Consider the following 70,068-nt stretch of genomic DNA (forward strand, 5'->3'; position numbering starts at 1 on the left):
TGAGCAGCCTGAATTTTATTCTATTGGAATTTCTGAAGCTTGAATTTTTTTGAATAACATTTTTCGGATCTGAACTTTAATGTTCGAATTTGAGCAACATGAATTTCGAATCTTGAATTTTTGGATCAGATTTTTTTTTTTCATTTAAATTAATATTGGAATTTTAAAGAGGTGAATTCAAAACCAACACATTTGGTGGTGTTTAAATTTGAATGAGTATTCAATTCCTTTTAAAATTCAAAACATTATGTCACTGATTTGCTTCCATACACGTCGCATTGTCATGATTTAATTAAAGTAGCCTGTAGGCCTAATATTCGGAATGTATTTTGCGAAAAACAGACGTACTACTCTTTTCAGCCTTCTGTTGCAAGGTTAAATTTGTATCAACCTAACTATAAACTGCTTCGACTGTGGTGCCCATAAACATATTATTATTAAGGGGTGTGTCGTAGACGCGAGGTGGAATTCCCCGATAGTCATGAGGAAAAGGTCAAAGTTGAAGGTAGAGGAGAGCGCCCTACGTCATACAAATGGCGGATGGTGTAAACAGAGCAGCGAAACACAAGCTGTACATGTTTTCTAAAGATGAATAACGTGGACTGCGAGCGTTTAGACAGTTTAGATGGTTGGGTGGCTATAAAAAGTAATATATTTGAAGAAAACGAAATATTTAAGCTTGGATTTATAGTAGAATGGAATGCTATCGAGTCTAAATTTGCTGTCACCTGTCACAACAGAACTCTTCAGCGACAGAAACGGAAAGATGAGATCGCAGTTAGCGACAACCAAACGAGCTGGGCTGGATTGTTCTCTGTCAACGATTTAAAAAACGTTCATCGTCAGTTTACAGGTGTCAGTGATGTTCTGGCAACAATTTTTCCAGACTTGTCAGACTTTGATGATGGTAACATTTGGGACTTATTTCTGAACCGTGTATCCAGTCCCGAGGACGAAAGGGACCTTGATACACCTTGTCGCCAACTTGAGAAATACTTCAGCCATGCGATTGATATATGTGGGCGAAAGATTGTCCTTGACTCACTTTTCTCCCAAGATGAGCGAGATGTTGAGGAGTACTTTGAAAACCTTCAGGAATTCAAGAAGAAAACGATGCAGGAAGAGGTGACCAGAGCCAAAGATCTCCTGCGAACGGTGAGCGCAAGATGCTGGTCAGTTAACTTTGGTAGAGACAGCGAAAGATGGGAGACGGAGAGACGAGAGGTTGAGGAAGATGAGGGGGTGAAAGAGATGGGGGAAGGGGAAACAAGGAATTACTGTCTGCTGAAGGAGATGAGGTGAGAGCTGAGGTGAGGGGTGTGAGTGAGAGAAAGAGACCCCAAGTGAAGAGAGTCAGACTGAGATTGTTCACTTTGCGAAGTTCTTCAAGGCCTTCTGCTAATCCTGCTATTCCTGTTCTGTTGAAGCTTCTAGAATGTGAAACTGAGTCATCTAAATGCCATCCCTATTGTGTCCATTTACACAGACAGTAATCGTGTAAGCGTTAATTAATGAGGCCTTTATAAGTTTTGAGTCTTATTAACACATTTTAATGTTAACAAGCATCTTATAGGGGCCTTGTTACCGATCAACCAACGCTTATCACTGGCACCTAGATCTAGAGTCACCTAGATCTCACCTTCATTCGGTGCTAAGTGTGAGCCGGTCTCCTGCAGATGCATCAGAGCCACAGCACTGCTGACAGGATGGTTCTGCTGCTGCACATCTATGACCAGGAGGACCAGGCTTACCAGGACCTAGTCACCGTGGCGACACACTTCTTCCAGTACCTGCTGCAGCCCTTCAGAGACATGCGGGAGCTGGCTTGCCTGTACAAGATGGAGATCCTGGTAAGTTTTATTTGTATAGCCCTTTTAAAAAACCAATGTCACATAGGGCTTCACGTATATGCCCTTAGATCTGCACCTCTACCAACCTAATACAAGGTTCACTTCACCCACACACACAGCCTACTTGTTGTTGTTGACTTGTTTGTCTGTGGGGAACCTTTGCAGAAGTCTCTGGAGTATGAGGAGCTGGGCCCCAAGAGAATCCAAGCTCTGGAGAAAGAGGCGGAGGAGTGGAGGAGGAGAGCAGAGGATGCGGTGTCTTCCATACAGGACATCACTGTCAGCTACTTCAAAAAGACATCAAAGGCTCTGGCCGGTACAGTTGTGTGTGTGTGTGTGTGTGTGTGTGTGTGTGTGTGTGTGTGTGCGTGCGAGAGAGGGAGCCACTGAGTGTGTGAGTGCATTTTGGCGTAGCACACTCCTCTTTGTCGAGGAGCACTCCAAACCAATATCGGCCGCACTACTCAGGGAACACCTGCACACCAGAGAGTTGTGCTGGTCTGGGTCCTCAAACAATAACCAGGGTTAAAAAAACCTGATGATTGATTGTGTGTGTGTGTGCACGGCCCTTAGGCATGCTGAAGCAGATGGAGGGGGATGAGTGTCGCTTCGGCCCTGCCGCATGGGCGTCCGCTGCTCCCAGGATGGAGAAGCTGCGCTTCCTCCTGGCCAAAGAGACTCTGCAGCAAATGAGGGCCCAGGAGATGTGCCTGAACCGCAGGAAGGCCAGCATCAGAGGGCAGGTCTGTGTTTGTGTTTGTGTGCGTTGCCAGGTTTACGCTGGGTCAGCACCAGGGTTGCCAGGTTTCTGCTCGGGTTCATCTATCTGCCCACAGCGTCCTGTTAGCGGACATTGATCTATTTATAGACCTGAAAGTCCCCACATAAACCTCCAACAGCTTACATTACTATACTAAGAGTAGTCTAGTGACTGTGACAGTTAAGATATAGACAAAGAATACATTGTAGTTCACCCAAGATGGCTGTTGTAGCAGCTACATTATTCTTTAATCCATTTGATACAGCTAGAACACAATTACAAGGTCAGTTATGCTGTAGTCTACTGTGTATCCAGCCCCATTAGAGCCAACTGTGTGTGTGTGTGTCTGTGTTGTTATACTTTAGTCTACTGTGTATCCAGCCCCATTAGAGCCAACTGTGCATGTGTCTGTGTCTGTGTGTGTGTGTCTGTGTTGAGAGATAAGTGAGCTACACCTACGCAGATCTCAGGGATTTGTAGATGCGTCACGGAGCCAACAGGAAGTGCCTCTCGATAGCTCCCCCCGCGGCGTGCGTGCAAGCGTGCAGCCCAACCCTGGTCGTTGTCGCACTGAAGCCGCTGTGTGTTCTACCCTAGATGAGGTCTCTCTCTCAGGAGGGATGTGGACCTGGCCAGCAGGAAGCTGTGGACCAGCTGGAGTTGCAGTACTACGAGGCCCAGCTGGAGCTGTACGACACCAAGTTCAACGTCCTGAGGAACGAGGAGCTTCTCCTGGTGGCCCAGATAGGCACCGTGCGCCGGCAGATGAAAGGTACGCTGTCGTCTGTCGCTCCCAGCCGCGGGGTCACACATGGGCCCTGGGGTCACTGTGACCTGTCAGAGATGCCACACGCCTGGCATCTCTGATCGTCCTCTGATACAACAGAACAGCCTCTCCTTACAACACAGAGTGGTGTGTCTGCCTCGACACACAAGTTTTAAATAATCTCGCAAAAGCATATTTACTTTGGGGTAATATTTTATGCATGTAAATGCCCACTAATTGCTGCTCGTGGGGAATAGGCTGTTTGCTTCCAACTTCCAAGCTTTGTGTGTGTGTGTGTGTTTTGGCTAGGCTCTGAGCACTCTGGGCATCAGATTTATTTTTAAAAGCAGAGAGGGAAGCAGAAAGTGGTACTTCAGCACTTGTCCCCTCCCCCTCCCTCCCCCCTCCTCCTCCCCCCCCCAGGAGAAGAAGAGAGAGAGGGGACGACAGATTTGTGTGAAAGAGAGGTTCCGTCTGTGTGGAGATTTCTTCTCATAATGCCGTGACTGAGAACTTTCCGGAGTGCACACTGCTGTGGGTACTGTGCTTCGAGCTTAAGTACAAACGTGGGGCATTGAGAAGGAAAGCTTTAATCAACATGAAGGAGGGGGCATCCCGGTGGATCCCTAGAGTGACGGTTCGATTCCAACCAGGGCCCTTTACTGCATGACATTCCCTCTCTTTCTCCCCTGCCCTCCCAAACTGTCACTATAAAAAAAAGCATGAAATGCCCCAAAATATATATATATATATATATATATAACAAAAATACTGTGTGTGTGTTTCAGAGCTGAAGGAGGAGGTGGTGTACTACGATGTGTGTGAGGACCCAGAGGAGCTCCAGAGCCTGGTTCAGACAGGTGTCTCCCCTGACCCCGCCCCACCTGTCAGTCACCTGAGACGTCGTCTCCAGGCCCTGGAGTCCAAGAGAGGAAGCATCGGCGCCCGCAGGGCCTATCTCCGCAACAAGAGGGTAAACCACGCGTGTGTGTGTGGGTGTGACACACGCGTGCGTGCGTGCGTGTGTTTAGCGTGAACGTGTGTGTGTCCCTGCTGTAGGATCAATGTGTGGAGGCCAACGAGCAGAAGCATAGAGCCTCCCAGGAGAGCGGCACCTCCTTCATCCAACACCACGGAGTCCACCTGGTGAGTAACCATGACAACGGGGGGGACCCACGGTGGGTGGTCAAACAACCAATGGAACCACCCACCCACCCACCCAACCATCTCTCTCTCTCTCTCTCTCTCTCTCTCTCTCTCTCTCTCTCTCTCTCTCTCTCTCTCTCTCTCTCTCTCTCTCTCTCTCTCTCTTTCATCCCTCTCTCTCTCTTTTCATCCCTCTCTCTCTGTCCCCCCTCTCTCTCTCTCTTTTCATCCCTCTCTATTCACCCGCAGAAACGAGAGAAGAGAAAAGAAGAAGACCAGAGGAGAAAGGAGTGGGTGGACGAGGAGAGAGAGAAGACGCTGAGCAGATTACGCTCCTTTAGAGAGGTTAGTCTCTCCCTATGTCTTTCTCTGTCTCTCTCTCTCTGTCTCTCTCTCTGTCTGTCTCTCTCTATGTCTCTCTCTCTGTCTCTCCCTATGTCTCTCTCTCTCTGTCTCTCTCTCTCTGTCTCTCTCTCTGTCTTGTTGTCTCCCTGCTGCACCTCTCCTGTAATAAACCCTGAGCAGCTCTAACTCTCTTCCCTGGGACTGAATCTGTCTCACATGTTTGAGCCTGTATCCATGCAGGAGAGCCTACTGCTGTCCCCTGCCTCTCCTATAGGGCACTCTAGATGTACCACACTCCTAAAGCATTCTCCTCCTGTCTTTTCCAGAAGCGTCCGGGACAGTATGTGGTGAAGACTCCTCGATCCAAAATGGCTGCACGTGAATCACCGTGTTCTGATTCCTCCCAGCCACTGTCAATCATTAACCTTAGCCCCGCCCCCTCGGCTGGATCCCCCGCCCCTGCCCCCGCCCCCAGGAAACCCCCCAAGAAAAAACTGAGCGCAGCCAAACCCAGGGACATCCCGGTGATCATCTACGCCCCTCCACCTCCTGCCCTTCCACCCTCCCAGACCTCCCCCCCACCCCCGCCCCCTCCTCCTCCTCCTCCCCCGCCCTTGCCCCCTCCTCCTCCACCCCTCCCTGCCCTCACACCCTCCCACTCCCAGGCAGGGGACACACCCAAGCCCCTGAGCGAGAAAGAGGCGGCTCCCTTCCCCGCCAAGAACACTCTCAAACAAAACACAGGTGAGCAGGTCTAACATTCCTGTCATGGTCTCTGACTGGGCTCATCCTGGCACATGTTTGTGTGGATGTCATGGTGTTCATAGCAGCTCAGTATAGAGAGCATTTTCACAGGAAGGCAGCTTGTCAGATATTCTGACTGGTCCTAAGTCCTCTTACTCTCTCTCCCCCTCCCTCTCTCCCCAGGGTCTATGGACGAGGTGCTGGCCTCGTTACAGAGAGGGCAAGTTCGGCTACGCCGGGTCCAACCCCCAGCTCCTCTTGCCCCCGGCGAGGCCCCCTCTGCCCCGGACGCCATGACCAGCATCATGTGTGCCATCAGGCAGGGGGTCACCCTGAAGAAGGTGGGGCCCAGCCAATCGCCTGATTCCATTCACCGCATGCCTGATTGTGCCTATGTGAAAGCCGTGTATGTTGTGTTGGTCCGTTAGGTGTGCGTGCCCCCGCCTGAGAGCAGAGACTCGGAGCTGGAGAAGAGCATCAAGGCGGCCATGCTGAGGATGAAGAGGGTGTCGGCAGACTCGGAGGAGGATGAAGACGGAGACAGAGAGGGAGGAGGAGAGTCTGCAGAGTGGGATACCTGAGGAGACCACACACACACTGTCACACACACTCACTGTCACACACAAACACACACACACACACACTGTCACACACTCACTCTGTCACACACACACACACTGTCACACACACTGTCACACACTCACTCACTGTCACACACACACACACTGTCACACACACTCACTGTCACACACAAACACACACACACACACACTGTCACACACTCACTTTGTCACACACACACACACTGTCACACACACTCACTGTCACACACAAACACACACACACACACACACACTGTCACACACTCACTTTGTCACACACACACACACTGTCACACACACACACACACACACTGTCACACACTCACTCACTGTCACACACTCACACACACTCACTGTCACACACACACTCACACTGTCACACACACACTGTCACACACACACTGTCACACACACACACTGTCACACACACTGTCACACACACACCCTCTCCCTCACACACACACACAATGTCACACACACTGTCACACACACACACACTGTCACACACACACACACACACACTCACCCTCTCACACATTGACCTGTTTACCTGTTTATAATCAATAATTATGATCAGTGATCTGTTCTTCAATTGTGCAGGTTGACGCTTGATAGCTTGACTGTTGATAGCTTCATAATGAATCAGATACGAACATGTAGGCAGTGTCCCTGAGGTCTGTTAAAGTGGCGCCATCAGTCGCCTGCTGTCGGCCCACTAACCTGACAACTTGAATCCGAAGTATTTTTTTCTTTCGAGTGTTCCAAGGGAAGCTGCACGATGAATTGATGAATGACCGTATCTGTTTTTCTTCTACACTACATAATCTCTAATAATGTCCTCATGTCTATGAATTCAGAATGGGACTGTCCTGGACATGTCTCAGTAGCTGAACTGAGCTGTGTTCAATGCATCCTGTATAATGTTCTTGTTTTCACAGCGCTGGCTTCTCGCTTTTAACGTGCTGGTCAGCTAATCTTGACCCGACAGCTGTCTGTGAGAGGAGGTCAGACACAGGTCCACATCCTAGATGTCCTGACTTCCTCCTGTATGGCAGGGGTGATGGTTCAGTCACTCCACTGTTGGGGAGGCAGCTGTTTATATCAGAATGATGCACCACACTGGGTAGATCTGCCAGGGGACTGACAAGCTTATACTGTAGAGCACTGATTTTTATTACTTGTATTTTTTTGTAGCAGTTTGTCAATGCTCAGTATCATTATCTACTTTAAAAGATACACATTTTCAACCAAGAACATGTTGAAGTGCCTTGGGGATAAAGTAATTCATTGTGAGAATCTAAAACCCCAATAAAAAGTTACTAAAGGTAAACCATTCTTTATTGAATGTTGAATGTGTGAATGTATGTATTCAGCTTGTTCAGCTTTACTTCCTGTCTGATAGTTACGCTTCCAGGAGCATCTCGTTTCCAGGTAATCCATGAGTGTGTGTGTGTGTGTGTGTCTGTGTGTGTGTGTGTGTGTGTGTGAGAGAGACACTGGCGCCTCCAGGTGAAAGAAGGGACACTCCTAGGCAGAACACAGCGCAGGTGTTAAAGGGCTAACCCTATTGGCTGCATACACTCTGACAAGCAATCCCGGCAGCCTGCGTTACTATGGCAACAGAAAGTCTCAGTGGTGGTGGCCCACAGTGCCATCCCCACACTCACACACATACACACAGTGCAGCACACTCCCATAATGATGTTTTACCAACTCGCCCACTCACCACCCATCCCACAATGAAGCCTGGAGAGAGAGAGGGAGGGAGACAGGGAGAGAGAGAGAGAGAGAGAGAGAGAGAGGGAGGGAGACAGGGAGAGAGAGGGAGGGGGAGAGAGAGGAAGAGTGAGTCAGAGAGTCAGGCAGTAAAAGACAGGGATAGTAACAGAAGCTCCAGCTCATCAGAAGTATTCTGCGTCAGCGAGAGTGATGTTGTGTCATGATGAGATTTCATTGATCCAGGAGAACACCAGTCAGTCTGTTGAATCCTGTCTCCCTGCCCTGTGCAAGTCTCTGGTCATCATCCACCGACCTTGTTGGTCCACAGCCCCATCACACAACCAGCCTCGCAAATGAGTAGAATAACGGGTGGATAGAAAAGACACATAGAAAATGGTTCCCAAGGAAACTAAAAATGATTAAACTAATTTATTGGGGGAAAGGATGATTGACTTGTCTCTAATTAAATATCTTTTGTTTTGTGAGGGACAGCAGTGGACACGTCTCCCAGTCAGTCAGTCATCTGCACAGCCACTTACGACCAAGCGCTCAATCAATACTTGGGAGTGAGTGGGATCAAGTTGCCGTGGCAACATGTCCGCTGATTCCACCACTGCAACCGTTTCCACGGTGAGAAGATGTAGGAAACCTGGGGGTGTGTCTCTTTCTAGCATGCCCTCGTCCACATCCCCTCCTCTCGTCCAAACGAGACACAGCCCTACTCGTCACCTCCCCTTTGATTGAGACACAGCCCTACCACACAACCTCCCTTCCTTCCCATAAGCGCTCTTCCTCTGATTGAGACACAGCCCTACCACACAACCTCCCTTCCCATAAGCGCTCTTCCTCTGATTGAGACACAGCCCTACCACACAACCTGCCTTCCTTCCCATAAGCTCTCTTCCTCTGATTGAGACACAGCCCTACCACACAACCTCCCTTCCCATAAGCGCTCTTCCTCTGATTGAGACACAGCCCTACCACACAACCTCCCTTCCCATTAGCTCTCTTCCTCTGATTGAGACACAGCCCTACCACACAACCTCCCTTCCCATTAGCTCTCTTCCTCTGATTGAGACACAGCCCTACCACACAACCTCCCTTCCTTCCCATAAGCGCTCTTCCTCTGATTGAGACACAGCCCTACCACACAACCTCCCTTCCTTCCCATAAGCGCTCTTCCTCTGATTGAGACACAGCCCTACCACCCAACCTCCCTTCCTTCCCATTAGCTCTCTTCCTCTGATTGAGACACAGCCCTATCACCCAACCTCCCTTCCCATAAGCGCTCTTCCTCTGATTGAGACACAGCCCTACCACACAACCTCCCTTCCTTCCCATAAGCTCTCTTCCTCTGATTGAGACACAGCCCTACCACACAACCTGCCTTCCTTCCCATTAGCTCTCTTCCTCTGATTGAGACACAGCCCTATCACCCAACCTCCCTTCCCATTAGCTCTCTTCCTCTGATTGAGACACGGCCCTCCTAGCCCACCTCTCGTTCCACCCACGGCCATCTTCCCTGGATCTCTGGAGGCAGTACTGAGCGGGGTCAAAGAGGGGGGAAGCTGCCTTGACCTACTCAGCATGCCTGTGACAGAATCAATACAGAGCACTGTGCGTGCTCGTGTCATCGCTGTATAGTGACAAAAGGACACAGACCACACACTGTAATTAAACTATATTTCAACAATTGTCAATTCTATATTGTACAATATTGAACAGTGGTCACAAAAGGGGAGGAGTCAAAACTATGACAGGAAGTTTCAGGTCTATAGTTAGGTTCCTGCGAACCTCATGGAAGTCCTTATTTGATGGGGCATTAGGAAACAGAGTCAGTCCATTGGTAGACATCCCCTTTCAAAACATTTCTCATCAAACTGGGATAGAAAATATACAATTACAGCATGATGGCGTTTTCCATAAATATTCCACTAAACGTCCCTTTGATACAAGTGAAAGATTGAAATTCAAATACAGCTAACAATGCTGCATTCTTAACTGGTAGACTCCACATCCTAAAAGAAACTATCACACCACCAATCACCCAAAATAATCTTTTATAAAAGTCTTGAGGCCATAAAGTTTGAATGTATGTAATATATAGTACTTGGAGAAAAACACAGGTTAAGGTAATGTTGTTCATATAAGTGGATCAGAACTAGAAAGACTAGTTGACAAGTCAATAGGCACCGACAAACAAATCAAAACATTAACAAAATATAGAATCTCATTGTTGTATTGAAGGCCCATCAGTCGTCGTATATGACGTACATGTTCATGTTATCTTTCTTTCCAGCAGCAAAAACATTCCCCTCAGATACAGAAATCACCAACAGATACTTAAGTTGTGTGGGAAGCATATCCAACAGGGACAACACGTTTAAAGACATACTTTGCTCACAAAAAAAAAACTAAATCATGCAAAATCCTTATGAACACTGCACTCATAACAGATGGGGTTACTAGCATAGTTTTTGAGGATGATGTTTCTGTGTACAACTGCTTCCATCACGGAAAATGGATGCACAAACCACCTAGCAGGAATTCTTTTCGAAACACCTGCAATGTAATTTACCCTAGCTATTAGAAACGATTATTTGTCATCTCCTTAATAGTAAGTGCGTGTCGGCCCAGATCAACAGGCCTCCTGCCTAATATTCATTGTTCCTTCATGTTACTTTAGCCCAGATGTTTTCACGCTGTTGTTTACCAAAGAAATCCATCAATCTTTTTTTTTTCTCTCTCAAAGAAAGTCAGTTACTATGGTGACGATCCAGGCCGTGTCTCCTAGCCAGGCGGGTGCGTATCGAGCCGTCCTGCCCAGAGGCACTTTGAGACTCGGCCGTGTGTCATGTGTGCATATTAACCTAACAAGAACAAAACCGTCTTCAAACACACCTGAGATGAAACATGAAGTATTAGTAAGTAGACTCTTTTAAAAAGATAAATCAGTTCTCATGAAGTGGCCATCGGGATTAACATGGATCGTTATTACTTTGTACTGTTGCTGAACTGCATGTCGCCGTGTCGGATTTTCACGTTAGCCCTTTTAAAGCCCCTTCTGCCCTCGCCAACATCAAACTGCCAGTTCGGAACTCTGGCAGCCTGCAGGAATACACAGATAGAATCCAAGAACCCTCCACCTGTTCTAGAAGCTCCCCTCCCCCAGCCCCCCCCCCCCCCTAGCGACGGCTCAGTAAACAGTGTGTGACTCTATCCCAGAATATGGACACAGGACACATTTAGGCCCCCTCCCCTCGCTCCTGTGCCCCTCCCATCCAACCTTCTGTACCTCCCACCCTTCCATTTAGTCGAGGTTTTGTTTATAGCTGATTGTTCTGTGTGGACTTTGGGGGATCGAGTGCCACAGTGTCCTGCCCTGAAGACTTCAGGAAAATCCTCCATATCTGTATCTAACCTCCGTCACACCTCCCAAGTCCTCTGCCTCAGACCCCTTTCAGTTCTCCACCCCTAGCTTTGACAGACCCTGTCTGAACTCATGCAGCTCATCGATCTTTCCATCCAGGATGTCCATGAATTTCTTCAGCTCTCCCTTCATGTTGCCCTGCTTCTGTTGGCTGTCCTCGATCTCCCCAGAGAGACCTTCTATCCTCTCCTCTAGGTCTTTGTTCTTCAGCTCGGCGGCCTGGGAGGAGACAAGAATCAGAATCAGAAAGGGGTTTAAATCGCCATGAAAGTTTGCACAGACAAGGAATTTACTTTGTCAGGAAGGTGCACAAATTCAACATATAGGGATCACAAATCTTGAATAGTGGTGAACAGTCTAACTATACTAATGGTACAAGGTCTAACTAACACTAAGGGGCTGTTCGAATCACTGTGTAAGAGACACTGTGAAACCAGAATCACTGATGCAGCAGAACCAGAATCACATTACAGCGAAACATAAAGAACGACATGAGGTGGTCAAATAGGACACCCCCGTAATGTTCGGGGCGGACATGAGCATGCTGCGAGGCAGGCCGGGAGACGAGGAGACGGGAAGACTGATGCCAGAGATGCCATTGCAGGGAGGGGGCTAAAACAGGAGCTTTAAATGGCACGGCTGGTGGCATTCTGGCAGCTGACTCCTGTAATCTGACCACAGTGCCCCCTTTAAATAGAGAGGTCCCAATTGGAAACGTAGATGCAGATCTGACAGAATAGAGGAGAAGTGCGTACGACGGAGCAGTCAAGACAGTTGTTTGATGCGTAATCGCCATGGTAACAGCTATTTATGGTAATCACCACCTGTGATGAACACTGATCATTCTGATGTGCCATACTATTAAATATTAAATCCTACTGAAATATAAGGGCTGTTTCATCAGCTCCCGACTACCCCTGGGGCTGTTGGCTGGCTGGTGTTCCTCTAGGGTACTGTGGATAAAGGGAAGGTATTTGAGGTATGCCATTGTTGGTTTTAGTTCCTACTGCTCTCTGTGAATCACCATAGCACGGTTGCCAGAGTCCGTCTTAGCCAAGGCTGTTAATTTCATGCAGTTGGCTGAAGCAGAGAGATGGTATATCTGCTAAATGACTAAATATCTGGCAACCAGAGCAGATTAAAGCTGAAGAACTTCTACTATTATTGGTTTTCTTTCCACCCATATCCTGCCTGTGTAGCACTCAAGTATGACAGCCTGGGTGATGAAATCTCACTCTATGAGTCAGATAGAAACAGAAGGAGGCCAGCGTCACTATCGATACTGTTCCCATCGCACCACAGAAGGAAGCCAACGCCACTATCGATACCGCTCCAGTTACACTTGAGGAAGAGGGCCTGAGTCACTATCGATGCTGCTCCCATCACACTCCAGAAGGATGCCAGCATCACTGTTGATACCACTCCCATCACAGGCAGCCTGACTGCAAGGACTGCAGGCTGACTGGCCATACGGGTTGAGCCGCCATCGCCGAGAGAGTGTGTGACGTGTGACTGGGTTCAAACAGGCGGAGAAGAACAGGTGTTCCCTGTTGCCGGGTAGAAAGGAGGAAGATCTGGCATGTGAATCAATATGGTTTCAGGGTTCCTGTCAACAGTGGAATCCCAAGCCTGTTTAAGACTCTCGTGCTGCCTTCTATTATCAGTCTAATGATTCGATTAACTCTTAACATTCGAGAGGAATAAGCCAGACTGAGCAGTAATTAAGATGGTCCCTATTATAACAAAGCTGCGATTTATGTGAAGACAGCGAACACCTTTCAACAGTGCTGATCATTTCCATCTGCTCTTTAACACCACTCAGTCCTCTCATTAAAACATCACACAGTGAACTGTATTAATACACACGACAAGAAAGACTTCAATTATAAACATGGAGCCGGATGAAAGATGTGTGTGGTTGTGTGTATGTGTTTGAGTTTGGTATGTGTGAGTGTGTGTGAGTTTCGTGTGTGGGTGTGTGTGTGGAGTTTGTCACCAGCCTGAGGCAGAGTATAGCAATCAAGTTCTCCTACTTCTGCACTTGAGAATGTCCTTTTGTGCGCCTGACCATAGACATAGTATGTCTATAAGACAAAACCGTTTAGACATATATATGTATAAATGTCTATATGTATATATGTCTATGGTCAGGCACATAGACATATATAAGTATATATGTCTATGTGCCTGACAGCTCCTGAGTGATGTCATTGACCTCAGCTACGAGGAAACATTTTCTAAGAAGTCAGTTCTACTGCGTTAAAAACTGTCATAACATTTACATTTAGCAGACGCTCCGAGCGACTTACAGTAAGTACAGGGACATTCTCCCCGAGGCAAGTAGGGTGAAGTGCCTTGCCCAAGGACACAACATCATTTGACACAGCCAGGAATCGAACCAACAACCTTCTGATTAATAGCCCGACTCCCTAACCGCTCAGCCATCTGACCCCCCCATAACCTAAAGATTAGGGTTTAGATAGGGCTTAGGGTTTGGGCAGTAGGTAGGGTTAGGCTTGGTGAAGTAGGGGGTAGGATTAAGGGTGTAGTTTAGGTAAGGGTCAGTAAATGAGAGGTTAGGATCAGGGAGTGGGTAGGGTTAGGGTCAGTAAGTTAGCGGTTAGAGTTACATATTTCAACAGCACCTGTAATTTCTCTGTGATGCTCTCACACTCAGCCATGAGCTGGGGGATGATCTCTGCCTGCTTCCTCAGGTTCTCCAGTTCCTGTGAAACACATTCAAGACTCAGAAATCCACACTGGAACATCCCCAGAGTAGACATGCGTACAGTATCAGGAGGCACAGAACAGCAAGCACGTGAAATACAGAAATGGTAATGGAGTTTCTGTGAACACTGCACATGCATCACATTAGACTAATGATGAGCCGGTCCACGGGGGCTGCCCTCAAACGTACACATCAAAGCCCCAGAGGACCCCCCCCCTCCTCCTCCCCCTCCCATTAGCTGAAGCACCGTTAGCTAAGCGCTAATTGGTCATCTTTTTGAAGTGTCCCACAGTCAGAGTCAGGTCACAGCCAGAGCTGGAGGTCAGCTTCATGGAGGAAGCTTAATAATTCATGTTCATGTTTTTAATGGTGAACGGTGTTTGTATTTGGCTGTGACCAGGACGACAGGTTGTGAGCGATTTCTCCTCTGTGGCTGTCTAGATGATTGGGCTCCAAGGCATTGAGGTGCACTTTGCTCTGGGAAATCTCATTTCACTGCCATGGGAAATGCACACTGCCCCATTTTACAGTCTAGAGATTCAGCATGAAGAGGAAGAATTTAAATAAAATCCCAACCACTTCACTTATACGATTTAGAGAGAGAGAGACATAGGGAGAGAGAGACATAGGGAGAGACAGACAGACAGACAGATAGACAGAGAGACAGAGAGAGAGAGAGACATAAGAGGACAGTCAATGCTAATGAAACAGTGGTCTGCAGGCAGAAACAACATTTAGCCATTAACAATAGGTGTGTCCACACAGGCCTCCATGCCAGCTACAACCCTCATTACACCACCCTCACGCCCACAGACTGGAAAACATGGCCCATTGATTAGTGTGCTGGGATGCTAGGGACAGTCATAACAGCTGAGCTTAGAACCATGATTCCTTTTCTGTTTGATATAATAAAGTGTTGACAAAACAAATACAAGATTTATGTGGTCTGAAAAATCCGGACAGATTCATTAAGTCAGAGTCAGAATCCATCCCCAAACCCTGCAGGTTAGGGGGAACTGCAGGCTATGAGGACCGACGGGGAACCGAACTTATGATGGCATAAATCATATGAGACAAACTACCATAAAGCAACGAGACAGAATGTCCCAGAAGGTCGTATAAATGTCTGGGTTTAGCTGACTGGAGGCTCAGAGAGAGCTAATCCATAAAGAGCATCTCTGACATGAAAGGGTCCCACAACAATACCGATCACCTTCCTCCGAAGAAAAGAGACTCTCTTCCTGTCTCCTCAACCCTGCCGGCGGCTACGTGACCTGGTCCCTTAAAGCTCCAGTCAGACGGACAAATCTAACTTCTTCACACGCATTGTGTGACATACAGAACAAGGGTGTAACACCTGCTTCATTTACATTTACATTTAGTCATTTAGCAGACGCTCTTCTCCAGAGCGACTTACAGTAAGTACAGGGACATTCCCCCCAAGGCAAGTAGGGTGAAGTGCCTTGCCCAAGGACACAACGTCATTTTGCACGGCCAGGAATCGAACCAGCAACCTTCTGATTAATAGCCCGACTCCCTAACCGCTCAGCCATCTGACCCCCATGGCTTCCCTGATTATCCATTCTGACAGCTCCAATACCCTTAATTAACACCTCGGTAGAGCCAGGGGGGAGAGCGGGCTGTGAGGTGATGAGTGTGTCTGATTACGGTTTGGTTCTCTCACCTGCTCTTTGTCCTGCAGCTCGACCTCCAGCTCCTGAACCCGAACAGCCAGCTTCGAATTCCTCTCCTTCTCCGCGCTGGCCTCGTTGCACTGAGCCTCCAACTCTGCTATCTACACCAGCAGAGAACATGCCCAGGTGTGTCAGCACAGATGACAACACTTATATGACAGTATTAATTTGCATACATACAGTGTGTCAATCTTTAACAATCCGTCCATGAGAGAACAATGGAAATACGGATCTCCTTTTTCCACCCAGTCCAGAGTCGGCATCAGCCTACATTGATTATGAAACTGAAATGGGTGTATTTATAGAGGAGCTGGCAGGAGTTCTGCAGATAGAACTGGTGGGAGGAATGCCGCTGATCTATGGATGCTGGACAACTATGGAATCACACACAAAAGCTCTTATTCTGTCTCCTGCAATCCAGAATCCGGCAGTAAAAATCCTCACACATTTCTCGTATTCGCATTCGCGAACAAATAAAAAGATATCCCCGGCTACTAAAGGATTTGCGGCCAGCTAAACGCAGCCCTCAGTGTTGCTGAGATCCAGCCAGCCTCCATCCAGCGGAGGCTGAGGAGGCTCAGCCCCTGGTCAGACAGCCCCCAACAACAGTGAGCCACCCTGGCCTTGCCCCAGGGACACGGGGAGGGGGGAGGGGGGAGGGGGGAGGGGGGAGGGGGGAGGGGGAGGGGAGGGGGGAGGGGGGAGGGGGGAGGGGATCTGCCGTCACCTTCTCCCTGAGCGTGTCGCTCTCCTCCTTGCAGGTGCTCAGCTGTTTCTTCCAGCTCTCCACGTTGGCGGAGGACTCCTGCAGGGCGTCCACCAGACGGGCGTTGTTCTCCCGCAACGTCTGCAGCTCCGTCTCCCACTTCTTGGCGTTGGTGTTACTGGACAGGACGGGCGGACGAGGGGGAGGGAGAGAGAGAGAGGGGGGGAGGGAGGGGGAAACAGAGAGAGAGAAAGAGAGAGAGTGAGAGATGAGTGGGACTAGACCACATGTCTCCCTGCAGTAAACTACAATTTAAATGCTACACTACTCACAGTCTTCAACCTCGGAAATATGTCATAGGGTTTAGTCTAATTCTAACCCATATGAATAAAGACACAGGGCAGGCCTAACCCTAAACCACAGGTCAGAGGTCATGGGACAGGTTCCAACCCTAGGGACATGATGAGGTGTGTTTGTGTCTGAAAGCTTCTCCACATCTTCCTTCATTTACATTTACATTTAGTCATTTAGCAGACGCTCTTATCCAGAGCGACTTACAGTAAGTACAGGGACATTCCCCCGAGACAAGTAGGGTGAAGTGCCTTGCCCAAGGACACAACGTCAGTTGGCATGACCGGGAATCGAACTCGCAACCTTCGGATTACTAGCCCGATTCCCTCACCACTCAGCCACCTGACTCCTTCAGGTGTGCATGTCACTGCAGCAGAGGACGAGGGGTGCTGATGTGTATTCACTATGCATGAATGGTCTGTGTGCATGGATGGGCACAAGTTTGCGGTGGAAAATGCTGACGTGCAACCAGGCTTTCTAGAGTCGGACTCAGTTGTTGGGCAGTTGCTTTTCATGCAAAAAAATGGATACCAGTATTCTTTAAATAGACACAAGTGAAACTATAACAGGCCGAGTTCATAAATATGTAAATTCAAGTTTTAGTTTGGTTAACTAATTCATTGAATCAGTCCCTTAAGTGTAGTTTAATGTCCCAGATATACATTAACAGTAGGTGTAACTATCCCAGGTGTACAGTAACAGCAATGTAAGTATCCCAGGTGTACAGTAACAGCAATGTAACTGTCCCAGGTGTACAGTAACAGCAGTATAATGTCCTCAGGGTACCTTTGCTCCACCGCTGTTTTCAGGCGCTCGTTCTCGCTCTTCAGCTGGGCGGGTTCAGGCCCTGTGAAGCAGATCTTCTCATCGTCCGTCCCGTTGATGCTGGATGCCTGGTTGGATGAAGGTGTGTCACGACCACCAGACTCCTGAGGGGGTGAGGGTGGAGGGGTGGAGGGGGTGGTGATGGGGGGTGAGGGATGGGGGTGGTGCACATAGTAAATACATTGCGAATACCGTCAGGTTACAGTAAATACAGGATGAACACAGTCAAGCTAGGTATCCTCTTGTTTCCCCTTCATTGCTCCCCTCCTTCAACAGCTTGGACCTCCGTATTTCTGGGTGAGGGGCCAGGTGGTCTCAGCCCGCCTGGTCAGGAAGACAGGAAACACCCTCCTGCTGCCCCCCCGTGTACAGCAGCAGCCCCCTTCACACACACACGCTACGTCAGGGGAGAGGTGAGGGGGGACTGGTGCCAGCCTACATCATGTCGTGTGGTAGAGCAGCTTTCTGCTCCACGGAGCAGTCAGAAGCTGCCATCTGGACTCACCCGCAGGATGGCACTAAGCAACCCTTGCATCACCCCCCCCCCCCTCTCATCCTCCTCTACTCAGCAGGGCTGCGTGTATGGGATTAAACTGTTAAACTGACCTAATGTGTCAACATAGAGCTCTATTCATCTGAGGAGATGAGCAGGATGGAGCAGGAGAGTGTGACGGCCGATCAATTAACGTTGTCCGTTCCAGTGTCAGCAATAAACAGAAACTATCTGGCCGTGACTCTGTTCTGGTTCCACGTCAGTCGGGTTCAAGACTCTCCATCTCTCTTTTCACCTCTCTCCCGCTCTCTCTCCCGCTCTCTCTCTGTCTGCACTTTGCTTATCTACATTTGTACGTTGCGTTAGATGAAAGCGTCTGCTGGATGATTCAAATGTGTTTTGTATTAAATGGGATGTGTCTCCAGCTCCTGCAGAATCTGCCAACGTCTCCCAGACAGGACTGGTGAGGAGGGTGCCAGGCTACCTGGGCGCCCGGCTACCTGGGCCCCAGGCTACCTGGGCGCCAGGCTACCTGGGCGCCAGGCTACCTGGGCGCCAGGCTACCTGGGCGCCAGGCTACCTGGGCGCCCGGCTACCTGGGAGTGGCTCCCAGACAGGACTTGTGAGGAGGGCACCAGGCTACCTGGGAGTGGTTACTCGACGTCTCCATCTTCTCCTGAGACTTGTCTCTCGCGACCTGGGCTGCCTCTTTCACTTCCTGGAACTTCTCAGCAAACTGAGGGAAGAGAGCGGGACAAGCCGTCGTCAGAAGAATAAACAGTACGTGCGGAGCCATGATGGTAATTACTTTGCTGTGAACTCGAGAGAATGAGGGAACTAATTTAAACGTGATGGGCTCCGACACAGCTGTAGAAATGGATTCATTTTCCAACTAGATGGGGGGGGAAACAGAGCTCATGGCATTCAGTAAACAAAACATCTTATTCATCGTTGTTTGGTTATAAAAATCCATGATTGTGACTGTCATGTTTATTGACTTTACTGACGACGGTATCATATTTATACACAGAGTCACAACACATGAAGCAAAACATTAACACTGGTCACTGGTCTTCGGGGGTGGTAATGAGGACACGGAGAAAGATGAGGGATGAAAGGAGAGTATGGATGAGGGGAGAGTGAAGAGAGGAGAGGGGTGAGTATGGATGAGGGGAGAGTGAAGAGAGGAGAGGGGTGAGTATGGATGAGGGGAGAGTGAAGAGAGGAGAGGGGTGAGTATGGATGAGGGGAGAGTGAAGGGAGGAGAGGGGTGAGTATGGATGAGGGGAGAGTGAGAGGAGAGGGGTGAGTATGGATGAGGGGAGAGTGAAGAGAGGAGAGGGGTGAGTATGGATGAGGGGAGAGTGAAGAGAGGAGAGGGGTGAGTATGGATGAGGGGAGAGTGAAGAGAGGAGAGGGGTGAGTATGGATGAGGGGAGAGAGGAGACTGACCTTTGCTAGCTGCTGCTCAGAGGCGAACCCTAGGCCAAACACAGTGTTGGCTCTGCTGTCAGCCCATTGGCCAAATTTCTGGGAGGTCTTGGTGAAGGTCATGTTGGGGGTGATGGTGCTGTTGATGATCACCTGTCAAGGAGACACACATCACTACCTACGTGCCTGTGGGATTTGCTAAAACCAATTTTTTATTGGCTGACCACAGATGGCAAAGTACACACATCCTTCACTCAAGTAGAACAGATACTCATGTTTACATAGACTCTGGTAAAGGTTGAAGTACTGACTCAAGATAAGTAAAGAAGTGTGGGCTCTGACATATACTTAAGTAAAAAGTGGTCATTACTACGACCTGTTTTAGTGTCACACTGGCAACTGGACCTCACATCAGATTAATACAAAAATAAACTGTAGACGCATACGCCGGGGAATCCTTTTTGACACCGACAATTTCCAATATCTCCCTCATTATGGCCATGGGTGATCAGGAATTTCTCTATTCTCGTTTTTGTTTCACCGAAACCTTTTTCCACACACACAACACGACACAAAAAGGTTTAACTTTTTTGAAACTTTTTTGCTTATTTTCTACGGATGGATAAGATAACTTTGCCTTCAGGGATGATGACGTTTTCAGAGCTAGCCTATCATTTATTCGAACAAAGACACTGAGACTCATAGAGACCAGGAGGATGTTCACAACTAAAGTCAAAGACAGGCTGCCACACTTGCATCACATCAACACTATGACACCACTATAATAATAATTACAATACAACTGTCTCTATATAATAAAGATGGATAATTATATGGAAAAAAACATGATTGCTTAAATTACTGAATCTGTTCTAAAATAAGTAAACACTGTCTCTCTAGTTAACTTCTAAGACGGAAAACAAAATTTCCATAATGAAAACAAAACAGAACTGAACAACCGAAGGTGGGAAGGTAGTTTAAGGCACCTGCTTAATCTTCAGACGAGGTGAGTAATCTCAACACAATCTCAACAAAAAACATTTGTTGTCTCTCTCTTTCTCACCCTCTTCTACACTCCGCAGGCCCCCTCTTCCTTGGCTGTCTAACTGTCTAACACTCCCACTGTCTCTCCAGAACACTGGAACCTTCACACCTCTCACGGCACTGTAACACCGGCTCGCCGCCACAGAACCGGGAACACAGCAGTACAGCGTCTCACCAGTCACACATCTTAGTTAAATACTGTACCTAGGATGTAATGACTGTGTATCACAGCTTTTCCATGAACATCAACTCGATGTGGACAGGGAAATTATTGGGTAACAGACCAAGGTCCCACTCTCCTGGGTGAGGTTCTCCTGGATAATACAGGCATGTAAATGTAAATAAGACCCTGGAACACAGGCCTCCCTCTGGTTCAGGTACGTCCCAAACCTTAAAGTCAGGATCGGGCAGTCTTCTTTGATGCATGAGAGGCTCTCTCACACTTAATAATTCAAATAATGTTAATAATAATAGTGAGGGAGGGAGGGAGGGAGGGAGGGAGGGAGGGAGGGAGGGAGGGAGGGAGGGAGGGAGGGAGGGAGGGAGGGAGGGAGGGAGGGAGGGAGGGAGGGAGGGAGGGAGGGAGGGAGGGAGGGAGGGGGAAGGAGGGCTGACAGAAGACAAATCAGGTTTGATCTCCCCCTGTCATGCGCTGTGTAATGGCATTATCCTCAGTGAGAAATACTGTATAATCCACATCATACCACTAAAGCAAATCCATCAAAGTAACATGTCTTTCACTGCCTCTGTCCACAACTCTCTCTCTCCCCGTCAGTCCTCCACTCTAAACAGCAGAGGACTCTGTGTGTGTGTGTGGGAGTCTGTGTGTGTGTGTGGGAGTGTGTAGTACACACACACACACCCACACACACACAGACTCACACACACACCACTGTGCCTCTGGTATATGTACTGTAAACAACAGTTGTTGGTGAGAATGTTTGTTTTATTTGGTTAAAAAAATACTCTAATGTGAAGTTAAGAAAAGCTTGAGGTGAGTAATGAGCCTCCACGATTTGGTGACCCATAATGCATCATCTATCATGTGACAGTGCCATAAGACACCGATCTGAAAGTCATCCCTAGTTGATGTTCCCATATAAGCTGGTCTCAGACACACAGACAGTACTGTTCCTACCCTATGACACGGATTACCCCACACACCATTCAGCATTCAAACCCGGATGACTCAAACCCAGCTCCTCCCCACCATATGGATGGATGGAGTGATGAAAGGAGGAGAATACAGGAAAGATACAGCACACATCTATTACTCCTGCTGTACGCCGTTGAAAGCTTAGACCAGATGCTGGTGCACGACCAGCACAGCCCCTGGCTCACACACAGGGTCTGCCTGAGTGACAGGGGCATCTGGGAGGTGAAGAGGTGGGTATCGGGTGGCATGGCTGCAGGCTGGCGCAGGGCTGGACTGGGCATGAGGCTGGGGGTCAACGTGGGGGCACCTATTGGGGGGGGATTATGGGATACTTCCTGTCCTCCTAGGAGGGCAGTGACCCAGTGTCAGCTGACCACACAGAAGCTGCAGGGTCAGCAGGATAGGAGAGAACGCAGCGTGGGAGATGAAATCCAGGACAGAGCGAAAGAAGGAAAAGAGCGAAAGAAGGAAAAGAAGGGAAGAGGATGTATACAAAATATTTACAGCAGAGGGACTCTTTCCCTGCACCAGGGGTTTGGTTTCAAACACACAGATCTGTAATATTGGGTAAGGCTAGGGTCGACGAGTCAGCAGATCAGAAATTACTAGCTGGAATTATAAAACTATCCTACACTGCACCAAGGTCTACCCAACAAACAGTGTGGAGGGTTCAGCCCCCACACACACAAACAGATTAAAGCGTGTAATTATTTGTCAGTGGGAGGCATTTACTATGTGAATTGACGTGCCAAAGGGTTTTGCGATCGGTTGTGATATTTATATCGGTTGTGAAATATTAACAATCGTTTGTTGGGGATTAAGAATGGAAAGGCCAACCGATCATAACTCTGCGCTACAGCCGAGTCCACAATGTCTCTCAGGTATACAGTACAGTCTGTCTCTCTGCAGGTATACAGTACAGTCTGTCTCTCTGCAGGTGTACAGTACAGTCTGTCTCTCTGCAGGTGTACAGTACAGTCTGTCTCTCTACAGGTATACAGTACAGTCTGTCTCTCTGCAGGTATATACAGTCTGTATGTCTCTCTGCAGGTATATACAGTCTGTATGTCTCTCTGCAGGTATGTACAGTCTGTATGTCTCTCTGCAGGTATGTACAGTCTGTATGTCTCTCTGCAGGTATATACAGTCTGTATGTCTCTCTGCAGGTATGTACAGTCTGTATGTCTCTCTGCAGGTATGTACAGTCTGTATGTCTCTCTAAATATGTTTTGGCAGGTAAAGATCTAACCATGTAGGTCCAAGCAACCCACGGACATCCTGCACCTTCCAATTAATGGAATTAGCACGATGGAGATGAATCAGATGAGCTCTTTTTAATTCTACCTTCTGATCCTATAGAGACCCAGAACATTGAACTTGGCTGAATGACACAGTCTTCCCCTTTGGGAAAAAGAGAGAGAAAAGGTTAGAGGAGAGAGAAGTATAGGGGATGAGTAAAGGAGAAGAGGAGTGGATGTAGTCTACAGGAGAGATTAGCTGAAGTAGACAGGCATCCATGCGCAGAAGGATTATATACTCTGACAGAACCTCAGCATGGTACACAGCCAGGGCTGGGAGAGGCAGGGGGAGGAGGAGAGGCAGGGGGAGGAGGAGAGGAAGGGGGAGGAGGAGAGGAAGGGGGAGGAGGAGAGGAAGGGGGAGGATGAGAGGAAGGGGGAGGAGGAGAGGCAGGGGGAGGAGGAGAGGCAGGGGGAGGAGGAGAGGCAGGGGGAGGAGGAGAGGAAGGGGGAGGAGGAGAGGAAGGGGGAGGAGGAGAGGCAGGGGGAGGAGGAGAGGCAGGGGGAGGAGGAGAGGAGGAGAGGAAGGGGGAGGAAGAGAGGCAGGGGGAGGAGGAGAGGAGGAGAGGCAGGGGGAGGAAGAGAGGCAGGGGGAGGAGGAGAGGCAGGGGGAGGAGGAGAGGAAGGGGGAGGAGGAGAGGCAGGGGGAGGAGGAGAGGCAGGGGGAGGAAGGGGGAGGAAGAGAGGCAGGGGGAGGAGGAGAGGCAGGGGGAGGAGGAGAGGAGGAGAGGCAGGGGGAGGAGGAGAGGAGGAGAGGCAGGGGGAGGAAGAGAGGCAGGGGGAGGAGGAGAGGCAGGGGGAGGAGGAGAGGAAGGGGGAGGAGGAGAGGAAGGGGGAGGAGGAGAGGCAGGGGGAGGAGGAGAGGAGGAGAGGCAGGGGGAGAGGCAGGGGGAGGAGGAGAGGAGGAGAGGCAGGGGGAGGAAGAGAGGCAGGGGGAGGAGGAGAGGCAGGGGGAGGAGGAGAGGAAGGGGGAGGAGGAGAGGCAGGGGGAGGAGGAGAGGCAGGGGGAGGAGGAGAGGAGAGGCAGGGTAGAACAGAGGCAGGGTGGACAGGAGAGGCAGGGAAGACAAGGAGAAGCAGGGCTAGGGAGAGGCACCGAGGAAACAGACTTCTTAATAAAAGAGAACGGACGTTAGAACTAAGCCCTTTAAGATGTGTCTCATTCCGCCACACATCACAAAGGTCTTCTGAGGATTGAAGAAGAGAGGGGCTGGTATGTAGAGTCCATCGTGAAGGCCTTCTCATTAAACAATGAATATCTCATCTCATCGAACTTGAGTGGCCCTGTGAAGGTGATAACCCAATCTAGATGACACAAGGACCTCACTGCTATCACACAGCTCTGCCAAAGAAACTCCAATCTCCATGGAAACGGGTAATCTAGCTAACTGAGAGACTGACTGACAGGCACACGCCTATACATAAAGTGTGCACAAACACACACACACACACACACACAACACACACACACACACACATTTACATGTAGTCATTTAGCAGACACTCTTATCCAGAGCACACACACACACACACAGTATCAAGCAGTGCATGTTAAATGTAATCTCTGCATAATGCTGCTTCGTGGGATTCACTCTGTTGAGGCAATAAGAACTAATGCAGAGCAGAGCCCTTATATGGACTTGGTGGTGCACAGGGCAGGGGTGAGAGGGTGCGCTGTGTGCGGGTGTGTTTGAAGCGTGTGGGCATGATTCACCAGCGAAGGTTGCACTTGGGATTGAAAATGTGGCGGAGGGGGAAGTATGTCACAGGGGGAGGGGGCTCCTGGAGTTGCCCTTTACAGCCCCCCCCCCCCATCACACACACACACATGCATGCACACACACACACACCTTCCTCTGACATTACTCAGAGAGAGCACACCCACCAGGAGACTTTCACACCTAACCGCTGTAACAGAAGCACTGCAGAAACACACGCTGTCTCCCGTTATTGCTGACCGACAGGAAACTTAAGTCAGATGGTTCTATTCTTCACAGCAATCAGATTTATTACTGACTGACTGACTGAATTTACCTTGGATCCATCCACGCTGATGATCCTGTAGCTGTTGCGCGTGCTGTCATAGAAGTACGACACGGTGACTGCCTGCTTGCTGGCAGGAACCCAGTTCTTCTTGGTGGTCGGGTCGATCTGGAAGACATGAGCCCTGGTGGTGAAGATCGGCTGCTCCCTGGGTAACAGACGAGAGAGGGAGGGAAGGAGGAGGAGAGGACGGAAGAGAGAGAAGGGAGTAAGAGGAAGTTCAGATCTTCAGAAGGATCTTCCATACATGCCGAAACAAGCACTTACAGCTGTAGCTTCCATAAACTCTCTACCTCACATGACAGCTGTCATGTGACATCACATCCTGCCTATTCTTGGGCTGTCTCCTGGGATACTAGGTTCTGTCAACCCCCCCCCCCCCCCCCCCCTCCTCTTAGGGGCGGTGTTAATGTAACACTAACTGTAATCCCCCATGGCAACCCACAGCCATTATCACATCAGCACCTCCTGGCCTTTCAGCAGAAAGGACAACAACACACACACACAGAAACATACACCACTCCTCTCAGGTGAACAGTACTCGACACACACACACACACACACGCACACACACACACACACAGCAGCTCCTCTCAGGTGACCCGAGGACACTCTGATAGCTGGCCAGCTTCCACACCAGTAGGCACCATTACTTGACTAGTGTAAAACTGTCAATGAGCCCAGCAGTGAACAGTCAATTGAATCATCACAGTAGAAGATATTTACTGTAGACGTCATTTAAGCAATTCCACGACGATGGCAAATAGCACACAAACCTGGGCTGCTTCTCAGCTGTGCTGTGCGACGTGGCTGATCACAGGAGGGATGTAAACCTCAGGAAGTCATGAGACAGAGTTGCAGCCCCAGTAACTCAATTACACACAGACTCAATATGGCTGCCAAACTGTGTTTGTGAAGAGTTTGTTCTCTCCTCCAAATCATCACGGTGTCTGTCCACAACCTGGGTCTCTGGGATCAACTCACACCAACTGAAATAACTGTGTGTGTATGTATGTGTGTTTCGCTAAATATAATATGCTAAACACTCAAAACCAGTAGTGGCAACCTGAGCCCATTCCAGCCCATTGCACAGCTCGTAGGCATGGCCAGGCAGGAACACAGCTCAGTCTAGGGCCACGTCCTCGCTCGCCAGGGGGGAATTCTCCGTTTTCTAACGGAGAAAGCTAACAGTCAGGGGAGTCAGGTGGCTGAGCGGTTAGGGAAGCGGGCTAGTAATCAGAAGGTTGCCAGTTCGATTCCCGGCCGTGCAAAAATGACGTTGTGTCCTTGGGCAAGGCACTTCACCCTACTTGCCTCGGGGAGAATGTCCCTGTACTTACTGTAAGTCGCTCTGGAGAGAGCGACTTAAATGACTAACGTCTGCTAAATGACTAAATGTAATGTAAATGTAACAGAAAGACGCGCCTCAAAAAAATAACAGCATCGTGTCTGTTTGATCTGCCTCCCAGCTGTGCAGTATTTCAGGAAAGCAGAAACGGGGGCTTCTCAATCCCACAGCTGTAGAGAAAACACGCTCGGAGGATAAAAGAGCAGAATTAGGCTGCCTGTTAAAAGTTTTATGATCTCAGTCAGACAAATGTGTGTGGCATTGCTGCCCCTCCTGACGGCTTTCCCACGCTTTACACACGCTGTTTACCAGTCGGAAACTAAAACACACGCAAACACACACACTTTCATTATTTCTCTGGATCTGTGTCAACTGCACTGGTTCAGATAACAGGTACTGAGAGCAGATGTGGAATCAGCCCAGAGAATCCCGTTTTTCTGTCCCCTTTCTCTCTAACTTTCTTCCCATATTCCTCCTCCCATCCGCTCTTTCTAAAACTCCCACTCCTTTTAGTCCTTGTAGATCATATTTCCATTCGGACTCTCTCCACACAGGCTAATCACAGCAACAGCAAATAGCCGTAATAACACAGGGCCCGTCACTAGGATTATGGTCCAACAAGAAATTAAATCCACCCTAATATATTCACTGTCCCCGATAATCCTAATCTCAATCCTGATCTGATAATAGCGTTTACTCAGGTCAATGTTGTTTTACACACAAAGCAACACAGCTACACACTCCCACACAAACACACCCTCATGGAGACTGACCTTTGCATTAACTATGTCTAGAGCCAGCTGTAGTGTGTATACACTGGCAGGAATGGAGGAGGAAGGTCATGGTCAAACACACACACAGACACGCACAAACACACACACCTTAAAGTTGATGGTGTCACACTTTGATGTCATTCAAATGATTCAGTGATGTTTAAACTTACTACCACCCGACAGTCTTGAATAATTTACAAGTGAGTGGGTGTGTAAGCCAGGGCTGACTCAGTCTAGTCTCAGTCTGCTTTCTTTCCAGAAGGTACCGCCAGGCTTACCTCAAAAAGCACCTTTAAGACATGTGTCTCAGACTGTGTCTCAGACTGTGTCTCTGGCTGTGTCTCAGACTGTGTCTCAGACTGTGTGTCTCAGACTCTGTGTCTCAGACTGTGTCTCAGACTGTGTCTCAGACTGTGTGTCTCTGACTGTGTGTCTCTGACTGTGTCCCTGACTCTGTCTCTGGCTGTGTCTCACTGGCTGTGTCTCTGGCTGTGTCCCTGACTGTGTCTCTGGCTGTGTCTCTGGCTGTGTCTCTGGCTGTGTCTCTGGCTGTGTCTCTGACTGTGTCTCTGACTGTGTCTCTGACTGTGTCTCTGACTGTGTCTCTGACTTCATCGTACCAGTAATTTTAGTACACCGTGACCGTGGATAGAAACAGCATCATTACTGTCACCAGAGATGGTGTGTGGAGTGATAGAAGCACTTGCAGATAGATGCATGGATGTCGAGCTCAAGTCTGCATCAGGCAAAATCCAGGCACGTTCTTAGAGGACGAAGGTGGTGATGCAATGTATGACTAAGCCTGACTAGGATTTACTCTCTCAAGCCCTTCAGATATCTGTCGACTGCTCTCCCCTCCCCGGTTCTACCTATGAGGCATTTTTCTCAACGTGGGAAGACTAGATGCTGGGTTAATACCAGAGCATCTTCTTTCTTAGGGAAGACTGTTCCCCCCCTTTTAAAGCAAGCAGGATTAAACCCTGCAGTCAGCCTACAGTACACACACACACACACACACACATCATGCAGCAAGAGCATCCACATTCCCTCTTAGAGCTCTATCACACGATTATGATTCATTATGAAAACAGATGCCAAGTTTGCTCTTTTTTCCTTCTCAGGAAAGAGTGAGCAAACAACCCCGTCTGGATTCCAGGGCTGAACCCTCTCAAGTCCTTCTAGATCCACACCCCTCTCAGAACCAGTTTGTCTATCTAACCTGCGTTGGGGTTCATCTGCTAGTCTGTACAGGAGAAGTGACATATCATCTGACTGGCCAAGGTTTATACAGTTCGATGCACCCCCACCTGGTCGGCCCCAGTTGTGGTCAAAACTTCCATCCAGATAGCAACCCCCTGGGTACACCTCCAGGCCGGCCAGAATGGTCTGGAACATTCCTCACATTCCTGACAGGGAATCAGCCAGAAATGCTGCTATACCTGCTAGTGAGCCACTCTGACAATAGCTGTGTATACTCACCAGGCAGGTGTGCACACACACACACAAACAGGCCAGTCTGCATTGAGGATTTGGCAGGAACCAAAGTCTTCTAAACCCCTCACCTGGATCTGAGATGTGAATGTCCGAATCAAGCCAGACTGTCAATCAGCAAACCTGAGCTTCTACGCTGCCGTATGTTCAGATGACACAGGCTTCTCTAGAAGAGAGCTTCTTTAGAAGAGAGCTTTTTTAGAAGAGAGCTTCTCTAGAAGAGAGCTTCTCTAGAAGAAAGCTTCTCTAGAAGAAAGCTTCTCTAGAAGAGCAGAGTCTGGTAGTGTGTCAGCTTTTTGCTTTTGTATCAGTTTCTGATAACAGCACAGAGAGAGAGCCTCAGTACGCAGCTACTCCAAAGAAAAAGCGAACAAAAGGAAATTTTATCCCAAATCTGCTAGGGAAAAGGCCCGCGATCAACCCGTGAATCTGGGTCACAAAGTGCATATATTTGGAAACTCAGACACAACCGAAATGAAAAATGAAGCAGATTTGCTCTAGCGCAGCCAAGGAAGCGCTCATCTGTGCACCTATGAAGCACGGCGCAAGTCTCACTCTTAATTAATTAGATGAAAGCTCATAACGCAGATGAATACAGTTCATCTGTCAGCACTGCCTTGGGAGTCTGCTCCACTACACCTGCCAAGGGCTGGATCCAGCTCTATTAGGAAGTCTGGGGAGCTATCCCCGTCAGACTGAGCACAGTACCAGGGGCTGGGTGGTGGTGGGGGGCATGGGGGGCATGGGGGGAGGGGGCGGGGGTAGGAGGGGGGCAAATTCCAAGCAACAAAACATCAGAGGACATTCATAAATGTAGAGTCGGTCCTCTCAGAACGGATTCCGACAATTCTTGATGACAGGAGAACTGAGGAGAAGGGCAGGGTAGGGGAGGACATCATCCCGTCGCAGAGCCACGGCAGATGGCTCCCTAGCCCTCAACCATCTGGTGAAAAGACGCCCAATCAGCCTGTCCCCTCTCATTTACCCGTCCTTAAGTCTTACTGCTCCGCAACGACCCGGACACCACGTCCTTATCCCGCGACTGGCTCCCCGACAGAAGATCAACGACCTTTGCCCTCCAATCCTCTCCTACTGTACCTCGAGCTCTCAAGGAATCTTAACACCACATTGCGTCACACAGCCTAATCAATGACTGTAAGTCTTGAACTGTCACTCTCTGGGCTGAAGATTACCATCTAACCCTGTGTTGGACCTGCCTCCTCAGCGGGGTTTACTTTAAATAGCGCTCTCTCCCTCCCTCCCTCCCTTCCTCCCTCCCTCCTTCTAACTGTCTCTCTCTCTCTCTATTTCTTTGACTCTCAGTATGCACGTTTCTCTTTTTCTATTTCTCCCATCTCTCTATTTTGTGGCTGTAGTCTGACTGACCCTTACTTAGACAGCGGGGGCTTCGAGCGATCAAGTGCTGCAGTTTGCAGGATATCAGGAAGGCAGTGGAACGTTCTTCTGAAAAGTAATCAAGTCCCTTGTTCTTCTTTTTTTACAACGTATGGCTAACCTCTGCTGCCATTTCATAGGTCAAGGTTGAGCGTCTGACCAGCTAATTTGCAACTGTATGTCACTATTCGGCAATCAATGAATGACCCCCTTTGGACAAAGTGAGGGCAATGGAATGTTCGAGAGAGAGAGAGAGAGAGAGAGAGAGAGAACATAGTTAATCTATAACTACATTCTGGAAAACAGCCTGAAGGACAGGGTCTGATCAATATATACTGGAATATATACAGGATTACATACTATACTATCCTGGATTATATGTTGAGTTTGGGTTGGCAACTTTATACTGCATTTTATATTTCATCTGTCAGAACTATAGTACCTGTGAATGATTTAACACAATTGCCTTATTTTGTGAATAGTCATAATTTCCATGGCAGACCACAAACAATAATCACAATTCTACATACAAATATATACTCCAGATAACCTCAGCATATGGACGGACAGGCGAAACTCAGAGAGAAGGGCAGTATGTGTGCTGGAGAGGAAAAAATGTTTCTGTTGGCACTGAGTAGTTTCAATAACCCTTGGTGTTGTGCAAGACAGTAGGCCCTACTGCTACAACCTGTTAGGTGAGTTAGCGTCGTAGCTATAGCGAAGGACCCTGTCCGTTGAACTGGTTTCGCACAGTACATGCCAAGGCTCTGTCAACTGATCATGGAAATACGGGCTCCTTCCCCTGTTCCCCTGGCATGTTCTTCAGTCTAACACCCTGTGTTTATGACGGAACACTAGGCGCACACTCATAGTACGGCCACATTCAATACATTCAAATTATTTTCACCCCCACTGTCTTCTAGGTCTAAGTATATCACAGTAAATATTATACATCACCTTTAGAAGGTATGCTACTATCAAATTCAATACTGTGGGGACATACCATACAATTCCTGTGGGAATGCACCTTGCAGTACATCATCTGTTTGAAAGATGTTGCAACTCCTCTCTGTTACATACATATACACATTCTGCCTCTCAAACTTACACACACACACACACACACACACACACACACACACACACACACACACACACACACACACACACACACACACACACACACACACACACTCTCCCTGTCGTTGCTTTGCACGGAGCTATCGTGCGTGGGCACTGACTGTGGCACCTACATTCCCATAGCGCGTGGGGAGCGCGAGGTACAGGCTACCTGCCTAGTCTTTATATAGCAATGGCTACACATCACCCCCATCTTCATCTCACGTTCAATTCATTCTAAAATGAATAGTTTGTTTACTCAACAAAATCATAAATTGAAGAAACAATGCGAATGCTGATTACAAGCACTTTCCATTCATAATACTAGATTATCATAAGGCATGAAATAATATACTGACAAGAACATAAATTATAGAGGCAATGCAAAAGAGTTTGACAACTTGCTAATTATTGAATAATTGAGGGGACTAAACGATTTTTTCGCAAGAGGTTGTCATTTATAGTGGTTTGACAGTTGCATTATCATCACATTACCTCTAGCCTGTCGCCTATTGAACGTACAAGAACGGTTCCCTGCAGAAATACAATAACGAGTACATCTTAATATATTAAATAAATAAATATCCCGATAGATCAAGTAATTGTGTCAATAGCATACTATGAAGCTAACAACCACAGCGCAGGTGTCATAACATGCACTAAGATACAAAGGGCACGCGCGTCTCGCGGATTACTTACCCCATTGCTGCGGACTTTTGGAACAATCCTTCAGTTTATGGACGTATGAAATATTAAATGAATGGTTAACACACTTCTAATGAAATTAGATCCACTGTTCAAATTAAGGGTTCGACTAGTCCATTCTTGTCTCCGCGCTAACAGTCTAAGCGAGACCTGAAATATGAGTACACTTCTTCATGAACTCGATCACAGGGTTTTCAAGCTTTCTCCTGTGATCTTAAAGCCACTTGTAATTTCAGGAAGTTTTTCTTTAGATCACGAAAAATGAAATCCCACTTTCTGGGTCTTCCTTCAGCCGTGAAATAAATAAAAAATGCCGCGTTAGAAATTAAGTTACAGTGCTTCGCATTTCCCTGCGTGCTGCTCTGGAGTTGTCTGCGCGCTCGCCCTCTCGCCTATGGGATTGTGTTTCATCAGGCTGGAGATCTGCGCCGCAGCGACACTGAGCGGCTTCCCCTGCACTCATCTCCAACCTCCCACATGCTGTTTTACATTCAAAAGCAGTGGTTTCTTCATGATAACAAGGGCAAGGAAGGGAGTTCAAAAATAGATTCTACGTTGCATATTTTCGATAAACTAATAAAACAGGCATGCAAAATACATTAAACCACTGCAAAAATACGCGTAAGTCTTCTTTAATGGCTTTGATGTCAAAATGCTTAGCAAATACGCTATTTAATCGAGTTGCACTTACATGTTACTTTAAATTTGAAGACCACGCTCGTTCTGGCTGTGGGTGCCACGGGCCGTAGGCTATATTATACAACCTGACCAAACTCACTAACCCAGGGACGCTCACTTTCTCTGGCAGTAAGCTATAGCTCTGAATGAATTGTTTCAATTAAAGCAACTGCAAAATATCACTGTCTGAAGTTCGATTCTAAAGTAGTCTGACGGTGCTATGTTCAACGCCGACTTGCAAAACTTAAGTGTCACAATCATTCAATAATTACGGGGCGTGAGCATCCCGGAACCATTTACAAGTAGTCTACATTCGTAGGTACAATTTCGATGTAACGCAACTGTCAACACTGGACTGGATTCCTTTATTCGAAGTAGCTTTCTACTAGATCTAGCAACATCTATTATAAGGTAATCCTGTAGTTTACCTATGTACATGTTTCTTTACTATAGCTAACAACAAATACACTGAAATTACACTTGTCAGAAGAACTATCTAGCTAGGCTGCGTATTACGCTTGCTTGGCATTTACGTAATAATGCTACAGCATTAATGATTGTTAACTATTATTAGAAAGCTAGCTAATAATAGCTAAACTTGTTCAATGAATTGGATAGATTCGACCAACCTCTGTAAACTAGTTTGTTCACAATATAGTTAGCTAATGCAACGACCGCATTTTCTGTTTGTAGAATGACGGATATTAGCGCTACGCCAAACTACGAGGAGATGTTTGCCCACCGGTTTACTACTGAAGACGACGAGTATCAGGCGTACCTGAGTCGCCCAGCCACCCCGCCTCCTTTAGTAGAGGACTGGAGGGGTCGCGGAGCCGGACATTCACGAGGGCGAGACAACAGGTAGGCCCATTTAGTGAAAAACACAACTAACGAAATTGTCACACGACACATGCATGTGCCCTACACACATCAACAACGTCTTACATTCCCACCAGCGCTCAACTCACTGTCACATCTCATCAGATAACGTTAATGTGTTTTCTCTCCTTTTTCCCTCCAGGTATCAGGATCGCGGCCGCCGAGACCAAGGCAGGGGCTGGGGGGGAGGTCGAGGCTGGGGAGGGGAAAGGGACAGAGGCTGGGGAGGAGGTCGAGGCTGGGGGGGGGACAGGGACCGGGACAGGGACCGGGGCTGGGGGGGGGAGAATCGCGGGCACCAGCGCTCAGAGGACAGATACCATCATGGGGGTCAAGGGCAGGGAAGTGGGCATCCACCCGTATCTCACAGCTATAACCAGCAATACAATTCACCTAACCAGAGACCACATCATGACCGCTACTAAACTTGACAGAGATTTTTGACCGTGTGGTGAAGTTGCTGTATACATGTACACATGTCAAATTTCAACTCAATCATACCTCGAGTAGATGGTCATCATAGCAACTGTTGCCATCCACGATTCAATGGTATTTCTATGTGTGGGGAAAGTCCTTGCAAATGTTTGATAAACTAATTAATGTAGGAGAGGCAAGGTATGCATCATGATTTGGGTGTATAGTTTTTTTTACTGATGTCTAGATTTGTTCATCTCTGTCATATCCTGCGGGGCTGGATGTGTTACTGACATAAATTAAATCTGAATCATTGTATATGACAGAAAAGGCTGTCAGTCAGACTTGATCTATTTTCTTACATCCCAAGTTATTTTACTGTAAGCAAGGAGTGTCACTTTTTTGTATATCATTCATCAACTTGAGAGAAATAAAACCATGAAAATGACTTTAACCAACAAAGTGTGCAGAGCCAGTGAGATGTACTAAACTCATGTACAGGTTAGTACCCGAAGATAACACAAGGGTTAAAAAAAGAAACATGTTATCAATTCAAAATACTCAGGGCTGTACAAAACTATACAATTTCAGTATTAACATTTACAGATCTATAGAAAAGCATGCTTGAGTTTTTTTGTTGTTGAGATGTGTAGTGTGGAAGCTTGGTGGTATATCAGTTAAAGACACATTGTGGTTAAAGTACTCTTGGATCCCCTTGAGGATCCATCCTCCATCACCCCAATATCATCCTCAGCAGTCAGCAGGGGATGGCTGCCTGAAGCAACTCAGACTCATTAGTGCAACGAGAGAGAGAGTGGCCAACCCCTGCATCCTCATTAACACTGGTGACTCACTGACACTACATCACTTAGAGCCAACATGGAGTCACTTAGGGCCAACATGGAGTCCTGTGCAGTTGCAGTGGTATTTCCATTTCAGCCCCACAGAGAATCCTGCCCACCTTGTGTTCTGTATATAAAAGGCCAGCTAATGCACTGAAGCCCACACCACTGTGAGAATGCTCACTATTACATAACTGTTGTGGTTCTGTATTCATCTCTGTTTTCTGGACAACTATTATGTGTTTCTCCACAGTCAATATTTAAATATAAGAATGTATCTAGATGTTTATTCAAATCTGCTATAACCTCAGTCCACCATTTTAACATCTGCTTGAGGCTTCGGTCATCATTTTAATGGTCTGCCATATGATGAAAAACAATGCATTTAAATGACTCAGAAGTGATTAATCTGGTCTGATGTCATCAACAGAAAGATGAACATGTTCATGACCTCAGAATGGGCTCGGGTTAACTGTTCAGAGGATGTCAGGTCACACCAAACACCAGCAGACAGGAGAATCTGGATCCCTGAGAGGTGATGGTCCAATCACGAAGAAGACAAACGGGTCTGACACTGATCCCATGCAGGAAACTGTGCTGTGCTGTTCTTCTCTTCCCCCCAAACTGTGAGCATCTCCTGTGGACTTCAGCTGCAGCAGGAAGACAGCAAGGCAGGAGTAGTGTGTGTGTGTGTGTAGGGTGGGGGGTCTAGTCAGATGGTGGTACACAGTGGGACTAACTGCAATCAGTTAAAATTAGACTTCAACCTCTGAGCAAGATGAAGACAGCCAAAACAACGAGGAGATAAAGACAGTGTTACAGAGCCTGATTAGCAGGGAAGACTGACAGACACCAGAGACATGAGAATATAACACTTAACAGAAGGAGAACACAGTGTAACAATGGACATCTTCACACAGGTCCAGCAGCACAGTTTGTGTTTGAGTTGGAGAGAGCAGTGTGCTGATCTTAGCCCTGCTCAGCGTACACAGGGCAGACAGTCCTCTTGTGCATGGCTACATGGGCTCAGAGACAAGACCGCCAGAGCGTGTCGCAGACTGCTTTAAGACACTACATACATACCAGCCCTCATCACAGTGGGCAGCCATTAAATCATTAAAAACCCGTTCAATGTAACGTCGGCTGTGAGTGGTGTGTGGGAGTAACAGACCTCAGTGGACGAAAAGGCACAGAAAGAATAAAAAATACATACTCAGCTAGGGAGAGAGAAAGAGAGAGAGAGAGGGCACCATGGAGAGACGTTTCTGAGTGCTCTTAGTGTGCTGGGCCGGGCTGGGCTGTCAGGACTCATGTGGTGTGTTGGTGGGGATGCAATGTGACAGCAGTGGCTGTGTGCTGTGGCCCTGTCTTTAAGGCTGCACTCATCCCTCCATCTCTCTCTCTCTCTCTCTCTCTCTCTCTCTCTCTATCTCTCTATCTCTCCCTCCATCTCTCTCTCTCTCTCTCTCTCTCTCTCTCTCTCTCTCTCTCTCTCTCTCTCTCTCTCTCTCTCTCTCTCTCTGCCTCTCTCTCTCCCTCGATCTCTCTCTTCCTTTCTCGTTCTCTCTCTCTTTCTCTCTTGGTTTCTTTCCCCTCCCTCTCCCTCTCTGTCTAGCCCTCTCTCACACACCACATCCACCCCTGCAGCATTCAACGACCTACATCTGGTGTCGGGTGTGGGGGATGTGAAGGGGGGGGGGGGGTTGAGGGGCGAAGGGTGCAGCGGCCCATCCAGCTTCAAGTGGGCAGCGGGGCAGCGGGGCGTGCTAATGTAGCATGTGACGTGTGTGAGCTGAAGAGCGTTTCATTTCGAGCTCTGCTCTGGCCTCTAATGTTGAATTAAAACCCCATGACTTCACACAAGGGTCACTAATGACACACACATACAAATACATACATGCACACATACACACACCACACAAATATTTAAAAACAAACCCTGCAATTGTGTGCAGATTAGCTTTGATAATGTCTTGTTCTCTTTGGATTCCTATGGAAAATGAACGCTCTTTATCATAACGATCCAGCCACTCCAACCAGCTATGTAAAGATCCTGTACTTCCTGTAGTTGTTAGTTTGATTCTGTCTGCTTGTGTCAGCCTGGCAGTACCACTTATGATTAGAAACATAATCATTCATAGATATTTATATGTGTATGGTATATATATTATATATGTGTGTTTGTGTGTACGTATGTGTATGAGTGTGTGTGTGTATTTGTGTGTACTAATGTGTATGAGTGTGTGTTTGTGTGTACGTATGTGTATGAGTGTATGTGTGTGTTTGTGTGTACTTATGTGTATGAGTGTGGGCTGTGTGTGGGCTGAGATGTGTTTATGTCTGATGTTCAGTCTATTCGGAGCTATTTATATCTAAGGAACAGTGCTGAGCCTTGGGCTAAGGCTGACATGTCGTCAGTATTCCTGACAGTGTGCTGGAACCCGAGACGTGTGTGTGTGACAGAGGAAGCAGAGAGCTGGCTGAGTGAACAAGTGTATGCTTCCTGGAATAATGGAATGACAATATTTTCTCCTGTCAAAAAAAAGAAAAAAGGTGAAATGTGCTCTTGTGTTCTGCAGATATCCGTGTTTCCACAGAAACCTACTTTTTCAGAGTGTAACATGCTCCCAGTGTGATGCGATTGAGGCAATCATATCAACAACGTGCAGATGAGGGAAAGAAAACCCTCTAATGAATCTTGTTTCCACTTGCATTGCTGCATAGCCGGCACCTCTGGCTGAAGGCCTAGCACACAAGGCTCAAGCAAGCCACAGAGATGTCCCGGTCCAAACAATATTTCATATTTGCAGTTCATGCTCATCACACTACAATATGGATCATATCTATTCTAGTCATGTGTGCTTGGTGGCTCCATGAGTATGGAAATGTTGTGCCCGTCAGCCTCAGTTATACTAGCAGGTCCTCTGCTCCAGTCTACCATCCAGCCTGCAGTGGCTTCTTCTTCATGGGCTGATACATTCTGTAGCGACGATGTGATGATGTAATGCCTGCAGTTCGATAAAGCAAAACCAAATGGAAACAAGTGCCAGTAAGCGTTAGGGTGGAGGTGGGCATTGCCCGTTCTACATACACCTTTCTCACACACACCACCCCTCTCTCTCTCTCTCTCTCTCTCTCTCTCTCTCTCTCTCTCTCTCTCTCTCTCACACACACACACCTCTCTCTCTCTCTCTCTCTCTCTCTCACACACACACCTCTCTCTCTCTCTCTCTCTCTCTCACACACACACACACACCACATACACGCCTATCTCACACACACCACAACACACACACCTCTCTCTCTCTCTCTCTCTCTCACACACACACACCACATACACCTATCTCTCTCTCTCTCTCTCTCTCTCACACACACACTACATACACGCCTCTCTCACACATACACCACGCACACCTATGTCACACACACAGCTCTCTCACACACAGCACAGACAGGAGAGAGTGGGGCCGCAGACAGGTTGAGCATGGTGTCCTTCATAAGGTAATACAGCAGTCCTGCGTGTGGTGATAATCCAAACCCAGGCTGCATCACACAACACTCTGTGGAGATTACACAACCATGGCCAGCTGGACAGCCCTGGCCACTGCTTCTCTCTCTCACACACACACACTCTCTAACACACACACTTTCTCTCTATCACACACACTCTCTCTCTCTCTCACACACACACACACACACACATACATTATCTCTCTCTGTGAACTGTCTAGTGACATGACATGAAGGGTAGCATGAAGGGGAACCATGCCTATATCAGGTATCTTTGCACACATGCGAGTGGGCAGCAGTTGCTTGGACTCACACAGACCAAGTTGTTGGCTTCCACATGCGCCTTTTAATGGTTCATCAGTCAAGTAACGGTGGGAGGAAAGTTTGGTGGTGCCGTTATTCTGAAGACAGAATACTGTAGGACGCAGGTGTCTCAAAATGCCCTCCAGGGAATGGTACGGGTGGAGAGAAGCTGAATCTCATTAGGACATGGGACTATTCCAACACAACTGCATTTCAACACTGGGCTGCATCTCCTTCCCACACATCCAGAGAGCTGTGCTGCTCGAGGCCAGGGACAGCCGAGGCAAGCCCCAGCCTCCTGTTCAGGGTGTCTATGTGGGCGTCCAACTGAAGTAGAAGACTGCCTTTTCTGCTGCTCCTTCTGCCCACTTGTTCGCACACACAGACAAGGAAGTCATCGTCTTTGTGTGCCTTGTCTGCCTACTGATACGGCTTCTCAGCTCACTTTTAATGATATCCTTCACGCGGGGCGTACTCTCACACACGCTCGGTTCCAGTCGGCAGAGAGGTGGTCCGCGTCCCTCCTTTAGTTGTTGTCTAATCGCATGTCGTTATTGTGCGAGCCAAGGCGTCGCCTGGAGGGGCAGACATCAGACTATCCAGTGGAGGAGTGGGCGGCCAGGTGTCAGGGGTGCTGCTGACTCACATGCTTGTGTCTGAGTCATTCTCCTGCAGAGAACACTCGAAAGATCTCCAGTCATCTGGAGTGCTTGTTGTGTTTGATGGTGGATGACAGGTCTTTATGTAATGTTCACATGCAAAATCCAGTAGATGCTGTTGGACTAGAGACGAGGAGGGGGCTGTATAATGCTGACAGACACACTCAGTGTCTGGGTTTGTGATGACAAGCTGTTTGCATAAGCAGCCATTGTCCTTGATATCACTCTAGTCCTACAATATAAAATGACTGCAGAAGTCATTACTTACAATTGATAACATAAATGCTTTAATTTCTAATGCTGATGTATTTCTGTCAATTTCATAGTTAAATGCAGTACATGTGACCACTGCTATAAACCTTAATGGATCTCTGTGGTCTTTGTTCCTTTGGCACCCTCTGGTGGCACAAACAGAAAGCACATGGCATTCGGGTGTGCTTCGAGAGATGATTCTCGGCAGAGATACAAACTGATTTCGAATGGTTCATTGAACACATTTGAAAACCAATAATTTTATTCATAAAACCTACAAATATACATTTTATTTATTCAGCAAATATCAATGTTCTTCTCGTAGATGACAAGTGCAGAACATTTTACACCATCGACAGCATGTAGTCTAAAAGTCGAAACTTTGACATTTTGTACAAACAATAATCCTCACCATGGAAACCCCCTCGGGAATCCTGACACTAACAGAAAGCAGGACTCAGGTGGAGCACAGGTGTGGAACATAGGTGGTCCCTGTAGCAAAAACAAAATTAAGTTGTGGTAACTTTAATCATCAGAGTAACTCTGCAGTTTGACCAATGCAGACAGGCCTCTGTCGTGTTTCCTGGAGGAAGGCGACCAAAAAGCAGTAACCAGATACTTCACCGTCCAGATTGAATCAAACAAAAATGCCATTCTAAGATTGCTTTCTCTCTCTCTCTCTTTCTCTTTCTTTCTCTCTCTCTCTCTCTGTCTCTCACGCACACACACTCAAACAAATACACACACGCAAACAAACACACACTCAACAGAAAACACAGCCTGAACTCTCTGAGCGGTTACAAGTTAGGCTGAGTGGTGGCAGCTGGTTCCATCTAGGTGTAGTAGATGATCTCAGGTATCTGGCCATCCTCCACTGAAGTGCCATTGTTATTCCCAGGAGAGCTGAAGAAGAAAAACGTTGTCTTGGTCCCTGTCGAAGACTCATGGGTGACTTTTTTTAAGCCCTTCGTCCCATAGTGAGAGTCTGGACCCTGAGATACAGCAGACAGGCAGTTTAGTTCAAACTCAAGTTCCAAGTCTTTTATTGTCAGTTGCACAGAACACCAAGTAACCTGGCATAACATAACATATAAGTACTCTGAGGTTAGAGAGGTGTGGCTCTCTCAATACTTCAAGACGTTCCCACTCACTTTCTTTGTCTCTATCACACACACACACACACACACACACACACACACACACACGAAGGTAGGGTTACAGACAGTGATACTGCAGGTGTGTTTTGTGGTTAAGCCGTCGGGCAAGCTCACCTTCAAGGTTGCGCAAGCGGTGTAGCTCACGTTAGGTAGGATCTCCAGAGGCTGTTTGAACATCACCCTGAACGTGTTGGCTGAACCGTCACAGCTGAAGCCTGTGTCGTTCTGTCCCAGCGTCTGGCTGTTGTCACTGTCCATGATCTACAGGAACACAAGGTAGATTTTGCATGTTTTGTGTGTCTTCCCCTTGACACAGTGTGGGGGGGGGGGGGGGGGGGGGGGGGGAATAGTCTTCAACTTCCAAATGAATCCACTAACCTGTATGTTGACCTGATAGTCTGTAGGCCCATGTATGGACCCATACAGTCCCAACCCAACCACGTATATTCTTCTATTTACATTGAATCTACAGAGCAAAACCACAACCAGCAGAGAATGTTAATCAAAGTATTTCTCCCCTCTAACAACACAGCCTTTTCAGGTGTCCTTAATCCTCTATGGTGTCCAGGTAGGCTGTCTCACCTGATTCTGTCACTGGTGCCACTGTACCCCCAGCGACTTTCAACCTGCTGGAACCTATTAATGCTGCCCTCCTTGCCCCTCAGACAGCTGCGAGACCTGTCTATGTAGTCTACCCGCGGTTTGGGGTTTACTGTAAAGTGTAAAAACAGATTTACCACCTCCCGATCGAACAATATCCCAGACTGGGCAGGCCCTGTTGCACAAGAGAGAATATCAGACTGGTTTCTATGGTTACATTTTTTGACACATGACACAAATAATCACAATAAATATATATATTTGGTAGTGTTCATGAATGTTCATGTGGATGAATTGAACGGATGAATGTTGCTATGGATGATGTTCATTTTCCCAAAGCATACACCGTATTTTCCAGACTATAAGTCACACTTTTTTTCATAGTTTGGCTGGTCCTGCGACTTATAGTCAGGTGCGATTTATATCAAAATATATATAATTTAACATGTTTTTAATGCATACTGACTGACATGAACCAACGAGTTCAACGGATTCAGTGATGTGGAATGAGATCGGAAGATTGGTGAACTATCTTACCGGTAACTTGCTTGTTGGACTCGCTAGCTTGTTATGTTAATTTATCCTATTCAGCCTCCCAGGTATGTTCTTTATGCTATTGTGTAACTGAATAACTGTTAATGTGTTACGTTAACATACCGGACACATATTCAGCCTGTTGTTCTGTGTGCTATTGTGTAGTTGAATAACTTGCCTTTCCAAATTAAATGTCTATTCTTGGTCTTGTATTTTGTTAAAAAAAGACTTAAAGTCCAGTGCGACTTATATATGTTTTTTTCCTCTTCATGATGCATTTTTTGACTGATGCGACTTATACTCTGGAGCGACTTATAGTCCGAAAAATACTGTAATACGCTTTGCACTGAGAAGGTAGACAGCCCACCTGCAGCAAATTCCTCCACGGTCATGAGCGGGAAACGGATGAGCGTGAGAGCTTTCCCCAGAACTTTCTGCTTGTTCTCCGAGGTCAGTGTAAGCTGTTGTCTGTAACACTCTGCTTCGGCCCAGCGCACCACCGCCCCAAACAGACGGTTCTCTCGAATCCCTAAAGTGTCTCTCGCCAGAACCGCACACAGGGTGTCTGCGCACACACACACACACACACACATCAGATCCACTGTGATCCAAGAGCCCTGAAGATTAAAACTGTTATAGTGATTAAGAACATTAGTCTATTGTCAGTTCGAGGGCCAAAAACGGGTGTTGCCGTACCAAGGTCGATATCCGTGAAGCCCTCTGCGTTTATAGCGTCCGCTGTGCTCTTGTCTATGGTGTCCAGGCACAGACTAGCCAGCTGTGGCTCGTCAAATAACCTTGCCTGGGAACAGAACAAGGTAGGCCGCATGACTGCATGACAGCTAGGCGTCTACGCACACCACAAGACTGGAAACTGTCACACTGGGAACTTCCAGTGGGGGAAAAAAAGGACTTAATGAATATGTTCCAAACATGTTTTAGCAAAGGAAAAATCACAAAACAGGAGGAATGACTTTGAGAATAGAATAGTCTGCTACCCATGTCAGCTCTGCAAGTGTTTATGGCTTCTAACCCAGTTCATGTTATGACTCATGCTCCACTTCCACTGCTCTTGAATAGTGGCTGACATGAAAGGTTCAGTACAGGTCTGGACTGGGACTGAAACACAGCCCGGGACTTTGAAACACAGACCGGCCCACGACCGTTTATTATTATTATACATTTGATTTTTTTGCATTATGCCACGGCCGTTTAACTGGCCTCTCCCGACGGCCAGTCCGCCCCTGGTTCAGTGTCTGTACCTGAGTGAGCAGCATGAAGGCGTTGTCAGCTCGCAGGTGTTTGGTGAGGAAGTCCACACAGTGACCCTCCAGGGCTGGGACAGCATACTTCTTAGCCGTGTACAGAGTCGTCATCACAGTCTCCGGACCAATGTGGACCTCGTCAGAGTACAGGAACCTGGATCAGGATAGACACACCCAGGGCACAATGAGGCCAATCAGAACAAGTTAAATACGTTCAAATGGAAATGACTAAGACCGTGCATATACACAGTGTATATATTTGGAAATGTTTTTTACAGACTGAGAATGACAAGAATGTATCTTGTTGTTGGAAAAAGTCGTTATCGTTCTGGGCCACTGACAAACTTAAAAGAGATAATTATCATTCAGTTTGTTTACCTTAGCAGAGCGAGGAAGGCAGCAGGTTCAACATCGGGTAACTCTATTTCAGCCGAGGTTGTGGCCATACCACCGTTGAACATGGCGTCGAATACAGCACTACCTGCAGCTAGAACGAATTTGTGGGCTGGTATCCTCTGTGCTTGTCTTCCTTTCCCTACAATAAATCTAACGTCACTTAGTAGTTCATTGTTGAAAAGAAACGCAAAGCGCTCTTTCAGCGAGCTCTTTGTGGCCTGCCAGTTGTACATAGGCTCCCGGTGTAGGCCCACAGACGGGGGACAAATCGGTGCCGTTGCGACGGCGACCGGTGCATTCGACACCGCTGCGACGTTCCTGCCCGCTCCAGAACGAGCGAAATTGGATGCTTGTCCTTCATAATTTGATGCGGGTCCGTCACCACCACCTCCTGTAGCCATTGTGTTGTTACGGTTATGTAGCGGAAATATTATTACGTCGATACTGTCCAACGTCTATAATGTCAATTGGTCATATTTACGGTCTATTTACAGGTTTTACCAGGAGAACGGACCATCACTTTGTCTTGTTGTTTACTTGCTCTGCGCAATCCAGAAATGATGTACACTTCCGGGGTTGACGCGTTTTCCTGTGTTGCGATAGATAGACCTATTTTTACGCTCACATGGTGTTTTCCAAACACCCACTAGAAGGCAATATTTCATCCATCAGTTAAGCACACAATGATCAGCTGCCCGACAAGGAATGCATTACTAACATAAAATATGTGCGGACGGGGAGATTGTAATATGATAAACTAGTCTCTCAACATTCCCCAATTCTGTTATTTCATTTTTGTGCAATATGGCAGTTTAACATAACGTAATCTTTTTAGTTTTGAAGCTAAGACATTATTGCACCATCGTCATATTCCGCCATGTCGAACCTGCCACTGTCATAAACACCTAATTTACAGCTACAGCCTTTTCCGTGTTGTCGACAGAGGGATTAACTGTGTGTGCGTGCGTGTGTCACAGCGTGCACGAGTGCCTGTGTTGTACGTCAAGACGATGCTGTTGTCTATACTATAGTGCTTTAGTTCTTCAGTTGAATGCTGTGCAATTCAAAACATTATTGTCTAGTAGTGAAAATAAATCTTTTGAGTTTCTAAACGTAAAAGCAGTTGGCAATGAATGCGTCGGCTGGGACAGGAGTTTTTGTCTTGTCCTTGATGTCCATACCCGTCTCCTATTTATTCAATTCCCTTGTCTACAATAGCGGGTGAGTGAGAGACAATTTATGATGTGGTTGTTACCAATGCTTTAATGTATCTTGTTGCCTTGTCAATTAGAATGGATTGAGATTGGATTAAAAATTGCAAAGTGTGTTTGCGTATTTCTAACTAAACTGTTAAACTTTCAGCATCGAGGCAGTATTTTATGCTGGATCGACAACCCTTCTCATACTTGCGATATCAGCGTACTTTTTAATAAAAAAGAAAGCACTTAAAGACCCTTTATTTTATGGTAAGAAAAAATATTTATTATCAATAATTTAAATAATTTAAATAGATCTCATTTGATGCCTTCAGTATGGATAGTCTGGTCCTGCCCTTAGTGTTTGCTGTTTACACCTTCCTGAGTGTGATGAACCTGATCATAGCGCTGGAGCAGGACGGCATCATCGACGACTTCATGACCTACTATCTCCAGAAGGCAAGTATCTACCTGAGGAAGACTGTGCTGTGAGTGAGTGCACACAACAAGAGATCGTGTCAGAAAATACGAGCCTCGTCTTTAACAAATGTATTATTATTTTGTAGTGTCTGAAGAATGTTTATGTGTGACTGTGTCTGTGTGCTGTCCAGGCAGATCCCTACATCAACACTGCGCATGGTCACATGACCTCCTACTGGGATGGCAGTGCCCACTATCTCATGTACCTTCTGATAGTGGCAGCAATAACATGGGGGTAGGTACTTCTTCTCTACAGTCCTGTGTCACCCCAACAACTCTTGATAGTCCTATACATGTTCACCACCTTGCTAATGACTCCTAATACTGGTCCAAAGTTGGCAAAGTTGACTAAGGAAGCTAACCTGACGTCCGTCCCAGATGGTTTGAGAGTCAAGACACCTCCTCTGGAAGGCATGTTGTTGTCCTCAGGAGTGCCGTGTGTTTGCAGGGCCAGCTACAGAGCCATTGGACTGTACTGGATGGGCTCATTCCTCATCCATGCCATTGTCTTAAATACAGGGAATGTTGTAGGTAAGCACAGAAATAATAATGGATTGTTTAAAGCAGATTACTTTTCTGAGTAAATACATGACACATATGTTTGTCATGTGACAATAAGGCACTTAGTCTCAGGCAAAAGCTTCGGTGAGACCATAATTGGGTTTAGACAAAGCAGATAACAGTATAAGGGGCTATTTCTCACCATTGAAGTTGATATGGCAACATTTTCCAATACTAATTACGTTCCCTATGAGTTCATTTCTATGGTCAACCAGAAAGATATTTTTACCTGCCACGACACACCTTCTCTCTGTTATGAAACAGAGCTAAGGTAATAATAATAATTATAAGACTTTATTTATATAGCACATTTCATACAAGAATTGCAGCTCAAGGTGCTTTACATAAAATCAATAAAAACAATAATACAAGTGATAAAAGTAATCATTAAAATAGCAAATCTATAAAAACAATAATATAACTAATACAAGCAGTAAAACCCTTCTGATATCAAATTAGTTAAATGCTTTGGTAAAAAGGTAGGTTTTAAGCTGTCTTTTAAAAATGTCTAGTTACAGATTAGTTCTGCTCCATCTGCAGGGAAGTATGGGATCCAGATGAGCCCTCTGTTCCTCGTCCACATGCTCTACATCCTGGTGTCTGTGTGGGCCTGCTTCCGCATCATCAGACAGCCCTGCACCATGGAGGCCCAGCCAATGGTGAGAGCCCAACATTTCTGGGCCCTGTGACTAATTGTAGCGGTATACCTACATTTACATTTAGTCATTTAGCAGACGCTCTTATCCAGAGCGACTTACAGTAAGTACAGGGACATTCCCCTGAGGCAAGTAGGGTGAAGTGCCTTGCCCAAGGACACAACGTCATTTTGCATGGCCGGGAATCGAAACGGCAACCTTCTGATTAATATCCCTAACCGCTAAGCCATCTGACACCCTATACCTATCAGTACAGGAGCCCAACACTGTTAAAACTGTCCACCACAGCCGACATCAGATAGCAAAGGAACAACTGCCGTGTTGTTCTCTCGTCAGAGTGTCCAGGAAGCCCAGAAGAAGAATCTGCTCCAGAGACCTTTGGACTTCCTGCTCGCCTTCTGCCTCATCCCCGCCACCATCTTCTGTGTCTTCCGAGGCCTGGTGAGCATGCCTCTCGGTGTGAGTGCAGATGATGCAGTGTGAGAAGGCAGCTCACCAAACCGTGTGTCCTAGGTGGTGTTAGACTGCCCGTCTGAATGGTGTCAGGAATACAGCCAGCTCTATGAGCCCTACCTTAAAGATCCCTCTGCCTACTCTAGAATACAGGTAAACAAAAAAATGTGCTTAAACACGTTTGTATAGGAACTTCGAGTGCAGCAACCCTGTGAGTAACTATGAATAATGGCTGTGTCTGTGTGGCAGATGCTGGTGAGCATGCTGTACTCCGGGCCCTACTATGTGCTCTGCCTCTATGGGCTGCTGGTGCCAGGCTGCCACTGGATGACCGATCTAACCCTGGTGCACTCAGGAGCCATCGCCCAGGTGAGGGGGACGGGATACACTATGTGGCATTTACATTTAGTCATTTAGTCATTTAGCAGACGCTCTTATCCAGAGCGACTTACAGTAAGTACAGGGACATTCCCCCGAGGCAAGTAGGGTGAAGTGCCTTGCCCAAGGACACAACGTCAGTTGGCATGACCGGGAATCGAACTGGCAACCTTCGGATTACTAGCCCGATTCCCTCACCGCTCAGCCACCTGACTCCCCAATGTGGCAGGATGTATGTGAACCATTTGACCACTGTCTGTATACCTTAACTGAAAAAGAGCATTTTGAGTTGCCCTGAATGTTGTCTTCAGTGGAACCGGACAAAGGGGAGCAGGCATTACGCTCACCACGTGTGTGCTGTGGGAGTTGACCCCTTTGAGAAAGATGGTAGCACTCGTCAAGGTTAAAATGGAATACAGATGCCAGACAGCACTCTGACCACAGCTATTAATACCTGCAGTCTATGAGTTGTTCTAAATAACAAAGGTTTAGAGGGTAACCCTTATCACGGCCAACCTCCCAGCTGGGAAGTAATAGAAATGACTTACACACTGCAGCACTTTCTTGCAAAGGTACCGTATTATCATCACTTAAAAGGTTCTGCTTTCCCATGTATAAGTAGGTCATGGTTGTGCAGGTCACCCAGAAAAAAGACTAACTGTTCTTAGTTTAGTTAAAGGAGAGATCCTTTAGGAATCTCTTTGGTTCCACACAGCCTCTCGTGACATCCAGGGAAGGCCATGAAAGCAGGGCCAGAGTCTGTCTCGCTGCATTCTGATCTCTGCCGAGCCGAGTGGTTCCTTCTGCTTGGGGTCCAGTTCCCAGCAGGATGACGACAGACCAGGAGGAATGGTGGCATTCTCTGAATGCCGGGCGCCTGGCCAGGCTATAAATAGACAAACACAGTTCGGTGTTGCTATGAGACAGACTCGTACGTCTTATTCAACATCCCTTCACCGTTGAGGACGTCAGATAGGAGAGCGTCCTCTAGCGGCAGAGTTGGAGATGGCTTGTGAGAGAGTGCCTGACAGTGTCCTCTAGCATCAGAGATCAGGAATCTGGCGGTTCAGGACAGACATGACATGTGGCTAGGTTTATACAGTTACTGGAAGCATTCTTCTTCCTGTTTGCTTTTATTCATCTTCCTCTTTTGTCTTTTTTTCCTCTATTAAAGGCAGGGTTGGCAAGTTGCGCGAATCAAGCTATTTTAGCTTCTTTTTGACACAATTCAAACCAAAATATCCCACCTCCTCCCTTGAAAGCCACTCCCACAAAACTACAGTAACGAGTATTGAGTGGAGGGGCAGAGTGCGCCCAGGTAGGTAGGTAGACAGACAGGTTGTCCGTACAATCAATAGTCAGGGTACCCCTTAATGATTGGTTGTGTTTATTACAGTATTGCAACGCCCACAGATGTCGGAATTATTTCATATTACCGTCAAACCTTTAGATATATTGGGTGCTATCAAGACATGAAGTTACTTTCGGCAAATATGACAAAAAGTGCTTCTCAACAACATTGCCTACCCTGCCTTTAACTCCTTCCTGACCCGCTTTCTGCTCCCAGGCTCAGTTCTCTCACATCGGAGCGTCTCTACACACACGGACACCCTTCTCCTACAGAGTACCTGCTGACAGCCAGGCTGTGTTCCTGCTGGTGAACGTCCTGTATACTCTGGTGCCTCAGGCCCTCTGCTACCGCTGTGTCACCAACCCTGCCTTCTTCTTCAGGGACCCTCCTTTCAACAAGAAAAGTGTGTGAGAGAAAGAGAGAGAGGGGGAGAGAGGGAGAGAGGAGGGAGGGAGGGGGGGTGACTGAGTCAGTGATAGAGGGAAGTGAATGAGACTATTTTGTTGGAGAATAGTTGATCCGATATGAGGGGGCTTTGAATTTATACCAACCAATTTTGTTTATAAAATGGTCTTCAGTGAGTACCACAATCTGACCAGCTAGTTATAACCATCTGACCTGAGTAGAGGACCAGTTACAGTATACACTGATATTGTTACGTAGATGAAGATCATAGCATCATACCAGAACTTTCTTTAGGGCCTGGTTAAGGTAGTGAGATATTTAAAATAGCTGATGTACACCACTTTCCCTGTGTTAAAACATTCCCTTTCTCCAAAACAAAACTGAATATGTTAGATGACCAGACTGTTGCGTCTTGTGTTGTAAGTGCCTATAGATAAGATATTGTATGTTGAGATAAATCTGTGCAATCAGGTAACGTATTCAGTAATAGTTGCATTAAATGTGTATACTGTGCAAAGCCACAAATCAAGGTTTTTATGACTTTGTAGGGTGTTTAAGATGAGTAAAAACAACACTTGGACTGCATTCCAATGACTTTATTCTGTAAAAGTTATCCATAAACAGCAAAACAGTTTACATTAAACTACAAACCTTGAAAATGTAAAATATGTTCAAATTACGTGCTTAACAAAGATTGAAAGGTAACAAAAATAAAATTGTATGGGGTTTACATATCACACAGTGCTTTAATCAACTATCAAAAAAATAAATACAATATCTCGTGAAGACTCATTTATCATGAAGAGATACGAGGAAGAAATGCAACTGGGAAACAGGAGATGTATGAGTGGAAGATGGAGGGAAGAACCCTCAATGCTAGACTGCACACTCAATATTAGACAGTCTGTATTCTGCAACACAGTCTGTATGTCATGAGACAATCTGTATGCTGTAGAACAGGATTATCTTGTGTATGTTATTCAGGTCTGTACAGCTAAAGATGTGTGAATGTAAAAAGAAACAACAGTTGGAACATGCCACACATGTCAAATACCTACCTATAAAATGGCTTTAAAATGTACAGTGAATCAATTCACAGACACAGAAATCAGATGTATGCAGATACCTAGAGCCGTCCAGTAGAATAGTGCTGCTATATTCTACAGCAAAATGAAACTATATAGATAATATTTAGATACAAACACTTTATAGACATATCTACGTTGGTCCATTCTTTTTTTCAGGTTACATAAAAGAGTAACATATAGCGAATGATGTGGATCATGTTTGACAAACAGAAATTCCATTTGGAAACCCAACCCTTTTACCCTTTTTTCCAGAAAAGCAATCTCAAGCTACAATAAGAGGTATAAGCACACTGTTATAACCAACATATATCATAGATCGTTTAAGAGCACACACTGTATATTCATGGCAGTCTTATCAAACAACACTGTTAACTTACACCTGTAGACATGTCATCATTAGGATCAGTGGTGTAGGCAAGGGGGGGTCAGTATAAATATTGATTGATGGTTATCTTACACTGTGTTTAGATACTGTATGAGGTGGTTTGTGGAACACTACTGGGCGGACTCTCTCATTGGCCCTAAGCCTCCGAGGCTCCGAAAGAGCCAGGTTGACATGGCAGGCGAGTGAGCGCGCCGAGGCCGGAGTCGAGACATGTGCGGTCAAGATGAAACCTATGGTGCTGTTAGTGGTGGAGGTGAATGACGGACATGAAACCGAAGGGGCTAATGTAAGTTTCACCATTCTAATATCAAGGCTACAAATGAATCACTTCCTGTCCCCAAGTCGATGAATCACTTCCTGTCCCCAAGTCGATGAATCCACGTGGCCTAGTGTTCTTCTCTGAGCAACTGGTTCTGGAAGAGAACACACAACAGAAACCATGTGACCACACATTTACATTTACATTCAGTCATTTAGCAGACGCTCTTATCCAGAGCTACTTACAGTAAGTACAGGTACATTCCCCCGAGGCAAGTAGGGTGAAGTGCCTTGCCCAAGGACACAACGTCATTTTCACGGCCGGGAATCGAACCAGCAACCTTCTGATTACTAGGCCGATTCCCTAACCGCTCAACTACCTGACTCCCTACACATACCTCTCAAGCCTGTTTGAATAACCTGGTAAGTACTAGCAAGCGATAAACACTTATGAAACCACAGTTGTGTACAAGGATCCCCCTGGTGGACATATATGGATACTGCACGGGGACAGTCGAGTGGGGGATTGGTCACCTTGCTGTCCGTGGTGTTCTGGATGATGTCGTTCTCAGGGTCTCCCGCCTCTGACACACTCCTCTGGTCATCCTGCTTGCCGTCCTTCTCCAGGTCCTCCTCTCCGGACGAGATCCTCGACAGCTTCGATGACTTCTGGGACGAGCACAGACAAACACCATGAGCCCACATACAACCGTTTTATGTTCAGTGTATTAATAGTCGTTTGCATAGCCAATATTGTTTATTCTACCTTTGAATGGCGACCCTGTATTGCCCCTTGCAGTTCATGGTTTAAAATCACACTGACATGAGTATAACACCTATGTGGTACTTGTGTAGGAAATAGACAACAGCAATCACTCTTCTATGAAAACTAACTAAAGAAGTGATAGGAGAGTGTTGAAGCTGAATGATCCATTGCAGCAATGCAGCCGTAGCAGCAGCAAGCGGAGCTACATTCCTGTGGATGTCCTGCATGTGCCTGCGTAATGGAGACCCTGCAGTTGCTAGGCAACAGCGGTTGCTAAGCAAGGAGTGGGTAGCTGGGCTGTGGGTGACTTTTTCAACCTGCCTCGATCTACAGTGCTTCGTCTACCCACAACCCACCCCCTTACTACTGCTCTGCTCATGCTAGCACAGTTTCGGCTCTGAAGCGGACCCGACACAGGGTCACGTGCGACACCAGCTCCCTCACACACCACCCAGCACAGAGTCCTTCGATAACAGCCCACATATGTACTATGGATACCCTGCATACGAACAGAAGGTGACAGTTGATTGGATTAATGTGATTCTACGCCACCGGCTACCACAAACCTAAAGACCAAAACGCCTTTACGAGGTCACCAAGAGAGGTGGTCGGCCATGGGCCTCACTGTCACCCAGTAGGTCCCCCCTCAGGGTGGAGTAACAGCCAGGCAGGTACCTTGGAAGAGGTCGTGTTTTTCCGTTTGGAAGCAGCCTTGTCTCCCTTCTCCTTGCCCTGGTCGTTCTCCTCCCCTATGGAGTCTCCCTCCTCTCCCTCACTGCTGCCGTCGGCCGCATTTCCCCCCTCTCCCTCTGTCTCAGAGGAACTCTGCTGCTGGGTGGCCTGTTGGGACACAAACACACTCCCTTATTAGTTAGGAAACAGCCCGGTGCTCTGTGAGACGTGAGGTAGTAAGGATGGATCCAGGTTGACCTGATAGCCGGTGAACTTGACCCCAGGGTTGTTCTCGATCTCCCACAAGCCTTCGTTGAACCCTTTCCTCTTGTTGGATTTGCCGAATTTGTCTTTGTACTCCTTGTAGGGAAGGAGATCTTTAGGCCCCAAAAATGCGCTGAGGAGGGAGAGAATTGGAGAAAATAAACATACATGTACTTCCGTGTTTCCCAAATTGATTATTGAAATTGAATGTGAAATATGTGTTGTGGCTTTCAAACAGAGAAAGCGTCCTGAGGCCTGAAGATGCGAGCGTGCTTACGTTTCATGAGTTCCAAAGAAAAATATTGGATATTTATTAGCTGGGGGCTTGACTGCACCCTCAGGAAGTTCATCAATCTGAAAGAAAGAAATACAAACACAATTCTACTGTATCTCCCCAGCGAAAACAAGTAGCCTGTCACATGTTTGAGTTTGCCTACAGTTGCTCAATTACTGCCATTGTACCAATGTAACAAGACTGGCTGCACGAAACGTAATAGTTTGATTCAGAATAATTCTCATTCCAACGAGGGATTACCCGGTTATCTAGGGTCAAGTGCTCATCTAGCAATCACTATTCCAATAGACTACTGATGGGAGCAGGCTTTAAAGAGCAACCCTAGCTAATTAGCTCACAGCACTGCACCGTCTAGTAATTCATTAAAGCCTTTGGAAATCTAGTGTCTTGTGGAAATTAACTACAGGCTAAAGTATGAGGTGCCCTACCTACCGCGTGCCACTCTAATTCACCCTACAATTTCCTGACGTAGATGTTGTAGCTACGAAACATATTTTCTTATTTACCATAGGATCTGACTTGGATGTATGACTAAATGTAAAAGAGGACGGGAATATGTTCATGGCGTGTAAAGGTGTAACTGGTACGGCATGAGAGCATGGTAAAACCGGAGGTAAGCTCCATAGCATTCGTCCCAAAGCATCGGTGGTATTGTCTTAGGCAACCCCGCCTCCCTTCTTTTCAGCTCGGCTGCATCACATACTCACCCTCGCCGGCCAGTGTGGGTATCCTTTCATTTTTGCAAAAACCAAATCTCCAGCCTTGTACTCCCGCGGCCGTGGTCGAGCCATCTTTTCCGTGAATATTCCAATGATACGATTTTTTACTGGTGATTTTCGTCCTTCTCAACAGAGAGAATTATCGACCATCAATGTTTTGATAGCAAGACTGCAGTTTACACGGAAATAAATAATTTAAGCGAGGAACAGGCCTGGTAACGGCGGATCTCCTCACACGCACAAAAAATGTGTGTATGTAGCCAGTATAGGTTACGGTTAAAAATCCTAAAGTAAAGCTGACCCTGTTTCTCCATGTGCTACTGATTAATAGCAAAATAAAAGTCGCATTAACACTGCCAACATCGTCACTACGACAGCAGAGGTCTGGTGCGTCTGTAGTTTATAAAAACTATCCAATAATAGAAATATTCATAACCTACCTGTTTCAAACCTTTAAAATGTTATAGTTGTGGATGCTAAATAAAAATAATAATGATAACGATCATTTACAAATGTATGTCAGGTTTTACTTTTTATTTTAATATGTTTGATAACGGAATCCACTTTTTAGCTATACCAAAAATTGCGTAGATAATTTTTTCTTATCATCTTTGAATTACACGTTGAACCGATAACCATTTTTTTTGGCTAGAGCCCAGGAATGTTGATTAATAGTTTATAATTTTGTCAAAAAATATATTTTAATTGAAAGCTATATTCATAAATACATAAAAATACAGTATTAATGAAAATTAGTCTGTGAGAAGTTTCTGGCCTTGTTTTCAAGGACATCCTATTCCACAGGCTATGGAAAGATTTATGAATTTCAAGAGTTGTAGCGTATGATTATTTGTTAATAATAAATCGACGCATCTTCCAGATTCCAGTAGGTGGCAGTGGGATCGTATGATATCATAACATACGCTTTAATAATCATGTTTGTAACAGTTCACGAGTCTTCCTATAGATGGAAGCAGAGTGAGTAAACGTTTTGACTGCTTCACGGCGTTCTTCTCTGTTCTCTAGTTTCCCCCTAAGATCAGGATAGCCTATCAGTTCAGACAAAAACTGTAAATTACCAAGCTTTTACCACTTTTACCCTCGGCCTATATCTATCTGTCTGTCTGTCTGTCTGTCTGTCTGTCTAAATTGTCATTTGTCCTTTCAGTTTAATATTGCATTTGAAATATTTTTTATTTGAAACTAATATTTTGTACATTTGGTATTAGTGCATTGGTAGGGCCTACCATTTTTGTTGTTGGGGTTTTTACAGTTGAAAACGCTCTTTGAAACTCTAAGTATTCCTCTTGTATTCCTCTTTCTGTGTGACAGTTGTTCATTGGTCCAAGCAGCCAGCTGAATGTGCAGTCTGTGGCTGCCAGTGGTGCACTGTCAACTCCCATGATCCTAAACAGCCATAGTCACAACAATGCCTGCAACCAGTGCTTCTCAGCCACAAGCCCCTGGCTCACTCAATTTATAATACATTTCACAGTTTCACACTGTCCAGTGTTGGGCCTTCAGGTGGCATTAATGTTAGATTGCGGAAAGGCCCTTTGACACCAGAGGAGAACACCTTCTACGGTCTCTCGCTCGTCCCCAACCTCAGGGATGAGGCGAGAGAGGACAGAGGCGTACAAACGTGGGCAATTTGGTTCCCGGCTGACACCCGGCGCTCTGAATAAACGATCTAAATGCTCGTTGGAGATTGTTTTGCCACTGCCGCCCCTCAGCGATGACACGAGGAGGGGGAGGCGGAAGGGGGGAGGGCACCCCCATAGCCGATGCCCAGCCAGGATGCGTGTGAGGAAACGAGGCAGACAGCCAGTAAATAGTAGTTGCCATTGTGCCCCTCAGCGTCGGCAGGGGTGGGGGTGGGGGGGGGGACGTGACTGGATGGGGGGTGCTCCACATGATCTGCCAGGGCCTGACATGGCACCCAGACCCAGAGCTGTCACCCCCGCGGAAACATCACCCTCGCCTCCACAATTTGTGCACTTAACACTTCACTTGGCACATGACAGGTGCTTATTTCCCCGCTCTGGTCGCTGGGTTTGTTCCCCTCGTAGGGATGCTCGGAGCCCAGGGCACTCGGCATCTGGTATGGGTGTCCGAGCGCCATGCTGCTCGCGGCGCTAGGAGGGTGACTACGCCACTGATACGTTTCACATCCACTCCTGCTGCGTTCACAGACCACTAAACATGGCTACAGTGGACAGTGTATGTGGGTGTGTGTTGGTGTGTGTGTTGGTGTGTGTTGTGCGTTTGTGTTTGTTTGTGGAATGTCCTCACGGGCCCACAGTTGACATGGAAACTGTTCATTTTGTAGACAAGTAAAGTACTCTGTCTTTTCCCAGTGAAATTTTATTAGCGATTAGATAGTACTGCTTTTCACATGCAAAAAAACTAAAATTCAAAAAAACATGACTGGGATATGAAGAGACCAGCAAGGCCCAGAAGGTCTGGCCTCTGCGAATTGTTGTCTAAGATTTCTCCTTCCAAGGTCCAGGTCCCTGAAACAATCTGAACTGACTAGCAGGAGTGTGGGCTGGTCAGGCCTGGCCCGGCAGTCTGTGGTGAAGCTAAACTTCCCCACATGAAACTGTGCCGGGATGAGGTCATTCCAAAGTCTAGAGAGGTTGAGGATGCTGCTGATTGCATAAGGCCATTTGACTGGATAGAGGCCCAAAGTACTGGTACCATTAGAGTGTGTGTGGGAGCAGGAGTCTGTGGGATTGAGCACATTGCACCACTTAACTGTTGCCCTCACTCCGGGCGAAACACCGATCCTACATTTTGTACCCTCACATCGTCAGTCCACGCAGTTATACTGTACTGTTATATGGCGCACGGCACTATAGCTCACTGAAGTGGATCACAGTCATGAGAATTCACTGGTGTGGTTGAGAAGCTACAGAATTCCCATTTGGCCTCCACTCGCCTAACAGCTACCAAAGCTCATAAGGAAAGGATTCAAATAATCTGTAGTTATCCTGAACAACATGTCTCTGGTTAGTGACAGCCAAGGCAGCTGAAGGGTTCCTAAAAGGTAGAGGTGGGATGAACACTGTGTTCCCCGGGGGGGGGGGAATTAAACATTAAGATGAGCTTCAAAGGGGCTACGTGAGGAGGCTAAATCACTGTTTGAGGGGTTCAGGGTTTTTCTCTCACAATTGAAATCTCTGTTAAGTATTGACTGAACAGTAATATTGGTTTTGTTAAACTATGTGTGACTAAATCACTCCTTAAAAACTGTGAGCTTCGGTTGAAATACGTTTGGCCTTGAAACTAGTGGCCCCCACGCTCCCTGATGTTATAAATAATTGAATGTCTTATTGAGATTGTCTCTTACCGTGGCGCCCTAAGTGACTTTCCTGGATATTTTAATCACACTTGTCATGTTTAAGTCCTTTACCTCTTGTAGTCAAAGTCACTGTTTCATCCTTCATGTCCAAATCCCGTGGCTGTGGTTGACAATTCAAAAACATAAATGGGATTCTTTTTGTCCTTGTCAATCACACAGAGCTTGTCTCTTGTCTGCAGCGCACAGTCAAGACTGCGGGGAACGATTGTCAGGTGGCATTACTGTCCCACCAACATGGCTAAAAGACAACTTTCTTTTACATAACAAAAACCCTGCAATGCATTATTTAGAGCAGTGATAAGCAGCAATTTCTGTAAAGAACTTGAGGCCAAAACCTCTGTACTGGGAGCTGCAGTGAGGCACTGGGGCAGAGGCATGTGCTGGAAACCACTCCATCAAAGACACAAACACATACTGACACGCACATACACACACTGACACACACATGCACACACATAAATAAACCAATGCACACGGTGTAGACTCCGGTGTGGTTCTGGGGATCTAGGCGCATTCTGGGCCCGGTCATGTCAGATGTGGGAGTGAGGCCTGGTTCTGTCGGGGGGGGGGGGGGGGGGGGGGGGGAGGCCAGATGTGAGCTGCAGCCAGGTGGTCCCAGTCCCAGACCCTCCGCCTGGCGGCTGACACCTCAGCTCACTGCTGGCCTGATTGGCACTAATTGGCAGGCAGGGCTCTCCACTCATCCCCAGAATCAAGGTGAAAGAGGGGGATGGATGAAGAGGGAAAAAAGAGGGCGAGCACTCCCCAGTGCTGGTTGTCAGTAGTCCTCTCCAGTGATCTGACTCCCCTTGACCTTGGGACCAGCCCACCAGCGCCCCTAGATCAAAGGAGAGGCGAACTAAACAAACCACTGTATCTCCCGGCCTCCCTCTTTGTCTCTGCGCTAGCATGACAGGTGTCGTATATAAGGATGTACTTGATATAAAAGTTCCCCTCAAAGAATTACAGCCTCTTAAAATCTAAAAGCTCGGTTTCTTGTTTCTTGCTTTTAGAGCTCTTCTCCTCTGACAGCATCGGGCGCAGCAAGACTGTTAACGATGTTTGGTGTTGTCAGTTTTCCTTGAAAACTTTAAAAAGCAGGTCCACGGCCCTCCAAGCCTCTAATAGGGTCTCTACGGGGGAGGGGGGGCGGGGGGTAGGGGGGTGGAGGCAGAGTGAGCTCACACGGGGGCGCCGCTTCAAACAGGGAGGGTCACGCCGCCTTGGGAGTCATGCTGACCACTTACTGATGCGTGACTGGGATCAATACTCTCCGGCGGCCCTTCTACTCCTGGAAGTTTCACAAACAGATGTACCTGCCGCAGACGTACGTCATGACACCGGTCGAACTTAACGGCCCCAGATTTAAGGATAAACACAACCCCCATGCTTCCCTGCCATTGTTAGCAGTGCAGTTAGGCGGCCGCCGCTGAATGAATGGAGAACCCCTTGAGAGTGTGTCTCCGTCAGTCCAGTGACAGGTACGGCTGTGAAAAACAGAAAACTGTTTTTTCTCAAAAAATCTGTCTTTTTCTTCTTCTTTTGCTTGAACCTGGGTGACTCAGTTCTTTCTTCCTCCAAGGATAAATTGATGGCAGTGCGAGAGTTAATTGTTCAGGCATGTGTTTCCTGAGGGAGAGTGGATGTGGACCTGGAAGGGGTCGGAGTTCACAGTGACATCTTTTTTTTTGGGGGGGATGCAGTGGTGAAGACGAAAGAGAGGCCATAGAAGAGAGTAGAACACATCAATGAAGAGGAGCTTCGTCGAGGCACTTAAACCTGCCTCAATACAGCGAGCTACAAAAGAGAAAATCATCTTAAATACTAGAGCTGAGAAAGTGTCAGAAAGAGCTGCCGCTTTTAGGAACTTCAGCAAATATATTTTTTTGTATTAACAGATTCACAAAAGATCCTTTTTTTTGTGTGAAAACAGGAGAATGAAAAGACTTTCAGCAAATAAGTGTGCCAGAAAGTGTTTAAGACTTTAAGAAATCCAATACGATTTTAGTTGGTAGGCCTGGGAGCAGAGGGGCATATTTACTCCTTTTATATGTTTTTGCACAAAACATTTCAATATACAATCAATTAAGATTTGAAAGGGCAACAAATAATTAAATCATGGTCAGTTTTCCAACACCATCATTAAAATAAAACCCTATTAAATGGGTACGTGTTTTTTATGACTATCATTATTAATATGTGTGATCGGATACTGTTCTGTGATCAAGTTAAAACCAGACAGCATTTATTACAGTTTAAGTCAGTGTGAAATTAAGACACTTAGTCAGTGATAATTTAATACAGTTGAGAGTCAGAGAGTATTTGGAAGACTGCTATATCAATTTACCTTTTATTTCAACAATTTAAAATAATTATATGAAGTTAAAATAAATAAAAATACATTTTAATTTCATTCAATCCTTGATATTGTTGTATTATAAAAATAGCATATAATTATTTTCATCAAATGGTTTTAGATAGGAATAAAAAAAATTATGGAAAGGGAATTTTGAAGAAAAAAAACGACATTGGTACATTCATGTGTTTAACAATTATGTTGTACAATTCCAAAGGAAACATGAACTATCACAATACAAAAACACATTTATTTTTGTAAACAACTGGAACGAGGCGTGCATGTAATTGTGCTTGCGTTTGTGTGTGTGTGTGTGTGTGTGTGTGTGTACAAAGTGGTGTGGAGGAGCTTGAGCGTGGCCAGATGAAAGCCACCCCCCCCCCCCCCCCCCCCCCCCGCTGGGTAAGCAGTGTGGTTGTGTGGTTAGTGTAAGGGAATGCACTCAGCCATTCTACTGATAGCCCTAATCACAAGATCCCTGCTAACTGTGGACCCAGCATTCTCATAGACAGGCACTACAGCCACACCGTTTAGGACAGGGCCTCTAAGACAACCTAGACTGTAAACTGTGCTTCGGCTGAACAGTGATCCAAGAGGGTTACATGTTTCACTGCTTCTGTCTGTAACCATCCTCCGCCAGTGTGAGGGAGTGTATAGCAGGAAATCAGAGGGTCTATTTAACAAGGCTTGTGTAATTGATTGTGGCAGATCCTGCCAGCTAACAGCAGGTCCACAGCCCTTCACTGAGCCCAGCAGAGGGCCTGCATTGATGTGGATAAGGGAATTATGTATACCCTGGTGCCTTGGAGGACACTGGAAATTCAATTAAACCAATCTATGTTCTCTATACACAACCCCTGTGACTGTTAGGACTGGCTCGGAAGTGGAGTGGTCAGTCTGGGGTGGAGGTGACAGTCTGGGGTGGAGGTGGTTAGTTAGGGGTGGAGGTGACAATCTGGGGTGGAGGTGACAGACTGGGATGGAGGTGACAGTCTGGGGTGGAGGTGGTTAGTAAGGGGTGGAGGTGACAGTCTGAGGTGGAGGTGGTTAGTAAGGGGTGGAGGTGACAGTCTGGGGTGGAGGTGACAGACTGGGGTGGAGGTGGTTAGTAAGGGGTGGAGGTGACAGTCTGGGGTGGAGGTGGTTAGTTAGGGGTGGAGGTGACAGTCTGGGGTGGAGGTGGTTAGTAAGGGGTGGAGGTGACAGTCTGGGGTGGAGGTGACAGACTGGGGTGGAGGTGGTTATTAAGGGGTGGAGGTGACAGTCTGGGGTGGAGGTGGTTAGTTAGGGGTGGAGGTGACAGTCTGGGGTGGAGGTGGTTAGTAAGGGGTGGAGGTGACAGTCTGGGGTGGAGGTGATAGACTGGGGTGGAGGTGGTTAGTAAGGGGTGGAGGTGACAGTCTGGGGTGGAGGTGGTTAGTAAGGGGTGGAGGTGACAGTCTGGGGTGGAGGTGGTTAGTAAGGGGTGGAGGTGACAGTCTGGGGTGGAGGTGACAGACTGGGGTGGAGGTGACAGACTGGGGTGGAGGTGACAGTCTGGGGTGGAGGTGACAGACTGTTGTGGAGGTGACAGTCTGGGGTGGAGGTGACAGACTGGGGTGGAGGTGACCAGTCAAGGGTGGATATGCAGGACTTTGGCGAAGATGTTGCAAGTGTTGATCCAAAGTCAATCCAAATTTTTGCATTTTTGACATACATCGACACTGTGATGTACACTCAGAAATATGTTCTGTGTGTCAATGTTCATGTTATCATTACACACAAAAATCCCAACAATTACATAATCTTCTTTTGTTTTTTTCTTTACCAATAAACATTTGAAAGGGATATTTCTCCCAGACTGAAAACAGAAAGGGCAGCAGACAGCTGTAATCCAGAAACAATCCCAACACGTCGTTTCTTGGGCTGATGCTCATTGAGCAACACACTCTCATCACATGAGGGTGAAGGAATAGCAGAGATTTGTAAAGCATGAATAATGCAACCACGGCATAGCCATGGTGACTCCTGTGATGCTACACAGTTGAGACAAGCTAACCACGAGACTACCAAGAGGGAGTAGAAGAGCAGCACTGGAGGGGAGCGGAGATAACGGGCCGAGAAGCCAGACCCAGCAGCTCATCGGGACTCTTAAAGAAGGGAAAGATCAGATGTGATACATGTGACAGAACAATCACAATTCACAATCCCCTGTGAAAGTTCGAATCTGACGGCTTCCTTATGACAGAGCCAAATCTGGACTGGAGGTACCATGTTCATCTTATATCCACTGTAGAATTTAAAATTATTTAGAATTTAAAACAGTGCTTGAATTAGATTTTTACCCTGTGGAGATTCAAACACACATTCACTGTAAATCTGTCTATCACCTCCTGCATTTGAAGCGGTCAAACACTGTCAATCATATGTCTGACAGTTCTTTTTTTTGTATCCCAGTTCATCTTGTTTCTGCTTTCCATCTGTTTTCATTCTGTTTCCCTCCAACAGGCAGGGACATCCATTACTTGACACCCTGTCCTGGACGCTTGTGGCCTCACACCAGCAGTGTCTAGTGGTTCCCTTTAACTAGATTCCATTAGGGTGTAATCGATGTCTTTACTGTACTAAACTCCAGGGCAGGAGGAGATAATGACATAGTATTTGACTGCACTTCCCTGTGCTTGTATGTGTTGTGTTACTTGCCGTCTGATAGTAATCAGATTTAAATTCTACTGTTTCATTTTTCAGATCCAATTAGTTAGCAGCTTCCGTACAGCACAGCTCTCTGCCAGTAAAGAGGCGTAGTGATGGAGGGATAAAGATTGGGTAGAGGTAGAGTGACAGACTAAAGACTGGAGTGAAACCTGGAGTCATTCAAACGTGCTTCATGGAGCTCAACTGGAGGCTACTGCCGTCATGTGATGTACCTGAACACCTGAGATCCAGAGAGAGAAAGAGAGAAACCAGTCTTGATCTCCGTGTCACAGAGAAAAGGCGGAGGTTTCTGCAGCAGTCACAGCGGTGAGAGGAGGACACAAGATGGAGGAGCAGAGAGGAGGACACAAGATGGAGGAGCAGAGAGGAGGACACAAGATGGAGGAGCAGAGAGGAGGACACAAGATGGAGGAGCAGAGAGGAGGACACAAGATGGAGGAGCAGAGAGGAGGACACAAGATGGAGGAGCAGAGAGGAGGACACAAGATGGAGGACTGAAGAGGCAAGAATGTATAAACAGATGCTGTGAGTTGGGATGACAAAAGCGATCCAACCAGTGAGAGGATGACACTAGGCAAGGTTCACGCAAGCCTGTAAGAGAAGCAGCGGTGTTCAGGCCATCGTCCGTGCACGCCATCAAGACGTTCTCACCACCCTCCATCTGAAATTAATCAAAGATTTTCTGGAAAAAACATTCACTGAGTTAGTTTCTCTTTCTCTCCCTCACACACACACACACACACACACACACACACACACGGTGCTAACCACCATCCCCCCACACTTGTACGTATGTGTGTAATGGATTTTTATCAGGGCAAAAGTATCAGGGCTGATTTTGACGAGTCCCTAGGCTGCTCTAGAATTCCTTTTGAAATCCTTTCTTTAGTAGTCTTGTTCAAGTAGCCTGGGGCCAGCGCCCTCTGAGATCACAATGTTATTAATACAAACATGTCAAACCGCATGCTGAAATTCAAAACAGAGGTGCCAAAATGTCAAGGTGTCAAACTCCTGAAATATAAATTATACTTTAATATTCCTAAGCACTACACAAAATATGCTTTAATGCATAAGAAAGCAGATGTGGCCGAGTTTTTAATATTTCAGCATAATGTCACCAAGTGGAACAGCAAAGGGGGTTCTATGAGCTTGTGAACTGGGTTGTGATGTCAAATCGGGAGATGCCTGCTGAATTAATGACTGGACTGAAAATAACCCCCCTCATCTAAGCCCCCCAAAGGCTCAATCTTGAATACCTTCCTTACACTATCCAAGGACGTCTGCACACAGAGAATAAAGAATGTGTGAGCTAATGCCATAGGTAGTTAGAAATACTAAATATTTTTTTTTTAAAGAAAGGAAACACTATGGTTGGCATTTATTTGATGTCAATGGTGGTCATTCTTTTTTCATTGTCATGAGTAATTTTTTTCATAATTTTACGCTGGAATAATGTTTTAGTTCAGGGTTTCACTTTGAGAAGTTTCCCAGTTCAGAACCTGGCATGTCGCATGAGGGACCAAGGACAATGACGGTCCCCTGTAACAACAGACTGGTTAAGGAATTTAAATGTAATTCTATTCAACGGATATTCAAGTATCAGAAATCATTTTAATTCGAGGTCTTTGCCTCAACTAAATATGGCATAGAAGGCTCGCACTGTAGTAATGAGCACAGTTTGTAAAACCTCCCATTAATTTCCCTAGACATAAATCCATAATTCAGATGAACATGTAATTATTTTAATTGTCGTTTAGATTAAAGAGACTTGAGATGCAGTCAGCAAGGTGTTTCCTCGTTGGACACAGAAAACACCAGCAGCGATCGGCATCTGCTGGACCAATAAGTGTCACCTCCCTCCTACTAAATGATTTCTCCGCCCGTCACCTGCGATGAGCGCGGATGTCTGATGTAAATGTATCATGCGTCTGTGACATCAGGAGAGGGAGTGGGAGGGAGGAAACCCGCCCGAAAAAGCAACGTTACCTGATCTATTTTGTCACCTCTTCCGGTTGTGTGAGCAGGCGTTTGCGCTCGTTGTGCGTTTGCTCCGGGGCGTCAGGGTGTCAGCATGCATCTGCTGCTGTTCTCGTCCAGCCCGCTCCCGCCACGACGGCTCCAAAACACACAGACCAACGCAAGTTTACACTCGAAATGCTCGGGCCACTCAGGCCCGCGAGAGCAAACTGTCAGTTAGAGCGCTCAGGACCTTGAAGCTTTGACCTGCTTGCTGGAGTGAACTGAGCTTGGTGCCTTCACTCTCATACACTGGGAGTAGAGTTGTAAAATATACATGGGCCTTTTAGATCCCTGTCTGTTTTCTCAGACATTGCCTTCTATGTCATGCTCTGTTTTAATGTGCTTCCATGCTGACTGTACCTCTTTTGGTTTCCCTGTTATCACACCTCACATTGGAATCACTTTTTGTATTAGGCTGCCTAATGTCCTTAGTAAGGGTATAAGTATGTCTGGATGATTTTTTTCGTTTTTTTCTGGTAATATCTCACCAGGTTCCACCAGTTGATGGTTGGGCGTTTCAGAAAGGTAAAACATTGTTTTATCTCTTCTTCCTCTTGGATCCTGTCTTTGTCGGACTGCAGATGCTGAGAATGTATCACTTTACAGGTCAACATGGCCCCTGCCCCTTCTCTCTCTCACTCTCTGTCTCTGTTTCTCTCTCTGTAGTCTGTCTCTCTCCCTTTGTCTCTCCAGTCTCTCTTTCTCTCTCTCCAGTATCTCTCTCTGTCTCTCTCTCTGTCTCTAGTTTCTCATTGTCTCCCTGGTCTCTCTAGTCAGACAATTGTACTTTTACTGTAAGATGGTTTTCAAATATTAATACACAGCCCATTTTCAGTTTCACCATTCAGGTCAAGGGGCAAAGATGCATTGCATTCATTTTCATACAAAACAAAACAAGAAGCATAAATGAATATGAATGAACAAAATATATTTCCTGCCCACAACAACTGCTGTGGAGTCAGCTAGGGGATTCATTCACCTCTGTGTCACACACCTTGCAGCATCTTAGCTACTCTGGAAGATGAAGAGCACAGAGGGTCCTCCTATGAGCGCCAACCTCTGGAGCAGTTGTTGGTTAGCCTGAAGCCATGGGCTGGGGAGGGGATGGGGGTGGGGCTGGGGGGTTCTTCTGGTCAGTCCAGTGGTGACCTGGTAACAGACAGACCAGATCAACCCCAAACCCCACAGAACCTCACATTCCTCCAGACTCACTTATCTTTACACATACCTCTCTGTCAGGGGTCACTGGCTGGGGGACAGGAGGGGCGGAGGAGACAGAGAAAGAAAGAAAGGAGAGAGAAAGAAAAAGTGTATCCCTCTACATCCCTCGACAACTCCTTGACACCTCCCCCCCCCCTCCCCCCTGCCCCTTAATACCCCCCTACCCCCCACCTTTGGGGATGGATGGGGGAGAGAGAGGGTCTGGTGTTTTAGTCATGCTCCGAGACCAGCCCGACCCCCTAATGATGTTGGAGGACTGAGGCAGAGCCGCATGGGGGGGGGGGGTGGGTGGGGGGGGGTGGGGGTGGGGGGTGGAGGGCTCTATAATCCAGTTAGGGGGGGGGGGGGTTAGCCCTCAGCCTAACAGCAGGCAGGCTCACAGGTCACTGAAGCCCCCCTCCTGTCTCCTACCCCTGTTAGGGCAGATTACCAACAGGCAATATCAGAGGTCACCAGATAGACAAGACACTTGAGAGAAACACACTATCTAATGTGAGCCGAGATCACATGCTCATATTTTTTTCTCTTAACAGTTGTTATTTTTCAGAAGAGTTGCTGTTTGATCCCTCCATAGAGAGTGAGAGGATGTGGAGAGATGGGGCTATGCTCTGCAGACACCTACAGGGATTAAGGACGACACCGTGAACATCGCCAAATTTGAAAATGGTTGAAGATGCAAACGGATGCATGGACCTTCCTGGCTCCATCCTTCAATCTTGTTAAAGGCTTACAAAATTGTTAATGTGAAATTTGTAAATTATCCCCAGATGCATTGATGTACTTCAAAAGTGACATCAAAATACTTTGATACAACACATATATTTTTCAAAGTTGGTCATATTTGATATATAAGTGCCTTTAGCATTCATGTAAACAACACAGATGTGACCAAAGCGGTGTGATGCTGGTCTTTGATCCCAGCTCCTCTCCTTTGATCTGTCTCTCGGAGTAAAACATGTATTTTCCGAGGGGGATGCAGGCAGGCACCAGGGTGAAATGACCCTGGCAGCATTAGCCAAACATCAGCTTAGGCAACGGATGCAAACCTGCAACACACAGTCCAACAAATTAAGTAAACATACATACCAGTCCCACATGTTAATGCTGCATGCCCTGTGAGCTTGATGCGCCCCTGAAAATGCATTTCAAAAGCCCTACACCATATTTGGAGATTAATGTATGAGAGCTGACATGGTTTATGCTGATAGCCTATTTGAACAAGCGTATAATGCAAGGCTTATATAAAATGAGAATCACTGAGCAAACACATGTGACCTCCAAGACACTTCCAGTGTCGACTCTTCCGGGTGTCAACTATAGGTCTTTACCACCAGCACGGTCGCAAATGATTTGCACTAATTGACTTTGAAGGCAATTACCATGGAGGAAGAGAGCGAGAGAGGAATGTTGGAGAGGGAAGGGTGCAGGATGAAATGCATATTGATGGTTAGCATCAAAAGCAAGGTCTTTGAAGTGATGTGTTGTCAGAGTGTGATGTCAGAGCTGATAGTGAGGCCAGGACAGGTTCTCCTCTGGCATTATCTTGTGGAGGAGGTCAACCACTCCAGAGCGCTTCATGTCTGTGTGTGTGTGCAGTGTGTCTTTGTGTGTGTGTGGTGACTTTTGTCATCAAAATTGTCTGTAAAATCTAAATAACTTTGTTAAATCCCCCAAAAAATCCTAAATCCTAAATCAGGTTTACAGAAAAATCTGAAAGAGAGCAACAGCAGCATATATGTGACGAAATGACCTATAGTAGCTTATCTTAGTCATGTTAAGACACATCTGTAGAGTAACATTTTGCTAATCCTACACAAACATAGACATGGCCCTGCCTTCCTCTACCTCTATGCTCCCCCTGCCTTACCTTTTCCTCCTCGTCTTTGTTTACAGATCGTTCCCGGCTCATGGCCCGGTGCCCGGTGTCAGCTGTGCTGCTCTGTTAGCTGGTACGTTAAGACAGTGACAGTAGCCTAAGGCCTCCCCAGCTGCCTTTAGAGACTGCCACCCCAGCTCAGTGCCTCAGTTTCTCCATTGCTGGTAATTCCCCTCCCCTCTCTCTCTCTCTCTCTCTCTCTCTCTCTCTCTGGAGGGCATGGTAGAGGCCCACAACCCTAACAGGAAAAAGAGAGAGAGACTGAGAGAGAGAAAGAGCAGGAGGACCAGAGGGCCGTGATCCTGTCATTCCTTCGGGGAAGACTATGGGACCCGGTTTGAGAGCTGACACTATAATTCTCCACGCTGACCTCTGATAGGCAGGGTTACTATAATACCCCCCTCATCAGTCTGCCGTAGGTCTGTCCTGGGAGAGCTGGACCTGTTCTGGGAGAAGGGGGTGTTCCTGGGAGAGCTGGGGTATTACTGGGGGAGATGGGATATATGGGGTACTCCTGGAAGGGATGGCGGGAAATGGGGTGCTCCTAGGAGAGTTTGGGTTCTCCTGGGGGAGATGGGGCAGCCTACCAGCTCCACCTCAAAGACATGATGTGAATCAAATTACCCGCTTTGTCTCCAGCTGGGCTTCCATTTAAGATACACTGCAGGATGCCCTTATTGCCAAACATGAATAAGGCTATTGCATTTCACAGCACAGACAATACAAGAATGTGGTTGGTGGCATCTTAGACTGAATTTTCTCTTTTGAATCCTGCGATTTAATTATCGGTGACTGCAGTCGCGTATCAGACAAAATAGTGCACTAAAAGAACTAAATGTTGGACACAACTGTAAACAAAAAAATTATGAATAGATCCCCCCCCACACACACACACACAAGAAAAACAACCCCCCTTTTCACAGCCACATCTTCTGAAAGTGCCCTGAACACATTGTGCCCTTCGGAAATTAAAGCAGAGTAAATATCACAGGCTCATGTTTCTTCACTACCCCTCACTTCTCCTTATTGATTTTCCCCTTTTGAAAAATACATTTGAAAAAGCCTCTAAGCAATCTGACACTGCTGTGGTCCCAGACACACACTAGTGGTGTGAGGCCTTCTGGGTATTCCACAGGATCCTTAGCAGCTCTGGTAAGCAGAGGGGTCAGAGGTCATTCTCACAGGCCAGTCCTGCAGCCTCAATCCCCTGCTGCCATCCAAATAAATCTCAACATGAAAGAAGGTACAACTGTTACCGCCGGTTACTAGTGTGCACGAAACAGGCTTGTACCTACAATCCAGCTCATGATTTACTCCTCCATGCCCTCCTTCCAGCCTTCCTTCCTCTACCTCCAAGCGTTATCTGTCAGTCCCCCTCCTCCTCATCTCTCCACTATCTTTTCTTCCTGGGCTCAGTCAAGATGGCCTTGGACTGTAAGGGTTTACCCGAGCAACAAGAGCAACAGAAAGGCTCTACACTATTGTGTACTTGTTATAAGGGTCAGGGTTTGGCGTAAATCTTTAGGAAATCTGTGCTTGTTTCGTGTGCAGCAGGATAGCGTTATTATTTTCAGAACATATTTACTAGGAAATGCCACACTAACAAAAACATCTGCAGTGACGAGTGGAGCGAAAGCTTTGGTATGTACCTTTGTTTACCCCGTAAAGAGCGGGGTGTTGCAGATGTATTGACTGTGTTACCTACAGGTGGTAGATTAATATATCTGACTGAGTTTACATAAGGAGAAGAACAGCTTGAGTCTCTCTGTTCAATGTCATTATGATGTTTTGTGCATGACTGTGTCAGGTTTGCCTATTGACAAGTTCATGGCTGGAGGAGCAGAGGTGGAACTAGGCCATCGATCACAGGTTGGAGGAGCAGGGATGGGACTCGGCCACATATCAAGGTGGAGCAGACCGCCACCCAACATACCTCAACAGTATTCCTCTTTCCCTCCAGGACAAAAACAGGCTGGTTTCTTTACTCAGCAGTGCCTGGTACCCGTCCTGAACCATAAGTCACCATCACGCCTGACCTGTAGATGACAGGAGTGACGGCTTTAGGATGCCCTCACTTCCTGTGAGGGCTGAGGAGAGGGGAAGGGACTTCCTGTGAGGGGTGAGGAGATGGGCAGGGGCTTGGGGCCAGTGAGAACGGAAGCATGGTGTGTAGCAGCAGAAGGGCCGCTCAACACTGATGTCTCTGTGTGACATGTGGATGTGCTCAGCGAACCAGGTCTCTCTCTCTGGGGGCGAATGGGGGTGTTAAGGGATGTTGCATTGAAACCCCATTGGGGGATGGAGGGGCGGAGGGATGGGTGGACGGGACTAATTTATGCCTTGGTATGCCAAAAACAGTCTCTGAGGACTCGTCCGGTTCCCTGCATGGTTGTCATGTGTGTGCCAGAGAAGGAAGGAGAGGAGGGAGGAATGCCACACAGTGGCTAGGAGAACATAACAGCTTTTATGGTTACTGGTTATTCATTCCCATCTGCCTTTGAATGCCTCTAATACTTCTGATTGACATTCTTACCTTAACCAGAGTACTGTAAAAAAAAAGAAAAGAAATATTGTGTATCTTCTGCTTGAAGCAGTTACAGGGTGTCAATAGAAAAGTCTTCTATCTTCCTCTAAATGGCCCTTCTGCTGAAGATTCATATCAAGGGGGTCAATGTCTAAGTTAGAGACTTTTAGCAGGCAGCAGTGTAAACATCCTTTCTCCTGTCTGGTGTTCCACCCCAATAGCTTTGCTTCTTTTATGTAACCACGCCCTTGCTTTGATGCAACGAGAATTCAGCGGGCCACCTTTTGTCTGTTGGGGGGGGGCTGAATAAGGGGGGCTGGATGGAGAAAGGGTGAAGAGAGAGTGAGAGAAGAGGAGCAGGTAAGGGGAAATGCGGTGAGGGTAATGGGGTAGAGAGGATACTGGTAGAGGGTGAACTGTGTGTATGTGTGTGTGTGTGGGGGGGGGGGGGGGGGGGGGGGGCAGTGTGTATGTACTTGGTGTCATCTGACTTTCAGGCCGGCTTGCTGATCTTCTCTGATGTACAGTCCATGACATGGCCCAGCTCCTAATCAGGCAGCCAGGACGGCAGCCACAGGCCCAGGGGAGGGCAACACCCAGCAGCTGTCCCTCCCCCCCCACCTCCACCTCCTCCTC

General features: G+C 47.0%; 5 protein-coding genes across 6 annotated transcripts; 2 read left to right on the forward strand and 3 right to left on the reverse strand.

Moving 5' to 3' along the window:
- The first annotated feature begins 548 nt into the window (after positions 1–548).
- LOC136955832 (WASP homolog-associated protein with actin, membranes and microtubules) lies at positions 549–6,603 on the forward strand. Its single transcript, XM_067249579.1, has 11 exons — positions 549–1,155; positions 1,677–1,850; positions 2,016–2,166; positions 2,424–2,593; positions 3,208–3,382; positions 4,165–4,349; positions 4,436–4,522; positions 4,772–4,867; positions 5,194–5,611; positions 5,795–5,952; positions 6,040–6,603. The coding sequence occupies exons 1-11, from the start codon at positions 589–591 to the stop codon at positions 6,190–6,192; spliced, it is 2,334 nt and encodes a 777-aa protein (XP_067105680.1). The 5' UTR covers positions 549–588; the 3' UTR covers positions 6,193–6,603.
- A 4,525-nt stretch (positions 6,604–11,128) lies between these two features.
- homer2 (homer scaffold protein 2) lies at positions 11,129–32,348 on the reverse strand. Its single transcript, XM_067249460.1, has 9 exons — positions 31,957–32,348; positions 25,123–25,279; positions 19,612–19,743; positions 18,803–18,895; positions 17,628–17,770; positions 16,512–16,668; positions 15,775–15,885; positions 14,008–14,088; positions 11,129–11,581 (listed from the first exon to the last, which is right to left on the reverse strand). The coding sequence occupies exons 1-9, from the start codon at positions 31,959–31,961 to the stop codon at positions 11,393–11,395; spliced, it is 1,068 nt and encodes a 355-aa protein (XP_067105561.1). The 5' UTR covers positions 31,962–32,348; the 3' UTR covers positions 11,129–11,392.
- Positions 32,349–39,739: 7,391 nt separating this feature from the next.
- On the reverse strand, positions 39,740–44,033 carry LOC136955602 (BTB/POZ domain-containing protein 1-like). Of its 2 annotated transcripts, none has more exons than XM_067249327.1 (8): positions 43,434–44,033; positions 43,053–43,209; positions 42,487–42,592; positions 42,158–42,355; positions 41,239–41,368; positions 41,035–41,122; positions 40,771–40,917; positions 39,740–40,491 (listed from the first exon to the last, which is right to left on the reverse strand). In XM_067249327.1, exons 1-8 carry the CDS (start codon positions 43,850–43,852, stop codon positions 40,333–40,335), a joined length of 1,404 nt encoding a protein of 467 aa, XP_067105428.1. In that variant the 5' UTR covers positions 43,853–44,033; the 3' UTR covers positions 39,740–40,332. The 2 variants fall into 2 exon arrangements, with proteins under 2 accessions (XP_067105428.1, XP_067105427.1); XM_067249326.1 differs by having other exon boundaries at positions 41,239–41,431; positions 43,434–44,032.
- Positions 44,034–44,462: 429 nt separating this feature from the next.
- On the forward strand, positions 44,463–49,710 carry LOC136955433 (transmembrane 6 superfamily member 1-like). The gene is made up of 11 exons (XM_067249141.1): positions 44,463–44,672; positions 44,814–44,917; positions 45,009–45,110; positions 45,263–45,362; positions 45,576–45,658; positions 46,229–46,347; positions 46,681–46,785; positions 46,858–46,950; positions 47,047–47,166; positions 48,743–48,944; positions 49,414–49,710. Exons 1-10 carry the CDS (start codon positions 44,581–44,583, stop codon positions 48,935–48,937), a joined length of 1,113 nt encoding a protein of 370 aa, XP_067105242.1. The 5' UTR covers positions 44,463–44,580; the 3' UTR covers positions 48,938–48,944; positions 49,414–49,710.
- Positions 49,711–50,746: 1,036 nt separating this feature from the next.
- Positions 50,747–53,539, reverse strand: hdgfl3 (HDGF like 3). The gene is made up of 6 exons (XM_067249142.1): positions 53,367–53,539; positions 52,642–52,718; positions 52,359–52,497; positions 52,104–52,268; positions 51,197–51,331; positions 50,747–50,817 (listed from the first exon to the last, which is right to left on the reverse strand). Exons 1-6 carry the CDS (start codon positions 53,448–53,450, stop codon positions 50,791–50,793), a joined length of 627 nt encoding a protein of 208 aa, XP_067105243.1. The 5' UTR covers positions 53,451–53,539; the 3' UTR covers positions 50,747–50,790.
- Between the last annotated feature and the right edge of the window lie 16,529 nt (positions 53,540–70,068).

The sequence above is a fragment of the Osmerus mordax genome, chromosome 13, assembly GCF_038355195.1.
Source record: "Osmerus mordax isolate fOsmMor3 chromosome 13, fOsmMor3.pri, whole genome shotgun sequence".
NCBI lineage: Eukaryota > Metazoa > Chordata > Actinopteri > Osmeriformes > Osmeridae > Osmerus > Osmerus mordax.

What these genes read in the sequence shown, in the direction of transcription:
- LOC136955602 (XM_067249326.1), bottom strand. Translation starts at nt 43,852, where the DNA reads ATGGCTACAGGAGGTGGTGGTGACGGACCCGCATCAAATTATGAAGGA. An exon ending in CTTCACGGATATCGACCTTG is followed by an intron (nt 42,356 to 42,486) that starts GTACGGCAACAC and finishes GTGTGTGCGCAG; the next exon opens with ACACCCTGTGTGCGGTTCTG. An exon ending in GGCACCAGTGACAGAATCAG is followed by an intron (nt 41,123 to 41,238) that starts GTGAGACAGCCT and finishes TTTGCTCTGTAG; the next exon opens with ATTCAATGTAAATAGAAGAA.
- hdgfl3 (XM_067249142.1), bottom strand. Translation starts at nt 53,450, where the DNA reads ATGGCTCGACCACGGCCGCGGGAGTACAAGGCTGGAGATTTGGTTTTT. An exon ending in ACCCACACTGGCCGGCGAGG is followed by an intron (nt 52,719 to 53,366) that starts GTGAGTATGTGA and finishes TCTTTCTTTCAG; the next exon opens with ATTGATGAACTTCCTGAGGG. An exon ending in TCAAGTTCACCGGCTATCAG is followed by an intron (nt 52,269 to 52,358) that starts GTCAACCTGGAT and finishes GTGTCCCAACAG; the next exon opens with GCCACCCAGCAGCAGAGTTC.
- LOC136955433 (XM_067249141.1), top strand. Translation starts at nt 44,581, where the DNA reads ATGAATGCGTCGGCTGGGACAGGAGTTTTTGTCTTGTCCTTGATGTCC. An exon ending in TAAAGACCCTTTATTTTATG is followed by an intron (nt 44,918 to 45,008) that starts GTAAGAAAAAAT and finishes TCCTGCCCTTAG; the next exon opens with TGTTTGCTGTTTACACCTTC. An exon ending in AAATACAGGGAATGTTGTAG is followed by an intron (nt 45,659 to 46,228) that starts GTAAGCACAGAA and finishes CTCCATCTGCAG; the next exon opens with GGAAGTATGGGATCCAGATG.
- homer2 (XM_067249460.1), bottom strand. An exon ending in CGTCGAGTAACCACTCCCAG is followed by an intron (nt 17,771 to 18,802) that starts GTAGCCTGGTGC and finishes TCACCCCCTCAG; the next exon opens with GAGTCTGGTGGTCGTGACAC. An exon ending in AGCTGCAGGACAAAGAGCAG is followed by an intron (nt 14,089 to 15,774) that starts GTGAGAGAACCA and finishes TGTGTTTCACAG; the next exon opens with GAACTGGAGAACCTGAGGAA.
- LOC136955832 (XM_067249579.1), top strand. Translation starts at nt 589, where the DNA reads ATGAATAACGTGGACTGCGAGCGTTTAGACAGTTTAGATGGTTGGGTG. An exon ending in CACTCTCAAACAAAACACAG is followed by an intron (nt 5,612 to 5,794) that starts GTGAGCAGGTCT and finishes CTCTCTCCCCAG; the next exon opens with GGTCTATGGACGAGGTGCTG. An exon ending in AGGGGGTCACCCTGAAGAAG is followed by an intron (nt 5,953 to 6,039) that starts GTGGGGCCCAGC and finishes TTGGTCCGTTAG; the next exon opens with GTGTGCGTGCCCCCGCCTGA.